Source organism: Muntiacus reevesi, chromosome 16, assembly GCF_963930625.1.
Source record: "Muntiacus reevesi chromosome 16, mMunRee1.1, whole genome shotgun sequence".
Classification (NCBI taxonomy): Eukaryota; Metazoa; Chordata; class Mammalia; order Artiodactyla; family Cervidae; genus Muntiacus; species Muntiacus reevesi.
In genome coordinates, this window is record NC_089264.1 from 24,255,494 (window position 1) to 24,324,209 (window position 68,716).

At 40.0% G+C, this 68,716-nt stretch overlaps 2 pseudogenes; one reads left to right on the forward strand and one right to left on the reverse strand.

Moving 5' to 3' along the window:
- Positions 1-25,025: 25,025 nt before the first annotated feature.
- On the reverse strand, positions 25,026-25,779 carry LOC136147981 (nucleophosmin pseudogene; annotated as a pseudogene).
- Positions 25,780-29,323: 3,544 nt separating this feature from the next.
- On the forward strand, positions 29,324-51,549 carry LOC136147876 (all-trans-retinol dehydrogenase [NAD(+)] ADH7-like; annotated as a pseudogene).
- Positions 51,550-68,716: the final 17,167 nt, after the last annotated feature.

Genomic DNA, 68,716 nt, shown 5'->3' on the forward strand with positions numbered 1-68,716 from the left:
TGATTGATAACTATAACTAAACACACACATAAACAAAATCTAATGAAATCTGGAAGTAATAATGGTGGAAGTGTAATAACCTTTGTTTTATTTCTAGCTCTAGCAGGAAATGGGCTTCCCAGGTGGCACTAAGGGTAAAGAACCCGGCTACCAATGCAGGAGACATAAGAAATGTGGGTTTGATCCCTGGATCAGAAGATCCCCTGGAGGAGGGCATGGCAACCCACTCCAGTATTCTTGCCTACAGAATCCCATGGAGAACCACAGTCCATGGGGGTCACAAAGAGTCAGAGGCTGCTGAATCAAGTTAGTATGCACACACGCACACTAGCAGGAAACAGATTCTATTTCCAAGCTGAATTACTGAGAAGACTTCAATAGATTATAAAGTTGTGGACAGCATTTTTTTTTAAACAGCAAACAAGAAGTGGTCTAGTACCCTGCAGTTAGTAGGGGGAAGAGATGTTTATGGGAACCGAGAAAGGGGCTGCTACACAGAGGGGCTTCCCGGACTGTAGCTCTGACCTTTGGTAGCAGGACCCACAGGGAGGCACCTGTGGAATAAACCCTCAACCTGACTCTGCCTTACTTCTGCTTATGATACCCACTTGGCCAAATCTCAACCAGAGGGCAAGAGAGTCCTTCAACTAATCCAGTTAGTGAACCTTCCCTGAGGACAGAGAAGGGGGAGGGGGAACCTTGGAGAGTAAACAGTTTGTACCTGGAAGATTTGTATGAACTTAAACCATGTTTGTAGGCATTCAGTTGAAAAATAAGAAGTATTACACTCCAAAAAGTGATTAGCAATAAAAAAATAAATAGAATTACCCTAGTAACGGCCTATTACAAGGTGCATATTAATTACATTATCTTTAAAACACTCCTTCAAGACATGCCTCGTTTCCTGGAGCTCTGAAAAATGTGATAATTTGGTCAATGTTTATGGCTAGTACTCAGCCAAGCCAAACTTACGATTTGTTTTTCCCTCTAAAACACTGGCAATGAACCAAACTGAAAATGGAGAAGGCACTGGCAAACCACTTCAGTATTCTTGCCTTTAGAACCCTATGAACAGTATGAAAAGGCAAAAAAATATGACACAAAAGATGAACTCCCCAGGTTGGTATGAGCCGTTGGCAACATGCTACTGGACAAGACTGGAGAAATAACACCAGGAAGAATGAAGAAATGAAGCCAAAGGAAAAACAAAGCCCAGTTGTTGATGTGACTGGTGATGGAAATAAAGTCTGATGCTGTAAAGAACAATATTGCATAGGAACCTGGAATGTTAGGTCCATGAATCAAGGCAAATTGGAAGTGGTCAAACAGGAGATGGCAAGAGTGACCATTGACATTTTAGGAATCAGTGAACTAAAGTGGACTGGAATGGGTGAATTTTACTCAGACGACCATTATACCTACTACTGTGGGCAGGAATCCCTTAGAAGAAGTGGAGTAGCCATCATAGTCAACAAGATTCCAAAATGCAGTACTTAGGAGCAATCTCAAAAACAACAGAAGGACCTCTGTTCATTTCCAAGGCAAACCATTCAATATCACAGTAATCCAAGTCTATGCCCCAGTCAGTAATGCTGAAGGATCTGAAGTTGAATGGTTCTATGAAGACCTACAAGACCTTCTAGAACTAACACCCAAAAAAGATGTCCTTTTCATTAGAGGGAACTGGAATGCAAAAGTAGGAAGTCAAGAGATACCTGGAGTAACAGGCAAATTTGGCCTTGGAATACAAAATGAATCAGGGCAAAGGCTAATAGAGTTTTGCCAAGAGAATGCACTGGTCATAGCAAACACCCTCTTCCAACAACACAAGAGAAGACTCTACACATGGACATCACCAGATGATAAACATCAAAATCAGATTGATTATATTCTTTGCAGCCAAAGATGGAGAAGTTCTATACAGTCAGCAAAAAGAAGACTGGGAGCTGACTATGACTCAGACCATGAACACCTTATTGCAAAATTCAGGCTTAAATTGAAGACAGTAGGGAAAACCACTAGACCATTCAGGTATCACCTAAATCAAATCCCTTATGATTATACAGTGGAAGTGACAAATAGATTCAAGGGATTAGATCTGATAGACAGAGTGCCTGAAGAACTATGGACAGAGGTTCATAACATTGTACAGCAGGTAGAGATCAATACCATACCCAAGAAAAAAAAATGCAAAAAGGCAAAATGATTGTCTGAGGAGGGCTTACAAATAGCTGAGAAAAGAAGAGAAGCAAAAGGCAAAGGAGAAAAGGAAAGATGTATCCATTTGAATGCAGAGTTCCAAAGACTAGCAAGGAGAGATAAGAAAGCCTTCCTCAGTGATCAGTGCAAAGAAACAAAGGGAAACAATAGCATGGGAAAAACTAGAGATCTTGTCAAGAAAATTAGTGATACCAAGGGAACATTTCAGGAAAGATGGGCACAATAAAGGACAGAAATGGTATGGACCTAACAGAAGCAGAAGATATTAGAAAGAGGTGGCAAGAATGCACAGAAGAACTATACAAAAAAGATCTTCATGACCCAGAAAACCATGATGATATGATCACTCACCTAGAGCCAGACATCCTGGAATGTGAAGTAAAGTGGGCCTTAGGAAGCATCACTGCAAACAAAGCTAGTGGAGGTCATGGAATTCCAGTTGAGCTATTTCAAATCCTAAAAGGTGATGCTGTGAAAGTGCTGCACTCAATATGCTGGCAAATTTGGAAAACTGAGCAGTGGCCACAGGGCTGGAAAAAGTTAGTTTTCATTGCAGTGCCAAAGGACGTTCAAACTACCGCACAATTACACTCATCTCACATGCTAGCAAAGTAATGTTCAAAATTCTCCAAGCAAGGCTTCAACAGTTTGTGAACCATGAACTTCCAGATATTCAAGCTGGACTTGGAAAAGGTGGAGGAACCAGAGATCAAATTGCCAATATCTGCTGAATCATTGATAAAGCAAGATAGTTCCAGAAAAACATCCACTTCTGCTTTATTGACTATGCCAAAGCCTTTGACTGTGTGGATCACAACAGACTGGAAAATTCTTCAAGAGATGAGAATACCAGACCACCTGCTCCTGAGAAATCTGTATGCACATAGGAAGCAACAGTTAGAATTGGACATGGAACAATAGACTGCTTCCAGATAGGGAAAGGAGTACGTCAAGGCTGTATATTGTCACCCTGTTTAATTAACTTATATGCTTGTTTAACTTGTGAAATGCTGGGCTGCATGAAGTACAAGCTGGAATCAAGATTGCTGGGAGAAATATCAATAACCTCAGATATGCAGATGACACAACTCTGATGGCAGAAAGCGAAGAACTAAAGAGCCTCTTGATGAAAGTGAAAGAGGAGAGTGAAAAAGTTGGCCTAAAACTCAATATTCAGAAGACTAAGATCATGGCATCTGGTTCCATCACTTCATGGCAAATAGATGGGGAAACCGTGTAAACAGTGACAGACTTTATTTTGGGGGGCTCACAAATCACTGCAGGTGGTGACTGCAGCCATGAAATTAAAAGATGTTTACTCCTTGGAAGAAAAGCTATGACCAACCTAGCCAGCATATTAAGAAGCAGAGACAGGGGAGGAGCCAAGATGGTGGAGGAATAGGACGGGGAGACCACTGTCTCCCCTACAAATTCATCGAAAGAACAATTGAACGCAGAGCAAACTTCACAAAACAACTTCTGAATGCTAGCTGAGGTCATCAGGCGCCCAGAAAAGCAGCCCATTGTCTTCGAAAGGGGGTAGGACAAAATATAAAAGATAAAAAGAGAGACAAAAGAGCTAAGGACAGAGATCCATCCAGGGAAGGGAGTCTTAATAGAGAAAGTTTCCAAACACCAGGAAACCCTCGCACTGGTGGGTCTGGGGGAAGTGTTTGAATCTCAGAGAGCAACCTAACTGGGAGGGGAAGAATAAATAAAACCCACAGATTACGTGCCTAAAAGCAACTCCCAGCAGAAAAGTACCCCAGACGCCTGCATCCGCCACCAGCAAGTGGGGCGGAACGGAGAGGAGCGGGCGGCATTGCTTAGGGTAAGGACCGGGCCTGAGTGCCCTGAGGACAATCGGCGGGAGCTTTTGTGAGTTGCCAACTTAAACTGTGGGACAGCAAAAGAGAGAGAAAATTAACCGGCTGGAACACACTGCCGGCCGTTCGCAGAACAAAGGGTCTGAGCAAGTCCAGAGAAGAGGTCGCAGGCTTCGGACCAGCCCAGCCCCACCGGAGGCAGGAGGCAGGGGGGAAGGGAAAGGGGCAGGCTCCGCCCAAAGGACCACATCCCCTACCACACTGCAAACAGGCCTCCAGTTTCTAATCAAAGACTTCCTGAGATTCTGGATGATCAACATTCGCTGGGAGGGTCGCGGGGAGACACAGGGCGCAGGCACCCGACTGGCGCGGGTGGAAACTGAGGCTGGGACCGCGGAGGGGAGAAGGCGTGCTGCACCCGGGGAGAGTGCGCCTGTCAAGCTCCTGGCTGCCTGAGCTGCTCCGGCTGGGGAAGGCACAAAACGCAGGCGCAGCCGAGTCCGCGCTTTTGTGGAACATCCAAGGGCTGGAACCGCGTGCAGTGCAGGGCACGCTCCATATAGGGCAGCCGGGAGCCTGAGCAGCATAGACGGGAAAAGCACCACCAGTACCTCCCCACAGCGCAATGGAACTAGCAACCTGAATAAGAGACCACCTCCACCCGCCTGTGTCAGGGCGGAAATGAGGCACTGAAGAGACCGGCAAACAGAAGCCAAATAAACAAAGGGAACCGCTTTAGAAGGGACCGGTGCAACAGATTAAAATCCCCGTAGATAACACCGACTACACCGGAAGGGGCCTCTAGATATCGAGAACTGTAAGCTGGAACAAGGAGCTATCTGAAACTGAACTGAACCCACACTGACCGCAACAGCTCCAGAGAAATTCCTAGTTATATTTTTACATTTTTTTCTTTTTTCTTTTTTCTCTTTTCTTTTAAAATTCCCTATTACTCCTCCATTACTCCTTAACTTTCATTTTCATAGATGTTTATAATTTTTTTAATTAGGAAAAAATTTTTTTCTTGTTTTTTTTTCTTTTTCTGCTCTTTTTTCTTTTTTCTTTTTCTCTTATTTCCTTTTAAAGTCCTCTATTACTCCTCTACTACTCCTTAATTTTCATTTCCATTTCACTATAACCTTGCAAAAAAAAAAGAGAGAAGCCCTATTTTAAACCGAACTTCATATATATTTCTAAAATTTTTTGTGTTTGTTTTTGTTTTTAATATTGTATTTTTAAGAGTCTAAACTCTACTCTAGATTTTTAATCTTTGTTTTTCAGTATATGATATAAATTGTGGACATTTAAGAATCCAATATTCAGTTCCCATTTTTATTCAGGAATGTGTTGATTACTCTCTCCCAATCTTGACTCTCTGTTTTCTCCCTCAGATCACCTCTATTTCCTCCTTTCCCCTTCTCTTCCCAGTCCAATTCTGTGAATCTCTGTGGGTGTTCTGGGCTACAGAGAATGCTTAGGGAACAGAGAACTGTGTAGATCTGCCCCTCTCCTCTTGAGTCCCCCCTTTTCTCCTCCTGCTCATTTCTATCTCCCTCGTCCCTCTCCACTTCTTCATGTAACTCTGTGAACCTCCCTGGGTGTTCCTCACAGGGGAGAATCTTGTCACCATTAACATAGGAGTTTTATTATCAGTGCTGTATAGTTGGAGAAGTCTTGAGGCTACTGGAAAAATAAAACTGAAATCCAGAGGCAGGAGATTAAACCTAAAACCTGAAAACACCAGAAAACTCCTGACTACAGGGAACATTAAATAATAAGAGATCATACAAAAGCCTCCATACCTACACTGAAACCAACCACCACCCAAGAACCAATAAGTTCCAGAGCAAGACATACCACGCAAATTCTCCAGCAACGCAGGAACATAGCCCTGAGCGTCAACATACAGTCTGCCCAAAGTCACACCTAACACACAGACCCATCTCAAAACTCACTACTGGACACTGCATTGCACTCCAGAGAGAAGAAATCCAGTTCCACACACCAGAACACCGATGCAAGCTTCGCTAACCATGAAACCTTGACAAGTCAATCGTCCAAGCCCATCCACTGGGTAAAACCTCCACAATAAAAAGGAACCAGAGACCTCCAGAATACAGAAAGCCCACTCCAGACACAGCAATCTAAACAAGATGGAAAGGCGGAGAAATACCCAACAGGTAAAGGAACATGAAAAGTGCCCACCAAGTCAAACGAAAGAGGAGGAGATAGGGAATCTACCTGAAAAAGAATTTAGAATAATGATAATAAAAATGATCCAAAATCTTGAAAACAAAATGGAGTTACAGATAAATAGCCTGGAGACAAAGATTGAGAAGATGCAAGAAATGTTTAATAAAGCCCTAGAAGAAATAAAAGAGTCAATTAAAAATGAATAATGCAATAAATGAGATCAAAAACACTCTGGAGGGAACCAAGAGTAGAATAACGGAGACAGAAGATAGGATAAGTGAGGTAGATGATAAAATGGTGGAAATAAATGAAGCAGAGAGGAAAAAAGAAAAAAGAATCAAAAGAAATGAGGGCAACGTCAGGGACCTCTGGGACAATGTGAAACGCCCCAACATTTGAATCATAGGAGTCCCAGAATTAGAAGACAAAAAGAAAGGCCATGAGAAAATACTCGAGGAGATAATAGCTGAAAATTTCCCTAAAATAGGGAAGGAAATAGCCACCCAAGTCCAAGAAACCAAGAGAGTCCCAAACAGGATAAACCCAAGGCAAAACACCCCAAGACACATGTTAGTCAAATTAACAAAGATCAAACACAAAGAACAAATATTAAAAGCAGCAAGGGAGAAACAACAAATAACACACAAAGGGATTTGCGTAAGTATAACAGCTGATCTATCAATAGAAACCCTTCAGGCCAGAAGGGAATGGCAGGACATACTTAGAGTAATGAAAGAGAATAACCTACAACCTAGATTACTGTACCCAGCAAGGATCTCATTCAGATATGAAGGAGAATTCAAAAGCTTTACAGACAAGCAAAAGCTGAGAGAATTCAGCACTACCAAACCAGCTCTTCAACAAATGCTAAAGGATCTTCTCTTGACAGGAAACACAGAAAGGTTGTATAAACGTGAACCCAAAACAACAAAGTAAATGGCAATGGGACCACACCTATCAATAATTACCTTAAATGTAAATGGGTTGAATTCCCCAACCAAAAGACAAAGACTGGCTGAATGAATAAAAAACAAGACCCCTATATATGCTGTCTACAAGACACCCACCTCAAAACAAGGGACACATACAGACTAAAAGTGAAGGGCTGGAAAAAAATATTTCACGCAAACGGAGAACAAAAGAAAGCAGGAGTCACAATACTCATATCAGATAAAATAGACTTTAAAATAAAGGCTGTGAAAAGAGACAAAGAAGGACACTACATAATGATCAAAGGATCAATCCAAGAAGATGATATAACAATTATAAATATATATGCACCCAACATAGGAGCACTGCAATATGTAAGGCAAATGCTAACGAGTATGAAAGAGGAAATTAATAGTAACACAATAATAGTGGGAGACTTTAATACCCCACTCACAACTATGGATAGATCAACTAAACAGAAAATTAACAAGGAAACACAAACCTTAAATGACACAATGGACCAGCTAGACCTAATTGATATTTATTGGACATTTCACCCCAAAACAATGAACTTCACCTTTTTCTCTCAAGTGCACACGGAACCTTCTCCAGAATAGATCACATCCTGGGCCATAAATCTGGTCTTGGAAAATTCAAAAAAATTGAAATCATTCCAGTCATCTTTTCTGACCACAGTGCAGTAAGATTAGACCTCAGTTACAGGAAAAAAAATTGTTAAACATTCAAACATATGGAGGCTAAATAACACGCTCCTGAATAACCCACAAATCATAGAAGAAATCAAAAAAGAAATCAAAATATGCATAGGAAAGAATGAAAATGAAAACCCAACAACCCAAAACCTATGGTACACTGTAAAAGCAGTGCTAAGGGGAAGGTTCATAGCATTACAGTCTTACCTCAAGAAACAAGAAAAAAGTCAAATAAATAACCTAACTCTACACCTAAAGCAACTAGAGAAGGGAGAAATAAAGAACCCCAGCATTAGTAGAAGGAAAGAAATCTTAAAAATTAGGGCAGAAATAAATGCAAAAGAAACTAGAGACCATAGCAAAAATCAATAAACCTAAAAGCTGGTTTTTTGAAAAAATAAACAAAATTGGCAAACCGTTAGCAAGACTCATTAAGAAACAAAGAGAGAAGAACCAAATTACCAAAATTAGAAATGAAAATGGAGAGATCGCAACAGACAACACTGAAATACAAAGGATCATAAGAGACTACTACCAGCAGCTCTATGCCAATAAAATGGACAACTTGGATGAAATGGACAAATTCTTAGAAAAGTATAACTTTCCAAAACTGAACCAGGAAGAAATAGAAGATCTTAACAGAGCCATCACAAGCAAGGAAATCGAAACTGTAATCAGAAATCTTCCAGCAAACAAAAGCCCAGGACCAGATGGCTTCACAGCTGAATTCTACCAAAAATTTAGAGAAGAGCTAACACCTATCTTACTCAAACTCTTCCAGAAAATTGCAGAAGAAGGTAAACTTCCAAACTCATTCTACGAGGCCACCATCACCCTAATTCCAAAACCAGACAAAGATGCCAGAAAAAAGGAAAACTACAGGCCAATATCACTGATGAACATAGATGCAAAAATCCTTAACAAAATTCTAGCAAACAGAATCCAACAACATATTAAAAAATTCATACATCATAACCAAGTGGGCTTTATCCCAGGAATGCAAGGATTCTTTAATATCCGCAAATCAATCAACGTAATACACCACATTAACAAATTGAAAGATAAAAGCCATATGATTATCTCAATAGATGCAGAGAAAGCCTTTGACAAAATTCAACACCCATTTATGATTAAAACTCTCCAGAAAGCAGGAATAGAAGGAACATACCTCAACATAATAAAAGCTATATATGACAAATCCACAGCAAGCATCACCCTCAATGGTGAAAAATTGAAAGCATTTCCCCTGAAATCAGGAACAAGACAAGGGTGTCCACTCTCACCACTACTATTCAACGTAGTGTTGGAAGTTTTGGACACAGCAATCAGAGCAGAAAAAGAAGTAAAAGGAATCCAGATAGGAAAAGAAGAAGTGAAACTCTCGCTGTTTGCAGATGACATGATCCTCTACACAGAATACCCTAAAGACTCTACCAGAAAATTACTAGAGCTAATCAACAAATATAGTAAAGTTGCAGGATATAAAATTAACACAGAGAAATCCCTTGCATTCCTATACACTAACAATGAGAAAACAGAAAGGGAAATTAAGGAAATAATACCATTCACCATTGCAACAAAAAGAATAAAATACTTAGGAGTATATCTACCTAAAGAAACAAAAGACCTATACATAGAAAACTATAAAACACTGATGAAAGAAATCAAGGAGTACACAAACAGATGGAGAAATAAACCGTGTTCATGCATTGGAAGAATCAATATTGTCAAAATGGCTATACTACCCAAAGCAATCTATAGATTTAATGCAATCCCTATCAAGCTACCAACGGTATTTTTCACAGAACTAGAACAAATAATTTCACAATTTGTATGGAAATACAAAAAACCTCAAATAACCAAAGTAATCTTGAGAAAGAAGAAGGGAACTGGAGGAATCAACCTGCCTGACTTCAGACTCTACTACAAAGCCACGGTCATCAAGACAGTATGGTACTGGCACAAAGACAGAAATATAGATCAATGGAACAGAATAGAAAGCCCAGAGATAAATCCATGAACCTAAGGACACCTTATTTTCAACAAAGGAGGCAAGGATATACAATGGAAAAAAGACAACCTCCTTCACAAGTGGTGCTGGGAAAACTGGTCAACCACTTGTAAAAGAATGAAACAAGAACACTTTCTAACACCATACACAAAAATAAACTCAAAATGGATTAAAGATCTAAATGTAAGACCAGAAACTATAAAACTCCCAGAGGAGAACATAGGCAAAACACTCTCCGACATGAATCACAGCATAATCCTCTATGACCCACCTCCCAGAATATTGGAAATAAAAGCAAAAATAAACAAGTGGGACCTAATGAAACTTAAAAGCTTTTGCACAACAAAGGAAACTATAAGCAAGGTGAAAAGACAGCCCTCAGATTGGGAGAAAATAATAGCAAATGAAGCAACAGACAAAGGATTAATCTCAAAAATATACAAGCAACACCTGAAGCTTAATTCCAGGAAAATAAATGAACCAATCAAAAAATGGGCCAAAGAACCAAACAGATATTTCTCCAAAGAAGACATACAGATGGCTAACAAACACATGAAGAGATGCTCAGCATCACTCATTATCAGAGAAACGCAAATCAAAACCACAATGAGGTACCATTACACGCCAGTCAGGATGGCTGCTATCCAAAAGTCTACAAGCAATAAATGCTGGAGAGGGTGTGGAGAAAAGAGAACCCTCTTACACTGTTGGTTGGAATGCAGACTAGTACAGCCACTATGGAGAACAGTGTGGAGATTTCTTTAAAAACTGTAAATAGAACTGCCATATGACGCAGCAATCCCACTCCTGGGTATACACACTGAGGAAACCAGATCTGAAAGAGACACGTGCACCCCAATGTTCATTGCAGCACTGTTTATAATAGCCAGGACATGGAAGCAACCTAGATGCCCATCAGCAGATGAATGGATAAGGAAGCTGTGGTAGATATACACAATGGAATATTACTCAGCCATTAAAAAGAATTCATTTGAATCAGTTCTAATGAGATGGATGAAACTGGAGCCCATTATACAGAGTGAAGTAAACCAGAAAGATAAAGAATATTACAGCATACTAACACATATATATGGAATTTAGAAAGATGGTAATGATAACCCTATATGCAAAACAGGAAAAGAGACACAGATGTACAGAACAGACTTTTGGACTCTGTGGGAGAAGGCGAGGGTGGGATGTTTCGAGAGAACAGCATGTATATTATCTATAGTGAAACAGACACCAGGCCAGCATGAGACAAGTGCTCGGGCCTGGTGCACTGGGAAGACCCAGAGGAATCGGGGGAGAGGGAGGTGGGAGGGGGGATCGGGAAGGGGAATGCATGTAACTCCATGGCTGATTCATGTCAATGTATGACAAAACCCACTACAATATTGTAAAGTAATTAGCCTCCAACTAATAAAAATAAATGAAAAAAATAAAATAAAAACCAGAGACAATGCTTTGCCAACAAAGATCTGTCTAGTCAAGGCTATGGTTTTTCCAGTAGTCACGTATGGATGTGAGAGTTGGATTATAAAGAAGGCTGAGTGCAGAAGAATTGATGCTTTTATACTGTGGTGTTGGAGAAGACTCTTGAGAGTCCCTTGGACTGCAAGGAGATCCAACCTCCATCCTAAAGGAGATCAGTCCTGGGTGTTCATTAGAAGGACTGATGCTGAAGCAGAAGTTCCAATACTTTGGCCACCTCATGCAAAGAGCTTACTCATTGCAAAAGACCTTAATGCTGGGAAAGATTGAAGGCAGAAGGAGAAGGGGACAACAGAAGATGAGATAGTTGAATGGCATTACCTACTCAATGGACATGAGTTTTAGCAAACTCATAGAGATGGCAAAGGACATTGAAGCCTGTTGTGCTGCTGTCCATGGGGTCACAGAGTCAGACATAACTGAGTGACTGAACAACAACAAAAAGGATAGGAAGAAGACAATATAGTTAACATTTTCAGATGAATTCTTAAGTTTTTAGAATGGATCATTGAAATATATGGCTTCCCACGTGGCACTAGGGGTAAAAGAACCCACCTGCCAATGGGGAGACCTAAGAAACACGGGTTTGATCCCTGGGTTGGGAAGATTCCCTGGAAGAGAGCATGGCAACCCACTCCAGTACTCTTACCTGGAGGATCCCATGGACAGAGGAGCCTGGCAGGCTATAGTCCATAGGGTTGCACAGAGTCAGACAAGACTGAAGTGACTTAGCACATAAGCGTTCAAATATAAAATTAATTTATGTTGCTTAGTCTAATTCCATTTTTCTTTTTAAAAGCAACTATTCCAACATCATGGTGCATTTGAAAAAGCTGATAATTTGTTTATCCTGATGAATAATTTTATATCACCTAATTGGTTTTGCTGACTTTCACATTTCTACTGGGGTGCAAGGAGAGGGGAGGAGCAGAATCTGCATTTCCATGGTGGCTGTGCTATAGAGTGTGAACTCAGGTTGGGCTTCTGGAAGCCAGGATTTAAAAAAAAAATAAAATAGGCAGAATATAGTATGACCATGGCATGACTCAGGCTGTCCCCAAACTTGATTACCTTTTTAAAAGGTATCAAGTAATAGAAGAAATCTGGAGCCAGCACATTTCCTAGACATGGTTCCATCTTAATTGCTGCACCTAAATTAATTTCTTAGATGGGTTGGTGAGTCCTCTCCTTGCACAGAACAAAGACAGGCAGGAAGGAAGAGACTTTGTCTGGGGAGTTAGATGTGGGAAAGCCTCAGACCCAAAAACATGTAAAGAAGGGAACTCTACTTGGGGGACCCAAGTTGTGTGATGCAGTTAATGGGGAGACAAGGCAAAGACTGATGAAATGGAGGAGATGTGTGAATAAATCCAAAAAATTTTATCTGGGAATAGCCATAGGCAAAGCCATTCTGTGGGATTGCTTGTCTCTGAGGCTGTGTTAAGCTGTGCCCCTGTCCTCTGAATTAATGCAACACTTCTTGTTTAACATTCGCTGCTTGTATTCTTACTACATTTTTTATGTGACTATGCTTTTTTTTTTTTTTTTTACCATACTGTACATGTGTCTTTTATTTTGTATGCAGTGTGATGAGAATGAATATCTAAATGAATGAGTGAAATGAAGGGATGATGAAGTGTCTATGCAGACAAGGGCAGAATGGGGAAGAGGTGTGAAGGGGAGTCTGAGGCAGTGATCATGTTTCACTTCACAGCTCCTTAGGCATGATTGTTCATCAGACAATTCCAGCTTTCTGGTTTTCTTCTTCTAACTTAAAAGGATGTAACTCTTCTCTCAGAGCCTGCTCACCAGAAGTAATTCCTCTTCCTCAATCACTGTCCTTTTATCCCAAGGCTCTCCTCTTCCCTGGTTGTCATGCCAACACTGCCCCAAGTCTCTCATACTTTATTTTTTTAACTCTGCAGGAACATTATTCTTTATGAGAAGTGATAATTTAGAAGCAAATGGGAAATTAGATTAACTGCTTAGGAAGACTCCTAGTGTGTTTATTATTACTTCAAATACTAACTAGGTTGGAAAAACACAGAAATCATATTTTATTTCCAAGAAAAGATTTTTATGCTTAAATCTCCTAAGAACAAGAGTCTGTGGAGTATTTGGAATCCAGATTCATAATGATTATAGAAGAGAAGGTTAGATTCATGGCTTTCAAAATTTCTTTAGCCATTGAACCCTCCCCACTCTTCTCTTCTGCTGAGAACTTAATAAAAAATATTTGGAAATCTGTTTCTAGATGATTACAAAAGGTAGCACTACAGACATACTGCCAGTTAGTGGGGTAGGTTGCAACCAGGCTGAAGGAGATACTATGGGATCACTGGCTATCAGATTTTAAGTGAATGTTATAATATACATTGATGGGGGATAATCCACTGATGGTTAGGAATGTTGGTCTGGAGAAATTTTGGATTTAAATTCCATTGCTTCCTAGCTGTGTGAGATTATGTCAGTTCCTAACCTCTCAACACCTCAATTTACTCATTTCTGATATGGTGATAATAACGTCAGCTACTGCATAAAGTTATTTTACTAAAATAATATAATGCATGTAAAGCACTTAGCACTGTATCTGGCATATGGTGAGCATTCAGTAAATATTAGCTAATATTTTTATAATTATATCTATTAACAGCCTGAATTGATTTTTATCCATGCACAGTACAGGAGGTTTACTGCCCGGTACAGCGCCACACTATTGTGACACCTTTGGTCTAAGTCCACCAGGAATGCACTGTAACAAAGGCTTGGATTTATCTGCCTGCTGTGGTAAGAGATAGCGTGTCATCAGGAACATGAGCCATCTCAACAAAAGGATGTTAGAAAAGATTTCTAAGATTTGGGCTTCTGTTAGGTGAGTCTCCGGAGGGTTTCAGAAAGTGGAGCTTTGTCCTGGATTGGACGCTGTCAGGAAACAGAAACAATTCTGACTGAGCATTTCAAAAACACTTATCAGGAATAACATCTATCAAGACAACACTTATCAAGAAGGCAACAGGAATGAACCTGTTGCAATTGGTAAGGAAGCAGTACGCATTTTAACCAGCTGTTTTAGTTATCTTTCCTGTGCAACGAATCATCCCCGATTTTAGCAGCTTAAAATAACAACCATTTATGACCTCACACAAAAGAATCAGCCTGCCAATGCAGGAGACATGAATTCAATCCCTAGGTCCGTAAGATCCCCTGGAGTTAGTAAAGGGAAGAGAAAGAAATTGGAGAGGGAAATGGCAACCCACTCCAGTCTTCTTGCCTGCAAAATCCCAAGGACAGAGGAGACTGGCGGGCTACAGTCCATGGGGTCGTAAAACAGCAGGACACGACGTAGTGACTAAACAACAACGACAACAGTTCCTGAGTGTCCGGAATCCAGGAAGGCTTAGCTGGGTGGTTCTGGCTCAGGGTCTGTCTTGGAGTCTCCTTCAAAATGTCAGCTGGGCTGCAGTGCCTGAAGACTTGACCAGGGTCAAAGTCCAACTTCCAATCCCACTCACGTGGTTCCTGGCAGGAAGCTTCAGGTCCTATCCATGGGGCTGTTCAGTACATGGCTTCGCTTGTGACCCGAGACAGAGAGCATGGAAGGAATATATTCTAATGACTTTTATGGTTTAGTCTCAGAACTACACTCCATCACCTCCACCTTAGTCTATACATTAAAATCAAGTCACTGACTTATGTGCTTAGTCACTCAGTCATGTCCACCTCTTGCGACTCCTTAGACTGTAGCCTACCAGGCTCCTCTATCCATAGGATTTGGCAGGCAAGAATGCTGGAGTGGGTTGTCATTTCCTTCTCCAGGGGATTTTCCCAACCCAGGATCAAACCCAGGTCTCTTGCATTGCAGGCAGGCTCTTTACTGATTGAGCTATGAGGGAAGCCCAGTCAAGTCACTATGTCCAGCTTGCTCAGGGAGAGGGGAAGCTCCACCTCCTCAAGGGAAGAGTATCCAAAAATGTGTGGACATGCTTTTTAAACCACCAAAGTAGGAAAGTAGAATATTTGGTCATTTTGGAGATTTGGGCAATGTTCTTAGTGTGTGTGTGTGTGTGTGTGTATGCATGTGTACATCTGCTGGAGTGGCCTTACTTTGTCACCCTATTTATTCTTTTAAAAAATTTAGGGTTATTTAGATGAGACAAAAAAATTATTGATAACCTATTCTATTCTAAGTTTCTTGGAACAGAGAGTACCTCTTAATCGCTTCAGTACCCTCCACCAATATCCCATACCTATACCATAGTGAAGTGAGTAAAGTGAAGTCACTCAGTCGTGTCCGACTCTTTGTGGCCCCATGGACCGTAACCTACCAGGCTTCTCCATCCATGGGATTTCCCAGGCAAGAGTACTGGAGTGGGTTGCCATTCCTCACTGGATGTGTGGAAGATTCACTGAGCGTTGGGATAACTGAATGGCCAATTATACTGGTGACATTTGTGACTTAAATAGGAGATTCGGCTGAACTGAGTTTCCAAGACTCTGATTTGATTCAGTTCTTCTCTTTCTCAGCTGCCCAGTCAAGCCATCCCGATTGTAAAACTAGTCAAGCACTTACATCCTTTGGGTTCTTCTAGCTGCTGGAGGGAGGTTCCACTCTCACTATGACTTAGCTCTTTCTGAATGCTTGTTTGATTTGCTACTTTTTGAATAGATTCCCCTGTTTGAATTTGGCAAGAAAGGTTTCTCAGGAACTGTTAAAATGAAGTCTTGGTAAGAAAACTCAGGACAGTCCCCATCCTGAGCCCTGGAATATCTAAAGTAGAAAAAGCTTTCATTAAAAAAAATTTTTTTTTAGTTGTTTCGTTAACAGTCTATCCCTGGGTTAAAATTTGTTAGCATTAGATTTAAAACTGGCTGAGAGAACTTGTTTTAACACAGCAGTTGAATGTCAGTGCTGTCTTTGCAGCATAAGAAGGTAGTCAGCTTTCTGCTTTCTGCTTAAAAGGATTCATGATTATGTGAGTGTTGCCTAGTGTGTCGCAGCCCCCGAATCTGTGTGGTGGGTCACCCCAGAAGAACTTTAGTGGCCCAATTTTGTCTTATCCGTCCCTTTCAGTGTGATCATAATTCACTGCCCCTTCCTGCCTGGCCCTCAGCTCCTCATGCCACAGCACGACCCCCGTCACCCAACAGGTCACGGAGAGAAAACACACCTGCTCTCTAGTCATTGTTATTATTCAGTTGCTCAGTCATGTTCAGCTCTTTGTGAGCCCATGGACTGCAGCACGCTGCTCCTCTGTCCTCCACCATCTCCCAGTGTTTGCTCAAATTCATGTCCATTGAGTTGATGATGCCATCCAACCATCTCATCCTCTGTCATCCCATTCTCCTTCTGCCTTCAATCTTTCCCAGGATCAGGGTCTTTTCCAATGAGTCAGCTCTTTGCATCAGGTAGCCAAAGTATTGGAATTTCAGCTTCAACATCAGCCCTTCCAATGAACACCCAGGGCTGATCTGCTTTAGGATGGACTGGTTGGATCTCCTTGCAGTCCAAGGGACTCTCAAGAGTCTTCTCCAACACCACAGTTCAAAAGCATCAATTCTTTGGCACTCAGCTTTCTTTATAGTCCAACTCTCACATCCATATGCGACTACTGGAAAAACCATAGCCTTGACTAGACAGACCTTTGCCCCAATCTCCCTTCTAGATTTTGGTGGTCATCAGCACTCCTTGGCCTCCTTGGCTTGTACTTGCATGGCTCTGATCTCTGTTGCTGTGGTCACAGAGCAATCTTGTCTGTGTCTCCCCCTTTGTATCTTCACATGGCCTTTTTATTTGGACACTGGCATTAGACTTAGCAGCAGCAGCAACAGCATTAGATTTGGGCTTCCCAGGTGGTGCTAGTGGTAAAGAACCCACTGGCCAGGGTCTGGAAGACACCTTGGAAGAGGGCATCACAACCCACTCCAGTATTCTTGCCTGGAGAACCCCATGGACAGAGGAGCCTGGCGGGCTACAGTCCAAAGTGTTGCAAAGAGTTGGACATGACTGAGAGACTTAGCACACACAGCATGACCTCAAATTAGCTATTTATATCACAAAGACCCTACTTTCAGACAAGGTCATATTCTGAGGTTCTGGTGGACATGAATGTTAAGAGAATATTCAACCCACTGCTTTCTTCTGAGCTAGACCTCACAGGTGTATAGAGCGGTATTCAAGCTTGCTTAAGACTTTCCCCACACCTTGAGCCTATATCTGTGTGAAGGCTTACATATCTAAAGAGAAGAGATCTAGAAAACCAGCCTTTCATCTTCGAATACACATGTATTAACAAGAGTGGCAGTTTAGAGAAAATAACGTGCATAAGAGTCACTCAAAGCTGAGACTATCCTGCTGGTCCAACAGTTAAGACTCCGACCTCCCAATGCAGGGGGCCCAGGTTCCATTCCTGGTCAGGGAACTAGAGCCCACATGCTGCAAATAAGATCCAGCACTCTGCAATGAAGATCCTGAATGCTGCGATTAAGACCAGGTGCAGTCAAAAAAAAAAAAAAAAAAAAAAGACTCAAATCTTACCATGTGTATCCTATTAAGGGTAGTTATCAGGCATTGGACAGATCTACACTGTGTGTGACCTTCAGTAATAATGATAAAAACTAATACTTGTTGATCATTAACCATTTCTCAGGGAATGTGTAAAGTATATGGTATCCCATTCAATTCTCATAACTATTCTATGAAATAAGTGCTATTAGTGTTATTCTTATTTTATAGATGAAGAAATTAAGGCTTGAAGAAATCAGATAATTTATCAAAGGTAGAGGTATTCTCAAATGGATGTCAGTGTCCAGAGATTGAGCTCTTAAGCACTGTTCAATGCAGTCTCCCTACAAGAAAGACATTAGCTCCTCCATTTAGCATGTGGGTAAAGAAATGTGAGTACAAGAAATTACATCAACTGCCTGAAGTTTCCTAGCCAGTAAGTCTGAAATGCAAACCCATTGAAATCTACTTTACTTTCATCTAAATTCTTTATACAGTACTTCACTAGCTGTTTAGGCTTTATAGTGCCCAGTGATGCCAGCAGTGGGGAAAAGAGGGTGGCTAACTCTTTAAGAATAGAGGGAATTTTTTTAAAATGAGGTAGAACCACAGATGATGACCTGGTGTGTTTACCCAAGAGTCTGGTAATTCCACCCCAGCCTGGATGTGCCTAGTAGTTTGTATTCAAGAGCGCTTCCTCTGGGAAGACCCAGAGAAATCGGGTGGAGAGGGAGGTGGGAGGGGGGATCAGGATGGGGAATACGTGTAACTCTATGGCTGAGTCATATCAATGTATGACAAAACCCACTGGGGGGGGAAAAAAAAAACACTATGCTGCTATAATACATTAAAAAAAAAAAAAAAAAGAACGCTTCCTTCCTCCTTGAGGCTGACTCTTGTGTGGGTGAGCAAGTCAATAAGGGCTTCATGCTGCTCTCTGCTCCTCAGATTTAGGGCCACTCAGACTATTGTACAGGGTTCTTCATGCTGTGAATGATGGCTCAATGTAGAACTTGATTTTAGAACTCAGACTACTTGTCTTCCTACTCTTTTCCTTTCCCTCTCCTCCTCCTCATCTTCTTACCCTTGTTCAACTGTCCCATAAACACTTCCACAACCCACACTTAGTTTTCATGTCACTCAAGTAGTACATATATTTCCCCTTTGAGATTACCTTTGGGGTTTATTTAACTTATACCCCTCATCTCTGAAAGTGGTTTAGTAATCCCACACATCTGTGGTCAACTAACCTTTAACTAAGGAGGCACAAATACAATGGAGAAAAGCCAGCCTCCGCAGCAAGTGGTATTGAGAAAGCTGGACAGAGCTACATGCAAATCAGTGAAGTCAGAACACTCTCACACCATACACAAAACTCAACTCGAAATGGCTTAAAGACTTAAACATAAGACATGACAGACATGGCACCACAAAACTCCTAGAAAAGAACACAGGCAAAACATTGCTAACATAAATCATAGCAATTTTTCTTAAGTCAGCCTCCCTAGGCACTATAAATAAAGGCAAAAATAAATTGGACCTTATCAAACTTACAAGCTTCTGTACAGCAAATGAAACCATATACAAAATGAAAAGACAATCTACGGAATGGGAGAAAATATTTGTAAATAATTCAACCAACAGGGCTTAATTTCTAAATATACAAACAGCTCATACAACTCAATAACAACAACAACAACAACAAAAACCTGATCAAGAAATAGGCAGAAGAACTAAGTAGACTTTTTTCTAAAGAAAACATAGAGATGGCCAATAGGCACATTAAAAGATACTCCATGTTGCTAATTATTAGAGAAATATGAATCAAAACTACAATGAGGTATTACTTCACACCTGTTAGAATGACCATCATCAGAAAGTCTACAAATAATAAATGCTGGAGAGGGTGTGGAGAAAAGGGAACCTTCCTAAACTGTTAGTGGGAATATAAATGGGTGCAGCCACTATGGGAAAACAGTATGGAGATATCTTAAAAAACTAAAAAGTTATCATATGATCTACCAACCCCAGTCCTGGGCATAATTCTAGAAAAGACAAAAACTAATTTGAAAAGATATATGCACCCCAATGTTCACAACAACACTATTTTAGCAGCCAAGACACAGAAGCAATCCAAATTTCCATCAACAGATGAATAGATGAAGAAGGCATGGTATATGTATACAATGGAATGTTACCCAGCAACAAAAAATAACGAAATAATGCCATTTGCAGCAACATGGATGGACCTAGAGATTATCATACTAAGTGAAGTAAGTCAGACAGAGACAAATATCACTTACAAGTAGAATCTAAACAAACGGTTGAAATGAACTTATTTACAAAACAGAAATAGACTCACAGACATAGAAAGCAAACTTATGGTTACCAAAGGAGAAAGAGTTTGGGGGGGATGATGGAGATCAACTTGGAATTTAGGATTAATAGATATACACTACTATGTATAAAATTGATAAACAACGTAGTAACACCATTTGCCTTGGAGGGAGTTTATGAACATTAAATGAGATGATGAATGAACAAGATAATAAATATTAGCTACCATTAACTGAAAGAACATTCAGTTATAAAGAGAAAGAAACAGATGTGACCGAAGTTGTTGCTCTTGTTCAGTCACTAAGTTGCATCCGACTCTTTGCAATCCCAGGGACTGCAGCACACCAAGCTTTCCTGTCTTTCACGATTTCCCAGAGTTTGCTCAAACTCATGTCCATTGAGTCAGTGATGCCATCAAACCACCTCATCCTTTGTTGCCCCCTTCCCCTTCCCTCAATCTTTCACAGCATCAGGGTCTTTCCCAATGAGTTGGCTTTTCTTGTAGCAAACTGAAGACCATAACTTCATACAGAAGGCGGCCTCCTTCTCTCCTTCTTTCATGTCGGCATCTGCTGTTGTTGTTCAGTAATGTCTGACTCTTTGTGACCCCGTGGACTGCAGCACACCAGGCCTCCCTATCCTTCACCATCTCCTGGAGCTTGCTCAAACTCATGTCCATTGAGTCAGTGACGTCATCCAACCACCTGGTCCTCTGTCATCCTCTTCTCCTCCTGCCTTCAATATTTCCTAGCATCAGGGTCTTTTCCAGTGAGTCAGCTCTTCCCATTAGGTGGCCAAAGTACTGGAGCTTCATCCTTAGCATCAGTCCTTCCAATGAATATTCAGGACTGATTTCCTTGAGGACTGACTGGTTCGATCTCCTTGCAGTCCAAGGGACTCTCAGGAGTCTTCTCCAATACCACAGTTCAATAGCATCAATTCTTTGGCTCTCAGCCTTATGGTCCAACTCTCACATCCATACATGACTACTGGAAAAACCATAACTTTGAATGTTCAAACTACTGCACAATTGCATTCATTTCACACACTAACAAAGTAATGCTCAAAATTCTCCAAGTGAGGCTTCAACAGCACGTGAATCATGAACTTCCAGATGTTTAAGCAGGATTAATAAAAGGCAGAGGAATCAGAGATCATGTTGGCAGAAATGTGGCCATATCTTTTATTTTCAAGCATATTCTGATACAAAATACTCTATTTTTGTCCTTCCTTAGAGCTTTATGCACTAAGATGTTTCAAAAAATTATGTGTGTCCAAATTATACTTCCAAGATGAGAGCTCAAGTATTAAAGAAAGTAATATCTTGCTTGCTTGTATTATTATGTGTGTCCAAATTGTACTTTCAAGATTAGAGCTCAAGTATTAAAGAAAGTAATATCTTGCTTGCTTGCTATGTTGCTTCATTCATATCCAACTCTTTGTGATTCTATGGACTATAGCCTGCCAGAATCCTCTATTCATGGGATTTCCCAGGCAAGAATACTGGAGTGGTTGCCATTTCCTCCTCCAGGGGCTCTTTCTGAGCCAGGGATCGAACCCATGTCTCTTATGGCTCCTGCACTGGCAGGAGGGTTTTTTATCAGTAGGGCCACCTGGGAAGCCCCAACATCAAAACAAAACCCTTAATTAGACTGTTTTGATTTTTTTATATTAAGAACAATTATTTATTATTATTATTATTTTATTTTTGGTTGCACTGAGTCTTTGTTGGAGAAGGCAATGGCAACACAATCCAGTATTCTTGCCTGGAGAATCCCAGGGATGGGAGCCTCGTGGGCTGCCGTCTATATGGTCGCACAGAGTCGGACACGACTGACGTGACTTAGCAGCAGCAGGGTCTTTGTTGCCATGTGTGGGCTTTCTCTAGTTGTGATGAGCAGAGGTTACTCTTTGTAGTGGTGGTTGGGCTTCTCATTGCAGCAGCTTCTCTTGTCACGGAGCACAGGCTCTAGGCATATGGGCTTCAGTAGCTGCAGCACTCAGGCTCAGCAATTGTGGCTCATAGGCTTAACTGCTCTGCAGCATGTGGAATCTTCACAGACTGCGGATCGAACCCATGTCCCTTGCACTGGCAGGTGGATTCATATCCGCTGCACCACCAGGGAAGTCCTAGACTCTGTTGATTTTTTAATTAGGAAAAGTCACTATATTGGGGGCATAATTAAACCTTTTATTTTTAAGTCAGAAGTTTCTTGATTTGAAATGATCCAGAACAAGTTGCAGAGTTATTCAAAGTTTAGTCCTCCCCCACAGGATAGCTCAGACCTCATTTAGCCACTAGCTCTTTCATGTTATGCAACCCTGGGTCTTGTCCTCAATGAGAACTGCCATATGGCTCCATCCTGTCACATACCATCATGCCTCAGACCAGAAAAGAAAAACATGACCATGATTCTACCTGATCACAGATCTTCAACAATGCCCTGGGCTCTTCCCTCCAGAAGTGCAGCTGGCTGAGGAGCCTCTAAGTCAGCCTTAGACACCCAGGCACCCACTGCTAATCTCCAAGTGCAACTGAGCCCTTCCTTTTTATTTTACCACTTAGTGGAGATTCATGTTTTATATTTATTTATTGCCATTTTTTCCCAGGTATTTTATAGAAGAAATGAAAGAGTGCTGCAGCTGTGTCCTCTGAGAAAAACTGGCAAAGATAAGCCAATCCTTGAGGATGTTACATTTGACCCTGACAATGAACCCAAAGATGGTAAAGGATCCAATGACAGCCTCAGAAGGGCAGCAGATAAGGTAGAATCTCCCTCAAAGTGTGGCCTTTAGAATGATGCAAGGTAGTCCAAGGGCTTCCCTGGTGGCTCAGAGAGTAAAGAGTCTGCCTGCAATGCAGGAGACCTGGGTTTGATCCCCAGGTCGGGAAGACCCCCTGGGGAAAGGAATAGCTACTCACTACAGTATTCTTGCCTGGAGAATTCCACGGACAGAGGAGCCTGGCAGGCTACAGTCCATGGGTCACAGAGTTGGATATGACTAAGCAACTAACAGATACCCAAGGTTATCCAAAGAGATGGTTTCAAGCTGTGCTTTCCAAACCATCTATGGTGAAAAACCCTTACTTTCCATCATGGACTGATCCTCTTGTACAATATAATAGCAACACTAGCTGACCATATGATCTAAATTTGCTTCCAGTATGAATGTACCAGGGGGTGGAGTGGATTTACCTTTGCAGTATGATACACATGCACCTGTGGGACCAAGGACAGGTTGTCTGAAATTTCTATAGTCAGTTTTTTAATGCCTTCCTCAAGGATCATTGTAAGGTTTTGATTTTAAAAATCCAAGTGAATTGATTACATATTAGTATCTGGCAGGTAGTGGGTTACTTAAATATTAACTCTTGCCTCTCTTTCCAGGGCTGTCTTCCTAATATGTTCTAAAATAGCAAGTCAGCTGGCATCTATTATAATAGATTGTGGACCCATTCTGATTAATTAGTGTTCATGCCTTTGAGGTCTGAAAAATATTTTGAATATTACATCTGTCTATTATGTTCCTTGTGCAGAATATGTTCAAAGTTATAGTGGTGAGCATTATAAACTAATAAATTATAAAATAATGAATTGGTACATAGTTTATCAATTCATCATGAGTGTGGATCATGTGAATCAGCTTCAGAATCTAATCAAATTTACACATACTAATAGAATCAAGTTGTTGAACTTGCAAAACTGAGAAGTTTCTAGGCCACAAAACCCATGGAGATAGAATTCAACATTCCCCTGGGTCTACCCTCTAACCATCTTAATGATAATTTAAAACACAAGGAGAGCCTGGATGGAACCGCAGAAAAAGCTGATTGACTGTGAGAGCCAAATTCTCCTTGTGCCAGGAAGAGTTCCTTCTGAATATGAAGTGGGCTTTTGTAACAGAGGAGTGGTCTGTGGGTACTTCTGGTGCTAATATTCTGGACTCCTACTTCATGTTTTATCCAGACAAGCCCTGAAGGGAACTCTAGAAATAGATGCAAAGTGAGAAGAAACCAATGAATTTGACTCAATGCTGTGTAGCGCTTCCCACGGAGAAGGCCATGGCACCCCGCTCCAGTACTCTTGCCTGGAAAATCCATGGACGGAGGAGCCTGGTAGGCTGCAGTCCATGGGGTCGCTAAGAGTCGGACACGACTGAAGCGAACCAGCAGCAGCACTTCCCAGAGCCATCTTTGCCTTTTCTCCAAGGCCACGATCTCCTACCTTCTGGTCCGAAGGCAGCTCCCTTCCTGTTGCTGTGATAGTTGGTGGTTCGTCCTCCACAAGAAGCAATCCCTAGGCCATGTCTGTAATGAAGCACTGCCAGGCCTTGGTGCTCTAGAATTATTTTCAACTAGTCCTCAGCCTGATACATGGCAAAACCAATTTCCCTATCTGCTTTGCTTTATTCTTAAGGGAAGCTCAACAGGAGGACCAAACAACTTGGATTTGTACTTTTCCCACAATTCCTGACCTCTTTTTTTTTTACTTTATTAAAATACTGAGTTTATTTCACATGTATATTTTTGTCTCCCCACCATTTCCATCTGTCTGACCACCACTGCTACTATTCCTTTCATAACATTCCATACATACTTAAAACCAAGCAAAGGGTGGAGTTCCATCTTTAAAAACTAAACAGGCATTTTGGACAACACATTCTTGGCAATGGAACGTGGACAACATTTATCAGAGATGGTAGGGAAAGTTCTCACTCTGCATTATAAAAAGGGCAGCCAGATATCAACTGTTACAGAAATGAAATAAGAAAATTTTCAACAAACTGTTTAAACTGTTTTCTTAAAGAAACTTCCTCCACTGCCAGAGATCTTGAACAGCCTCCTGGTCAGTCATCCGGAAACAATTCTTCACATAATTGATAAACTTGGCTTCCACTTTGGGAAGGGAACCACTTTTTTCTATACTTGCTTGCATTTTTGCTTTAATGTCTTCTAAAGAGCTAGGTCCTTTCAGTGTTTTATCCTGCTTTTTGAAGAATTCTTGACCTTTTGATCTTGGTGTTGATGGTTTTGAGTCTTTTCCATTTTGGTTTGATTTTTGTGCATTTTTGGCTGGAGTATCTCATACAGATTTCTTTACTGGAGCTTTTTCTTCAACTTCCCCATCAAAATTGTCATCATCATCACTGTCTACATCATCATCATTGTCATTTTCATCATCATCGTCATCTTCATCAGCAGCAAGCTTTACTTTTTTCTGGGGAACCTTGCTACCACTTCCAGGAGCAGAACATTTTCCAGATATACTTAGGAGTTTCACATCCTCCTCCTCTTCATCTTCTGATTCTGCATCTTCCTCCACAGCTACTAAGTGCTGTCCACTGATATGCACAGGCCCTGAAGCACACTTCAACTGTAAGACCACAGGTGGTGTAATTTCAAAGCCCCCAAGAGAAACCACTGGCTGTGCAAACATTTTCAAAGTTGCCAGTGTTACTTTAATTGGACTGCCTTCATAATTCATCACCTCTGCTTCAACAATGTATAACTCATCCTTTGCTCCAGCCCCTAAACTGACCGTTCTTAAAGATAACTGGTGCCTCCCAGTGCACCAGGCCCGAGCACTCGTCTCATGCATCCCACCTGGGCTAGTGATCTGATTCACCATAGGAGTCGGGTGGAGAGGGAGGTGGGAGGGGGGATCGGGATGGAGAATACGTGTAACTCAATGGCTGATTCGTGTCAATGTATGACAAAACCCACTGAAATGTTGTGAAGTAATTGGCCTCCAACTAATAAAATAAAATTAAAAAAAAAAAAAAAAGATAACTGGTGCTCATTTTCATCATTATCTGCCTTGAAGTGATAATCTCTGTCAGCCTTTAGTTCGCAACTGAAAAGATAGTTCTGGGGCCTCAAGGGGCTCATGTCCATGTCCATTGAATCCTCCATGGGTTGGCCGCACGCACTTATGTGAAGCCAGATGGAATTAAACGACTACTATTTGAATGAGCCGCCGTGCAAGACAGAATCACACCAGGGACTCCTGACCTCTTTAAATGGAAATTCTCATCAACCAGCACACCGGGCTGGCAAACTGAGCACAATGGAGATGTGCTGGAATGATGTGAAGCCCTGGCATCATAATGAAATATCTTCTCAGGATTCTTTCCCTGCTCAGGTTCTGCATGCAGAAGAAAATTTTCTGAAACAGCCAAGCATAATCTCACACTGCAGTTCTGAGAGCTGGCCCTGCGTACCTGAACAAGGATTAGCAAAATCTTCGCCTGTCAGGCCAAAGCTGCAGAAACTGCATCTCAACCCCACTTTTCAGCTTGGCCTCATCCTCACCTGGCGTGGCATAGCTCAAAGATTAAAGGATAAGTTTCAGCTTGCAGCTGGTTGTTTGACTTACCACCTGAGTTTGGAGTGTTTGAAAATTTTATCCACAGAGGCCACAGTGAAATTCCACCTTCAGGTTTGGCTTGCGAAGGCAGAACAAAATTCACTGTGGTTCAAGTTACTAGCAGATTTTTTAATGCCTTGGAATATTCTGATTGTATAATGATTTCTGCTTATAAAGAATGATTCAGCAATAAACAGAGGTCCATTTCCCTGTGCATACAAAGGCCTCTTTCCTACTTTAACTTAAGGGATGTCACTTAGAGTAATTTTCATACACTGTGTGTTCCACACTTTAACGGGCACTTCCACGCATAGTACCTCACTTCACCTTCATGACAAGCCCTGAAGTCAGATAATTTCCCATCACTGGGAAGTTCAGAGCGTTTACTGTCTTGTCACAAGCAATTACAAGTCACTGCTAGATAGTCAGACCTAGTTCTCCTGACTCCACTATTATGACTCCCCTGCTGTCAGTGTGAGACTAGGTGATCCGACTCCTGACTGAGTTTCATGACACAGGATGGAGGGGAACAACCACGACTCTGAGAGAGGACGGCTGACACCCTGAAGCTCACGTGACTCGGCCCACCGCACACGTCTGACTGCGTGATGATGCCGGTGCACGCGGTGACCAGCTCAGCTGCCTGGGACTGTCCTGGCATTAGCCCTGAGACTCCTGTGTCCTGGGAACACCCTCAGTCTTGGCAAACCAGGATGGTTCGCCAAGAGCTAGACATGACTGAGCAAATTTCACTTGAGGGAGTTTACCAGATGAGGACGTCTGTATTTGTTCTGGCATCTCGTATATCGGTACTCATTTGCCTTGGCTCATAAGTAAACAGCTTTTTGCTGTTGACATAAACTTTGCCATCTTTGATTTGAAGATTAAGACTCAGAATAGTTGTTTGATTCACTTAACTCTTCACTCTGTCTGGTAATACCTGTGAGACAAGCTGAGTTTCTTCAGTGTTTCGCTGCTATGAAAATGGTGCTCCCAGTCAAGGCTGATTGACTGGTAGTGCTTTTACCTTTTGGATTTAATTTGGCCAGTGAGTTAGCATGACTAATTCTAATTGATAATTTTTTTTTCTCTCATGTACTTTCTTCTTCTTCTTCTTATTTTTAAATGTATTAGCAATCTCATTCCTGGGCATATTCTGGACAAAACTCTAAGTCAAAAAGATACATGCACCCCTGTATTCACAGCAGCACGATTCACAATAGTCAGGACATGAAAACAATCTAAAGGTATATTGGCAGATGAATGGACAAAGATGTGGCACATATGTACAATGGCATGTTACTCAGACACAAAAAAGAATGAAATAATGACGTTTGCAGCAACATGGATTCATCTAGAGATTATCATACTAAGTGAAGTAAAAAGAAAGAGAATACCATATCGCTTATATGTGAAACCTTAAACTGGCACAAATGAATCTAACTACAAAACAGACACAGACTCACGGACATGACTGGGATAGAGGTTGGGGGTTGAAGTGGGAGATGGGAATTAGCAGATGGAAGTACTACATATAGGATGGATAAACAAGGTCCCTCTAATTGATAATTCTGAATTAGGTATATAGATCTTAAGGTGGACCTACAACATTTAATATATTACACTGAGAGAGGTATCTATGGGCAAAGCTTATGCCAGGTTTTGAAAAGAAAATTTTGCCATATCTGTTGTCTGTAAGTATATTTCATGATCTAAACAACTTTGCAGACTTGGAAAACCTGTCCTACTGACTGAGTCCACAAGAGTAAAATCTCCTTTGTGTAAAATAAATTTGCTTGGAGGTGAATGTGACAGTGCACTCCCAAATACTGTAAAAAATAAAATCCATCCTGGGTATTCGCCTATCAATAGTCAGTAAATCCCAAAGATTCCAGCACCATTGTATCTTATTTTCAGAAAAAGTCCCTTGACGTAGTTAAACAACTACTTCAGAAGAGTGAAACACTTGCCAAGTAGGTGAAAACCCTTAACATTTTGAGAGCCGGAAAGAGGCTGGACTTCAGTTCCCTTTCTTCTCTGCACTGTATGCCTTTATGTCATGCACAGCCTATACAACTGTACGAGACAGTTCATAATCTGTTCACATGCAGAGCTAGTAAATTTTACATATCTTTCTATCCCTCAAATATCTAGAAACCATAGTTATCCATACCCATGTTCTATATATCCTTGACTCCTCTTTTCTAATTTTGACCTTCTATTCCAATCTTTCACACTTTCTTGGCCTTGTTTTCACTTATGTTTAATTACATGTTTTCTACAAATTACATCAAGTCTTTGTGTTGTGAAGTGTTAATAGAAAATCAATAAATACATACACACACATCCCTAAAATCAGCTATGCCTTGCAGAGCAGCTAAAGAAGCACACAATACATTTTTACTGAGTCATGTTGAGCTGAACTAACCTGATATATTTTTATATCCCCAAATATAAGATGGATAAGAAATCTTTCAGTCATTTTCCATAGGATTGACTATCTTGTCTTTGTTAGAGCTCTACTCATGGTTTGATTATTACAGGTTACCATGTTTCTTTTCAAAACTTGACTGCAAAGGGTGAGGCTTTTGGCTCATTAAAAGTCTTGAAGGCATATCACTGAAGTCATATCACTGAAGGCATAACTTTTGAGCCAGACTATTTATCAGAGGGCACAAGAGGCTGTTATTTACCACAGACTAAGCTAAACAACAGGCAGAAAAAGTCTGTTTACTGAAATACAACACAAAAAGAAAGACAGAATGGGCACCCCTGGGAAAGTAAGCAGAACATTTCTGTATCCTCATGATCTAATAATATGGGTCTGGCTGTTAGAACTTGAATATCTTAACATAATTAAATACTTGGGGATATTTCTTAGGGAATTAAAAGCCTGTTGACCAAACATACCCTGGGGGATGAGGGAGAGCAAGGGGTTAGGATTTCAGAGAATGCCAGTAGAAACCCTATATGCAAAACAGGAAAAGAGACACAGATGTACAGAACAGACTTTTAGACTCTGTGGGAGAAGGCGAGGGTGGGATTTTATGAGAGAATAGCTTTGAAACAAGCACATGAGACAAGGATAGTGTGGGACTGTGATGTGAAATTTCTAGCATCAAGACTGGACCTCATTGCACTGTGACTCCTTTCATATTGCTCATGGGTCATTACTGCAGACAGTGACTGAAGCCATGAAATTAAAAGACACTTGCTCCTTAGAAGAAAAGCTATGACAAACCTAGACAGTGTATTAAAAAGTGGAGACATTACTTTGTCGACAGAGGTAGAAAAGATAGAAGGCAGATGGAGAAGAGGATGACAGAGGATGAGATGGTTGGATGGCATCACCGACTCAATGGACATGAGTTTTAGCAAGCTCCAGGAGATGGTGAAGGACAGGAAAGCCTGGTGCGCTGCAGTCCATGCGGTCAAAAAGGGTCAGACATGGCTGAGTGACTGAACAACAACAACAAAGAGGACAGGAATAAAACGATTGCGTCAGCAACACTGTGACCCAAGACATTTGCCTCAGAGAGGCAGACGGTGAATGTTAAAATCACTGATGGCTTTCAGCGTCCCTTCTGTTTCCAGCATATCACTTCTCAAAGTCTCTTGTAAAAGAGCCATGTAACTATCCATCTGAAGCAGATCTTAGAAATGGTGTATTAGTTGACAAGTAAGATGAAAGATAACTGATGACTCATTTGGCATTTGAACAAATGAATTAAAATATTTTATAGGATTCCTAAACAGATTTGAGGATGGAAAATCAAGAAAACAATCTCTCTCTCTCCCCTTCTCTGATTTCAATAATGTCAGCAAAATTCTTAAATTAAATAACTACCCAAACCAGCTGGACAGCTGAAGGCTCTTCACTGAGATGCTCCACTCTTTAATTTCCACTTCTGTGAGGGGAGGAGTCTGGTGGGCTGCTGTCCATGGGGTCGCACAGAGTCGGACACGACTGAAGCAACTTAGCAGCAGCAGAGATGAGAAGCCTTACCTCTCCTATCTAGACCCATGAGATGCAAGAACTGGGCTGGGTACAAAAAAGGATTAGGAGATGCAAAGAGACAGTCATTCAGGAATTTGCAGTCTATACGCATCATGATGTTCATGGTTCCCTTCATCTCTAAACAAGCTAATTTTCTAATATCTTCACCATTGCCACATGATTATACAGCTATTAAATACTGGCTTAGATTCTTGAAGATATATCAACATTTTCTGTTTTGTAAATCTGCTCTTGTGAATAAGTGATACACAGGTGACATTTTGTTACTTTGAAATGGTAGCAAAAGAACCTAGTTAAGTAAAATATTATGTGAGCATAGGCAGAGAAAAAGCAAAGGACCAGAAAGGGGGTACCTCAGAATCTGGTCCAGCCCTGCTTCCCACGTGTTCTGTCACCAAGGATCCAGTTGTTAGTGTCTCTGACCTGCACTCCTCATATATCAAACACAGGTGTACATAAGATGATCTCTAAGGATTACCAAGTTATCTGTCCAGATTTGTATTGTTCGGAGAGTCTGTAACTGTAAAGACTAAGTTGGAACCTGTTTATAACTCTCACCAATTTCTTAGGTTATTAAACATAAAGTGACTGTACTATGGGAACAGAAGAAACCCTTTTCTATTGAGGAGATACACCAAAGGCAAAAGAAGTCCATATTAAGGTAATCACCTGAGAGTGCATCAGTTCAGTTCAGCTCAGTTGCTCAGTCGTGTCCGACTCTTTGTGACCCCATGAATCTCAGCACGCCAGGCCTCCCTGTCCATCACCAACTCCTGGAGTTTACTCAAACCCATGTCCATCAAGTCGGTGATGCCATCCAGCCATCTCATCCTCTGTCATCCCCTTCCCCTCCTGCCCCCAATCTGTCCCAGCGTGAGGTCTTTTCCAATGAGTCAACTCTTCGCATGAGGTGGCCAAAGTATTGGAGTTTCAGCTTCAGCATCAGTCCTTCCATTGAATACTCAGGACTGATCTCCTTTAGGATGGACTGGTTAGATCTTCTTGCAGTCCAAGGGACCCTCAAGAGTCTTCTCCAACACCACAGTCCAAAAGCATCAATTTTTCGGCGCTCAGAGTTCTTCACAGTCCAACTCTCACATCCATACATGACTACTGGAAAAACCATAGCCTTGACTAGACGGACCTTTGTTGGCAAAGTAATGTCTCTGCTTTATAATATGCTATCTAGGTTGGTCATAACTTTCCTTCCAAGGAGTAAATGTCTTTTAATTTCATGGTTGCAATCACCATCAGCAATGATTTTGGAGCCCCCAAAAATAAAGTCTGCGAGTGCATATAAGCCTAAAATTTTATCACCCCTACTTTGAGTATATCATTATTGTGATGTTGGATCCTTAAATAAGGAAATGTTTCCCAATTTTCAGTTATTAACTCTCATTCTGTTTTTTTTAATTGATAAGGCCATAGTAGGTATAAAATTAATGACTTATTGATTAAAAAACAATTCTACTAATCTGCTCTATATAACTTTTATTTGTTGAATTTTTATTGACACAGTGATAAAAATGGTTAATCATTATGACTAATGACTAGTTTTAAAATCTTCTGGGTATCAAATAACATTGAGATTACTTTTCACAAAGAATAAGGAACTCATTTGTGCCTGGAGAAATAACAGCTTCCTGGAACATTCCCCCCACTCCTTTGGACAGAGCCTAACCATTGTTTTGGTCACCAGGTTATTGAATAGTCATTGCTGCCAACTTTCTTTGACCAACTCTTGTTATCTGAGCACTGTAGTAGCATACAATTTTGCTCACTTCTCTTCTGCACACCATTCTCATTCCCTCTATCTTTCATCAAGAGGAAGAACTAACTGTAAAAATCTTACTTTTGTGCCTGGTAACAAACTGCATTCTAGTTCCCTCACAGGAGCATCAGTTTACTTCAAAAAGACAGATTCAAAATACAGCCAGAGGCAACAGTACTATAAATTCCTTAAAGAGAGAGATTCTGGTTTGATGGTTGATCCTCAGCTCAGAATTTGAGAATCAACACTATTATATTGGGCAGTCATCCAGCATAAAAAATTATAGTCTTTTCAAGAAAGAGATGAATGTCTTCCCAACTGTAAAACAACCCCTTTGCTGGTTGGTGCAGTGTTCTTATCTTTGAACCCAGATGTTGGCAATGGGAATCTGTCAAACAGATGACCACGTGATAAAAAGAAGCAATATTGTCTAAGTTTTCAGTGATTGTGGGACATGAAGCCACTGGGGTTGTAGGCAGCATTGGAGAAGGAGTCACTACCATGAAAACAGGTGTGCAAATGTCAAGCCACAAGTCTGAGATAAGCAGGGTTGTCTATCCTATCAAAGGAAATAGTGCAACTAGGAATTATCAGAGGAGCCTTAATGAATTTAGGAGGATAAAAGGACACAAGGAAAATGGGTTGTATAGAGTGAAATTTAATTTGGCAAAGTCTCAACCTTTAGCAAATAAATTTGATGTGCTTATAAACTTTAGAATACAGGCATACATTGTTTTATTAAACTTTGCTTTATTATGCTTCTAATAAAATGCTTTTTTTTTTTTTTTACAAATTGAAATTTTGAGGCAACCCTGCCTCAAGCAAGTCTATCAGTGCCATTTTTCCAATAGCAAAATTTTTAATTAAGATATATACACTGCTATTTTACACAATGCGATGGCATACTTAAAAGACTACAGGGTAGTATAAGCAATTTTTTTATGCACTGGAAAAACCAAAAAATTTGTGTGACTCACTTTACAACAATGGTCTAGAACTGAACCTGTGATATCTCCAAGGCATGCCTCTACTCTTAGGCAATTCTTGCATGTGGCATGGGCTCAATTCACGTTCATCTATTTCATCCTTTAATATTAATGGCCAACACATTATATCATGTTTTCCCTCTAGATGACAAAGTCATTCCCCACTTTCTGCCTCAGTGTAGAGAATGCAATGCTTGTCACTACCCATCTGGCAACCTTTGTATAAGGACAGAGTAGGTTTCAGTCATTTTTCTCTAATGCCATTTAATTGTTCCTGTGCTAATTTTTGAACTGAATTAGCGTGAGTATTTGACATATCAAACAGCATTACTGGTCATGGAGTCCTGGCTGATGGCACCACTAGATTTGCGTGCAAGGGCAAGCCAGTCTATCACTTCTTGAGCACCAGTACATTCACTGAGTACACGGTGGTGGGTGAAATTTCCATTGCTAAGATTGATGATGCAGCTCCTCCTGAGAAAGTCTGTTTAATTGGATGTGGATTTTCCATTGGATATGGGGCCACTATTAAGATTGGCAAGGTAAGAAGCAGGGTAGGCTAGTTCTTATTTTATTTTTTTTTAATTTATTTTTTTATTTTATTTTATTAGTTGGAGGCCAATTACTTCACAACATTTCAGTGGGTTTTGTCATACATTGACACCAATCAGCCTTATTTTATTTTTTAAATGATTTTTTTTTTTAGGAAAACTGAAGATTTTTTTTTAAAAAGCAATATTTTTGAAAAAATCTCATATGTTTCTACACAATGCCAAATCAACTGGAAAAAAATGAAAAATTCAGATTCAAAATATCATTTCTGAATAAGAGAAAATAAAATCTCTAGATTTAATTTTGTTTCCTTTGTATTTCCTTCAATTTCTTTTCTAAAATTTAGACTCACATCTAAAATTAATCTCTTTTCACAAAATAAGTATTAATGCTGGGGTGTTAATTTGCTAGAGCTGTTGTAGCAAACTGCCACAGACTGAGTGGCTTAAACAACAGAAACTTATTGTCTCACATTCTGGAAACTAGGAACCCCAAATCAAAGTGTTGGCAGGACTGGTTTCTTCTAAGAGTTGTGAACGAAAGGTCTATTCCAGGTCTCTCTCCTTGGCTGTCTTCTCCCAATGTCTCTTCATATCACCTTGCTTCTATGCCAGTCTTTTTATCCAAATTTCCCCGTTTTATAAGGACATAAATCATACTGGATTAGCTGAAAAAAACCCTATCTCCAAATGAGATCACATTCTGAGGTACTGGGAGTTGAGACTTCAACGTATGAATAAATAGTTAGGTGGGGGGACAAAATGCAACCTCTAATGGCTAGCATATAGTATGAAAACATGAAAGCTTAAGAGTGATTATTTGGACTCAACTTATGTCAGAGGAACTGAGGAGCCTCTTGATGAAAGTGAAAGAGGAGAGTGAAAAAGCTGGCTTAAAACTCAGCATTCAAAAAACTAAGATCATGGCATCCAGTCCCATCACTTCATGGCAAATAGATGGGGAAACAATGGAAACAGTGACAGACTTTATTTTCTTGGGCTCCAAAATCACTGCAGTTTGTGACTACAGCCATGAAACTAAGACACTTGCTTCTTGGAAGAAAAGCTATGACCAAAAAAAAAAAAAAGAAAAAGAAAAGCTATGACCAATGTAGACAGCATATTAAAAAGCAGAGATGTTATTTTGCCTACAAAGGTCCATCTATAGAGTCAAAGCTATGGTTTTTCCACTAGTCATGTATGGATGTGGACCATAAAGAAGGCCTAGTGCTGAAGAATTTATGCTTTTGAACTGCGGTGTTGGAGAAGACTCTTGAGAGTCCCTTGGACTGCAAGGAGATCAAACCAGTCAATTCTAAAGGAAATCAGTCCTGAATCTTCATTAGAAGGACTGACATTGACGCTGAAGCTCCAGTACGTTGGCCTCCTGATGCAAAGAACTAACTCACTGGAAAAGACCCTGAAGCTGGGATAGGATGAAGATAGGAGGAGAAGGGGATGACAGAGGATGAGATGGTTGGATGGAAGGACCAACTCAATGAACAGAAGTTTGAGCAGGCTCCAGGAGTTGGTGATGGACAGGGAAGCCTGGCATACTGCAGTGCATGGGGTCACAAAGTGTCAGACACAACTGAGTAACTGAACTGACTGACCATGTCACTCTTAATGAGTAGAAGAAATGGGTAAAATAACACACAATTCATAAATACTAAAACCATTCCTACAGACAATCCTGTATGTGGTGGTCTCATCCAACTCCAAAGTCTTAAAAATTGTCCATATGTTAGTTGAGTTGAAATTTCTATCTCCAGTACTCTCTCTGAACCCCAAATTCTCTCATCCAATGCCATACCTGACACCTCCCTTTGAGGATCTCACAGGTTTCTCAAACTGAGTATGTATCAAATGGAATTCTTAATTTTCTTCCTCCCTGTCACCCAGCCATATTTATACCCACTCTAATTTTCTTCATCCTCTATCTTCCCTCTCCATCACCTTATATACAATCCAGCAGCAAGTCCTGCTAACTTTACCCTCAAGGTATATTTTAAATCTTTCCATTTTCTTCATCTCAATACCATCATCGTGTCTTCACTGAACCCAGTGGCCTCCCTTTTATTGTTTTCATTACTCCTCTTGACCATCCCCAGTAATTCTCCATTTATAAGTCAGAGTAATTTTATAAAACATAAATTGGTCTGCATTACTTCTTTGCTAAAAATCCTTCAATAGCTTCCATTCTTGGAACAATCTCATCTCATCCACTATGATCCACTCACACTCACCTCTCATGAGATCTGTAAGCCTGCTGAGCTGTCCCTGCTTTGCATGAAAATATTTACATGAGGTATTCTAATTGTCTGGAACGCTCATCTACTGAGCCCTTATGTGGCTGCTTCCTTAACATTATTCTCAGTTTAAAGATGACCTGCTGGGAAAAGATACAATACTGGAAGAAACAGAAAAGTGAAAGTGTTAGTCACTCAGTCATGCCTGACTCTTTGTGACCCCATGGACTGTAGACTGCCAGGCTCCTCTGACCATGGGATTCTCCTGGCAAGAATACTGGATAACCATTCCTGGATAGCCATTCCCATCTCCAGGGGCTCTTCCTGAGCCAGAAATTGAACCCAGGTCTGCTGCATTGAAGGCAAATTCTTCAAACTGAGCCACTAGGGATGAAACAGAAAGACTACCAATTTAGCTTTCCATCCTAGTAAAATATAATCTAAAAATTAAGGAGAAAGAAATGCATGTTTTCGCAAAAAAAAAAAAAAAAAAAAATCACCTGCTTGCTCAAAGAAGTTCTTTATTTCTTTCTATCCACTCCATCTAAGCAGGAATCTCTTTCTGTTATTCAAGGTAACATGATTGCTTCATTAATAGTATGATCCTAAATTTCAAATTCTCATACCTTTACTTTTCACTAACCACAAGCTCCAGGAAGGTATGGACCAAGTCTCTGTTCACTACACTGCTTAGCAAGGAGTCTGGACACAGTAATGACTCAATAAATAATAATTGGAAAAAAAGAGATGTATGAATGAATAAAGAAAAGGGATGTCCAAATAAAGGAAATATATGTCCAAAGGAAGACTAAAAAGGTGAGGAGTTTGTGGAAAATATACATATGGCTGTTCAAACAGATTTATTCCAAGAAAAAGATGAGAGAAGGGACATTGGATATAGTTTAAATTAGTATTCTACTTTTTTACTGTGCTAGTAAAACTACCAGAGAAGCTATGAGAAAAGGCAGAACATGCCCAGTTTAGTTTCTGACCACAAAGAATTCATCAATAAAATTTGTTGTGTGGATGAGTGTATGATGAATGATATTTGAGAGAACGGTCACACGGATTTCAAAGCTCCAAATTCAGGAACTGAACTGAGAGATTGAGAGGCCACAGCTGAAATTATAGCTCATGGAGAGTGGGTATGGCACCTCTGTACCCACATAAATCTCTGCTTATAAGTTTAGACATTTCAAAACACATGCATAGATAGGTACAGGTCTTTCTGTTTTCAGGTTTCCTTGCTCCCTGCTGTGTAATAGGATTAAGAGTGTTCTAGCAGGAAGATGGCTTTTGACTAGAATCTTCTTTAATATAGCATGAAGTAAAAGTCTTAGTTGCTCAGTCACATCGGACTCTTTGCAATCCAGGGACTATGCTCTGGTTGCATAGTCCACTGGAATTCTCCAGGCAACAATACTGGAATCAGTAGCCATTCCCTTCTCCAAGGGATCTTCCCAACCCATGGATTGAACCTGGGTTTCCTGTATGATGGGCAGATTCTTTACCATATGAGCCACCAGGGAAGCCCTAATAACACATAGTACAGGGTAAAAATTCCTCAACTGATTTAACTACATTTTCTTCCTGAAGCTATACATGGATTGATAATCTATTTCAACATGGAGGTTCAACTTTGATGAAAAATACTCAGTTACGATCACTAAGAACATGCTGGTTGGTTAAACCAAATCTAAAACAAATCTGGCATGGGTTTGTGCTGTTTCTGGGTTCTCTTTGTGGCACTGTCCTGAGAATGAGTCATTTGGTCCTAATAACTCATCAAAGTGATCTTCTGAATTTCATGTTCTGATACTGGAGATATTTTGCAGGTTCTACCTTTTGACCCTAGGTCTAGCATTTACAGGACTTGTCTCCCCACAGGTCACCCCTGGCTCAATTTGTGTGGTCTTTGGCCTGGGAGGAGTTGGCCTTTCAGTCATCATGGGCTGTAAGCCAGCTGGTGCATCCAGGATCATTGGGGTTGACCTCAACAAACACAAATTTCAAAAGGCCATGGCTGTAAGAGACACTGAGTGATCAGCCCCAAGGACTTCACCAAGCCCATCAGTGAAATGCTATCAAAAATGACAGGGGACCCTATGGGCTACAGTTTTGAAGTTATTGGGCATCCTGAAACTATGGTAAGAGCCTCGATAAGGGGAGCCACATGGTACACAAGCTACCTTGATTGCACAAAGGTAGACTTATTTTCCATAGCTTTACTGATAGTAACTACCTACCTGGTAATCATGAAGCAGCTGCACCTAAAGCCATACACAAACTTACGTGCAGGTCTGCCTGAGAAGTTAAGTATCACATCATACCACCCTCATGTGACCAGACTGCGAGGGAGACAACCATCGGGGCAAAGTGTTCAAGTATTAATCTGCTTTGTATATATGGCATTTTCTTTTCTTTCTTTCTTTTTTTTGGCAACAAAGATTACATCTCTTGAACTTAATAAGCCAAATAGCCTTAACTGACTCTCTGGGGAGAGAGCAGGAGAACAGGGCATGGGTGGAGGGGCTATTCCAAATTTGGCAGTCTTTCCTCAAAACCATGATGTAGCCAATTTCTCACACTATATCTGAGCTTCGCTTTCTCTTATCTGAATTCTCTCAAAATAGGAGCCTTCAATTCTCTAAAATATGCCTCCCTTGTGGCAGCCAGTAGCACCAGACTTCTGCTTAGATCTGAGGACAGATCTTCTGAACTAGAAAGCCCCAGTCTGGGTTAGGGTAAGAAAGGAGAACCGCAATATGGGACACAGTCACTTCTGCTCCCAATTGAGCAGTAGACTAAATTCGCTCTAATACTTTTGGCACCTTAGGAATAAGTAGTCTTTACCACTGTTGTCATTACCCTTCCCTGGCGTCACTTAGAATTATTACATAACAACCAATACCACATTTACACAGTCAATATGAAATATTGGATATTGTTAGGGTCTGTTGATTTCTAGGTGATAGTTTAATGAACATGGGTCTCTAATAAGTAACATCTATTGCTACAGCCTATCAAGCATTCAGAAAAACTATTAACGAATAGTTAATGGGCAGATGACCAGAAAATGTGGGATTAGTCTCAGAGCTGCAACCAAGAAAGGGATTCCTTTGTCCTACATTTTAGTATTTAATTTTCATACTAAACTTTAATTAAAAAAAAAAAAAACTGGGTCAATTGATTCACTATAGGTAATTTGATTTAGTTTAGTTCAAATGGCTTTCTAAGCCTTCTCAAGTGGTGATATTGTTCTGAAAATATAGGAAACTTCCCCCTGCATTTTGCTCCATGGTAAACTGAAAATGCCATGAACACTGACCACATTAATTTCTACTTTCTGCCTTAAAAGTCAAATGTATGAGCAAGTTTAAGTTGTGACTGAAATTGTGTTGAGAATTTTTTAAAGTAAGCAAAAGGCATGTGGGCCTAATTTTACTTCATGACTTGGAAAATTGTCAGGGAATGTTTGACGGGAGGATTCCTACGTGCTGTCTCTCATGAGTCCCTTGTCCCTCTTCAAGCGGAACAGCACGTTCCTCCCAGGGACTGAGGTCACTGTGTGAGTCAGGCTGGGGTCTCCTTTAGTAAACATTCTCTTTAGGACAAAACTGCTTAATCTCCTTCCCCTTTCTTGAGATATGGATTGTCTCCTGACCTTGTGACTAACATTACCCCTTGTTCCCTTGGTAACGGTTGCTGTACGTTTGGTTTTCTGATCTCTATCATTCCCAAAAGAAGTTTCTTGTACCACAGCCTCTATATACTCATAGGAAAATCATTAAAGCACCTTTGCTTCATCAGAGCTTAGGTCCCCGGGTCTTTTTTGTCTCTCTCTCTCTCTCTCTCTTTCTGGCTGACTCTCTGGAGCGTGGAGACCCGTTGTGCTCACTTTTCTGCCCGGGCTTCTAAGACCCCCTCGAGAGGGCGCCTGGTGCCTTCGTGAGTGATGCAAGTCCTGTGTCAAGGACTCTATTGGTCCTCTGCGTAAACCAAGGGATATCAGCCTCTTTCTCTCTTTCACTTTCTTATCGTCGACTCTGTACCACAAGGTTCCGGTCCATTAAAGGACCCCAACAGAAAATAAATCAACTATTAGAACCACAATCTACGTAGGGTATTTCTGAGTCTGTAACATGAAATGAGAAACATTCTCCTTCGTTCTAAACTTAGATTGATGCCTTTGCATCTGCAACCTGAACTATGTGGTCAACGTCGAGGTAGGGGCTCCTCCATCAGCCAAGATGCTCACTTACAACCCAATGCTGCTCTTCACTAGATGCATGTGGAAGGGATGCATTTTTGAAGGTAAGAACGACAGAGCCTCTGGCCTGAGAATGTGGCTTTAACTCTGTGGACAATGAGAGAAGTCTCTTTTTTCATCATATCCTCCCTGAAAAGTCTTTCTTCCAAGAATGGATATGAAGTGATCTAAAATGAAACTGTGGTCATGATGGTACAAAAGATAATCCCCCTACCCTGACTTACTGCTAGTATTGGTGGGCATATTTTTAATATTAGCATCTGCAACTCAAGTTCTCCAAAGGCCTGAATGAGAGGCTCCAGCACTCTCTGTTGGGATGATTTTATGGAACAGAAATTTCTGATTTAATCTATTATCTTCAACATACATGAGAATGTGTATGAAAAACAGAATTTATTTGATTCACTAAATAGCATCAACAGAAAGTTCTGAATCTAAAGCCAAAATAAAAGGGACTATCCCATTTTATGGGGATGATTGAAATTAACACCAGAAAGACTGACACAGACAATGGTCAACTCAGTCCTGGTCTTAAATGAACTATCAGTAGGATTTGATACAGCTGGTGGCTCCCTCTTTCTCAAACACTCTGTGCACCTCACTTCTAGATATTACTTTGTTGTTGCTGCTGTTGTTCTTCCTGCTCCCTTCCTCCTCCACTTCTTTCTCCTTTATTGTTCCTCCTCATCCTTCCTCACTGGTCATTCCTTCCAAGAGTCTTTGCTGGGTTCCCCACATCCCTAAGATTCTAACTTTGGTGTGTCCTAAGGTTCAGTGCTCACTTCACTTCTCCTCTTTATTTAAATTTCCTTCCAAGGTGATCTTCTGTGGTCTCAAGACTGTAGATACACTCTACCCACAACACTTAAGTTTATATCTTCAGCCTAGACCTGAAGACATAAAGGTTGCTTACCTGGCATCTCCACTTGGATAGTTGACAGACATGTGAACTTTACCTGCCCTAAACCACTCCTGCCTCCCAGTCTTCCCGTCTCAATAAATGATGACTCCATCATTCCTGTTGATCAGGCCTCAAACCCTGGGTTATGCTCTTTATCTCATACCTTGAGTATTTCAGCAAAGCCTATTGTCTCTACATTCAAAGTATACCCAGGATTTGATCATTTCTCACCAGCACCATCACTTGTCCAAGTCACCATCACCTCTTCCTGCATGATATCAATGACTTAAATGGTCTCCCTTGAACTGCAAGGAGATCCAACCGGTCCATCCTAAAGGAGATCAGTCCTGGGTGTTCATTGGAAGGACTGATGCTGAAGCTGAAACTCCAATACTTTGGCCACTTCATGCAAAGAGTTGACTCATTGGAAAAGACCCTGATGCTGGGAGGGTTTGGGGGCAGGAGGAGAAGGGGAAGACAGAGGATGAGATGGCTGGATGGCATCACTGACTCGATGGGCATGAGTTTGAGTAAACTCCGGGAGTTGGTGATGGACAGGGAGGCCTGGCGTGCTGCGATTCATGGGGTCGCAAAGCGTCAGAGAAGACTGAGCGACTGAACTGAAATGGTCTCCCTGCTTTTGCCCTTTGTCTCCTAGAGTATTCCCTACAGAGCAGCCAGAGTGAGACTATTAAAAGGGAAATCCAATCAGGTCACACTTCTCCCAAACACCTCTAACGTCTTCCTTTCTCACTCAGAGTAAAATCTCAAAACACGTGATGGCCGAAAGGCCCCATGTGATCCGGCCCTCTGAGCCCAGCCGCTACTACTGCTCTCCTCTATTCTCGACACACCGGCCTCCTCACTGTTCTCATAGGCCAACACTTCACCTCAACGCCTTTGTAATTACTCTGCCTTCTCCCCGAACTACTTTACCCCAAGATTTCTGGATAGTTCCTGTCCCTTATGTTTTTGTTCAGATGTCACCCTATCAGACTGGCCTTCCCTAAGCTTTAAAAAAATCACGTTCCTTCCTCACCTCCCTAGCTTCAGCCTCTGCACAACCTACTGCCCCCACTCTATTTCTCTCCTTCGTTCTTGTCATTGATGATGTACTCGGCAATATTTCTTTACTGTCAGTCTCCCTGAACTAAAGTGAGATGATTCTTGGGCTTTCTGTTCTTCCTGAGATCAGGGACTGGGCATTTTTTTGCCCCCATCATGTTCCCATCCCTGAAATGGTACCTGGTACTTAAAGTGAAAGTGTTAGTCATGCAGTCATGTCCAACTGTTTGCAACCCCGTGGACTGTAGTCTGCCAGGCTTCTCTGTCCATGGGATTCTCCAGGGAAGAATACTGGAGTGGGTTTCCATTTTCTTCTCCAGGTTATCTTCCTGACCAAGGGATTGAACCCAAGTCTTCTACATTGCAGGTGGATTCTTTACCATCTGAGCCATCAGGGAAGCCACCTGGTACTTAGCATATACTCAAAAGGCATTCAGTAAATATGTGAGTTATACTTCTAACTCATCAATAATCCATAATATCCCTACTTCACACTAATAGTCAAAGTGAGGAAGCTCAACTTATATCTCTTATTGTTTATTTATCAATTAGTCTTATTTCCTCTAAGGAGCCCTCTGTGAAGAATCTCCTCTGTACCAAACAGCCTCTCATTTTTTGTGTCCCAGGTACTATGGAAAGAGAAAAGGTGTGGCCTCACACTGACCATCGTCTCTGTCTCTGGTGACCTTGACAAGTGTTATAGCAGCCAGGCACTGAGTGGGTTTAAGAGAAAGTAAGAGAAAAGGAAGTGGAACTGAGAACACTGGAGACAATTCTTCCTGTAAAGTAGTTTTTCTGTAAGAGGAGAAGAGATATGAGGTAGCTAGAAGATGTGGGAACAAGAAAGCTTTTTCATGGGGTTTCTGTCTTTGTTTCTTAAGAAGGGAGAAATGCAGTTCCATTGTGTGCTACTGAGAATACCTTTACCATCCAGGATAAAGGTAACAGTACAAGAGAGAGAAGGAACAAATATAAGATAATAAAATATAAAACTCATTTAGTAAACTCTAAAGAGAGCATGTGTGCTTATTTACAGGCAGGAAAAGCTGAGATCATGTTCCAAAACTGATGATTTCCTGGAAAAGAAATTTGACCTGGACCAATTGATAACACATGATTTACCTCTTAAAAAAATCAATGAAGGATTTGAACTGCTCAACTCAGGACAAAGGTACCTGCTTTTTTATGGTTATTTTGTCTCCTCCCCATAGACTACATTTTAAATGTAATATTTATAAATGTATGTTTCCCTCATATTTTATATTATTTTATGTAGCAAGATTGATATAGACTTACAAAAAGAATAAGTCTTCTTCATAGACTTATTGTGTCATTGTCCTATAAAATAATTTTTTAAAACTTCTGTACTTTGGTTTTTTAATACTAGATTGATTTCATCTTAGGTATTTTTATTTCATCACAAACCTGCTCACTTCTTCAAGTATTGCCACAAAATTTCCTTACTTTGGAGTTTTTAAAGTGCTTTTTTAAATTGTGTTTTCTTCTAATCCTTGAAGATTAGGCTTTGTTTGCTTACTTGTTTTTTTAACTTTTGATTCCCTTCAACTATTTCTACCACCCCATAATCCTACTTATGGCAACCACCAATCTGTTCTCTGTATCTATGAAGTTGTTGTTATTTCAGATTCCACATTCAACATACAAGTGAGATCATATAGCTTTTGTCGTTGACTGACTCATTTCACTTAGCATAATGCCCTTGAGGTTCATCTGTTTTGTTGTAAATGGCAAAATTTCATTCTTTTATGACTAAATATTCCATTATACACACACACACACACACACACACACTTTATTCATTCATCCATCCATGGACACAGGTTGTTTCCACATCTTGGCTATTGTAAACAGTGCTGCAGTGAGCATGGGAGTGCTCCCTCTCATTTTCCACAGTTGTTACCTTAAATTCAGTTATCTCTCACTGACCATGTTAACACAGTCATATGATAATAGGTCTCCTGCCTACTATATTTTACCATATTGGCCAGAACTTCACTAAACTGCTAAAACTCAAGTTGCCCCAAAATATCAATACCTTAGCATGGTTTTGAAAGCCTTTACTATTAGACCACAACCTACTTTTATTTATTAATATGTCGAGTCATTTAAAAGCACCCACCCTATCACAGGATAGAATTTAGCACCCACCCTATCACAGCCTCTGTGCTAGGCTCTGGGGATAAAGCCAGGGAGTAACACTCACCTACTTTGCTCCTAGACACCCAGAAGTCTAAGCTCACTGGATAACCCTTCCTGTTCACATCTTCATAGCCTTATTCATCCTTTTCCTTCAGAACTTCCCTTCAGGAAATCCCTTTCCTCTTGTCAGCTTTTGCAATAGTACTGATGCTTCAAGAGTCAGCTAGGATACTCATCTCAGAGACCCATAGAGAGAAAATGAATGGTGGAGACCTCAGGCCCGGAAGGATTGCCAATAGCAGAATTGACCTGAAGTTTCCTAAATCAGGCAGGAAGGACAATTGCATAAAATGTTTTTGTTTGGAAGGTATGGAAACAAATCACTAAAAGCTGTCATTTTACATTTCAGTCTTCAGGCAGAAGGCTGAATGTCCTAACATTTTGAGGTTCTAGGTGACAGAAAGTCTGTGTTGTGTGATGGTGACCTGAACCTTCCCTTTTTACACTTTCTCTGCTCTGACCATGGATCTGTTTCATAAATACAAGCAGAAGCACAAGATTGAAGATATATTTATGAAGATATATAGTCTTCATGAAATAAACATTCAGTGTCTTATGAGCACCTGGGAATTAGCAGGGTGCTTGGGTCAACAATATTAAAATTTTTAACTTACATGTTCTAAAGCCAAAATTATATATTTTGAGATTGTATATATGTACATATATCATACATATATGTACATACATAATATATATTAAGTACATATACATATACTTGGATTTTGATGCTAGAATAAAGATTTTTTAAAAGAATTTTACCCAGCAGATTTACCCATAAAGATATGACACATGTATTTCCTACACTAATATTAATTTTATGGATAGTCTTTAACACATTGTAACTATTCTTTTTGGGTTCAAATGTAAATATTTTTAAAAAGCACTTGTTACAAAAAATGTTGAATTAGGTTTTGAAAACCGCTCATTGTAAGTTACTTGATTAGGAAAGAAATAGTGAAAGGGAGGATACAAGGGAGAAACACATTTTAAGTGATTAACTTAAGGAATCATTTTATAACTAGATGAAATTGAAAAGCAGAGTATAAGAGATTTGTCAGCATACATGAATATTTCAGGAAAATATGTCTTTTTATAATACTATTTCCAAATTGGGAAAAGAGTATGTCAAGGCTCTTGACATACTTATTTAACTTATTTAACTTATTTAAAGTTAAATATTTATTATTTAACTTATTTAACTTATATGCTTATTTAACTTATTTAACATATGCAGAGTACATCATGAGAAATTCTGGTCTGGAAGAAGCACAAGCTGGAATCAGGATTGCCGGGAGAAATATCAATAACATCAGATATGCAGATGACACCACCCTTATGGCAGACAGCGAAGAACTAAAGGGCCTCTTGATGAAAGTGAAAGAGGAGAGTGAAAAAGTTGGCTTAAAGCTCAACATTCAGAAAACTAAGATCATGGCATCTGGTCCCATCACTTCATGGCAAATAGATGGGGAAACAGTGGAAACAGTGAGAGACTTTATTTTGGGGGGCTCCAAAATCACTGCAGATGGTGACTGCAACCATGAAATTAAAAGACACTTACTCCTTGGAAGGAAAGTTATGACCAACCTAGGCAGCTTATTAAAAAGCAGAGACATTACTTTGCCAACAAAGGTCCATCTAGTCAAAATTATGGTTTTTCCAATAGTCATGTGTGGATGTGAGAGTTGGACTGTAAAGAAAGCTGAGCACCAAAGAATTGATGCTTTTGAACTGTGGTGTTGGAGAAGACTCTTGAGGGTCCCTTGGACTGCAAGAAGATCCAACCAGTCCATCCTCATGGAAGTCCCTCCTGAATATTCATTGGAAGGACTGATGCTGAAGCTGAAGCTTCAGTACTTTGGCCACCTGATGTCAAGAACTGACTCTTTGGAAAAGACCCTGATGCTGGGAAAGATTTAAGGCAGGAGGAGAAGTGGATGACAGAGGATGAGATGGCTGGCTGGCATCACCAACTCAATGGACATGAGTTTGAGTAAACTTCAGGAGTTGGTGATAAACAGGGAGGCCTGGCGTGCTGCAGTCCATGGGGTTACAAAGAGTCAGACATGACTGAGTGACTGAACTGATAATACTATTAAACATACAATTTCAGCTACAATCACAGTATAATATATATATATATATATATATATATACATATATATATTACATATATATCCTAATATTCAGTTTAATAAAGCAGTCCCTAAGTCCCTATTTGCTTAGTAATGACTCCATTTAACAAAATAATGTTTTTAATTGCATACATCTGCACTGGCATAGCTTGCTATATCTATTTATGTTTTTGCTGTCTAGTTGCTAAGTCATGTCCAACTCTTTGTGATCCCACGGCCTACCAGGCTTCTCTGTCCATGTCTCCAGACAAGAATGAGCTGCCGTTTCCTTCTCCAGGGGATCTTCCTGACCCAAGGATTGAACTCACGTCTCCTGTATTGCAGGTGGATTCTTTACCTCTGAGACACTGGGGAAGCCCCGTATCTATATATACAATATACTTAAAATTTTTATTAAATTTAAAGATTTTATAAAATGTTTTGTGGTGATTTTTTAAGAGGGTAGTTCTATTCATTATAAAACTTTTGTTCACTAAGGGTAAAGCATTAAGACACCTATATAAAACATATGAAATACTTTGTAAGAAAACTAAGTAATGTGGGTACAGCAGAAATTAGAGGTTTCAGTATACAGCTTGTACATTCCTGCCTTGGGAGATTGCAGAAGTCTAGGTACTTAAGAGTATTTACTTTTACATGATGAGTATTTCCCAATGAAAAGTGGCTTGAACCCAAGGGGTAAAATTTCTTTCCTTCGCCAGTTTCTTGATCTACGCTTAATCTAGGCTTAAATAACAAAGCAAAACAAAAAACAGCTGAAATATCTAAAAAGGTACATTAAATTCCTTCGTGAAGTACCTTCATCATCAGCTGTTCAGCTATGGCAATTCTCAAAGCACTTATAGTTACAATTTATTAGAAAATATATACATATACAAGCAATACACACGGACACACACACACTCTCCACCTAAGAATCGGAGACTTCCCTCATCCATTAGCAAGGTCTGCAGTCACAACCCAAACACCTAATGTAGGAAAACTGATCCCCAAAAGCATTTTTAATCAGAAAAATATGTAAAGTATATTGATGTTTATGTTCCTTACCTCAAATTTTGAGAAAACTTGTTACACAAGTTTGTATATATCTAAAGTTATATACAAATACAGTTACATCAGAAGAAATGAACCTAAAAAGGAATAAACATTTATCTCTCTCAGACCAGCTTTTTAAATGGACTCAACTTTATGCCTAGAGTTTCTTAAAGATTTTATTTTTTAAAATGTTGTGTATGTCACACATTTTTAGTGCTTATTATGAAACTTTGTGAAATCGTTTCTCGGTTCTGAGCTCGCCATGGCCAAACAGTGAACAGAAAAACCTTCTTCAATCTTGCCAGAGAAAACCTGCCTATGAGCAGTTTTTCAAATCACCAGAAAATGCTGGTCCTAAGCAGAGATCAGGAGATTGATAGTTTTTATGTATTTTTCATTTCTAATCAACAAAGCCATGAAGCAGTGTCAAACTGACTTCTTGGTTGTTAAATCAGAGGATTAAAGAAATGGCTATAAGAATGTTAAATAAATATCCAACTTCTTGTTTAAAAAATAATCTAAAACTTTATCTACTTAAATCATGAGAGAGAGATATTAATTTATTATGCAATTTTTCTTTTCATTTCCACCACATACCAAGCAATGAGTTAGGTAAACACTTAGCTCATGGTGGTAAGTAAAACAAATGTGGCTGGCCTCTGCCCTCACAAAGCATATGGTGTAGCGAGACACCCATTAAATAAGAAAGTAAATAAACATGCAAATATATCACTTAGACATGTGATGTGTTAACTAGGGCAGTGACTAAAGCACTGTGTTAGAGAAAAAAAATGGAAGGAAGGAATCTTTCAACTTTCTATAAGGTGTCTTGGAAGGCCATTCTGAGAAGATGTAATGTAAGCTCACATCTGAAGGATGAACTGGAAAAGGCCCCATGAAGAGAGGGGCAGAATTCTTCCAGTTGGAGGAACCACATATCCAAAGGCCTGTAATCTGGAAAAGTTGACCATCTCCTACTGGGAACTGAAAACAGGTCAGAATGGCCTCAAAACATTAATAAAATTCTAAATGCTGATTCCTTATGAAGACTTTTGTATATTTATCTCAATAGTTAGCTTCTATATGCAGTTGTTCAGAGAAGAACATGCTTTAGCTATTACCAAGATTAACATTAAATGATTTTTACTTAGAAGAAGAAAATGGCTATAGATAGATAGATATAGCTTTCCCAGGAATACTCTTTCCCCCATGACCTTAACTCCAACCTGCAAAATTCTCCCCATCAGCATTTTCTTTGTTTCTCACTTCTCTCTGCGTCAAAAAGTTTTTCTATTCCTCTGTAATAATTAGCTGACTGAGGCCTCATAAACTAATTTGCCATACTCACCTCCTTCATTCATATCTATTTTATTCATCTTCTTGTTTCTGACTCCCTCATAGAACTGGATTCCCTTCACCAATCAGCCTTAGATTCCTGCAATTCTTCCCACCACTCTTCCGACACTGCCAGTCACCCAACAGGCTACAGAGAAGTGAATTATGTCTTTTCTCTGAGAATTCAACTCACTATACACTCAGAGTTTTAGAAGATAGAGACTGTGCTAAAATTTTTTTCTTAAAACAATACCTAGTAAAACATTCTCTGCCCAATGAACACTGTGCAGACATTACTGACTGATTCACAATTAAGTTGAGAAGATTATATATTTCTGGCTGTGTCAAATGTCCAACTAAATACATCATCATGCTAGTCAAAGAATTAAAGTAGCAACTACTCTTTCAAGTAGCCAAATATTTATTTATTTTTTTTTGTAGCCAAATATTTAATTGCAAATTTGGCTTTATTTTTCTCTACTATAAACAAATAGATTCATTTAAAATTCAAGTCAACATTTTAATTAGGAAAGTTTCTTGAATTTGCAATTGCACATTTGGAGAAAAATTATTTTAGATTGTTTAGTATTTTATGTTTCAATGCAAATTTTGTCAAGGAACCAAATCTTACATAACGATCTGGAATGCCTCAAATATAGTATGATTCATTCATCACAGCCTTGTGTAAAACAAACTTTCCTACCAAAACCCCATGAAGTACAAATACTGTACTATGGTCGTAGATTATGCAAGTTTAGTCAAAAGCATGATGTGGTAACCTAATTCAGAAGGTCTGGGTTTGAAACTCAGTACCTGTTTCCTGAGGTCCCACCTAGTTCTAACTTTTGAAAGCTATAATAAGAATGAGGGCTCTTGGTTTCTCTTTACTTTGGAAAAGATGACTGAGGATCACCTCCCCAGGAATGAAGGGTGCTAAAGCACTTTCATTTAGTTTTTGCAAAATAGGGGACACATGCTAGTGAATTAATTGTGGCAACTGAAAATCAGGGAAAAAAGGTGTTTGCCAGGAAACCACCGAAGGTTCTGGGGAACACTTGGTTGAATCTGAAAGAAATTCTTGAGTTTGATCAAGGAGCAAATAACTAGCAGCGGGGGCAGGGAAGGGGGGAAGGCGGGTAGAGAAAGAGAGAACACAGTTTTCTCATCAGGAGCTCAGCCCTGGCACTACCAAGAGACCCTATTTCTCCTCTACCTGCTTCTAGAAGCTTGGTATGGCAGGATTCTGGCCTAATTTGGGCTGTTGTCCCTTTGAAACAAATTACCATCATACTATGTCATTTTGTAAGAATGTCAATTTCCCCAAATTTTACAGTTCATCTTGTGTGAAGGATATTAATATCTATCTTTTTCTTCTCATTGCTTTGAACATCTCAGTTCATCCAAATGATTTCCTCTAACTGTAGTCGGGGTAAAAATGAAGAAACTGGGCAACTTCCCTACACTAGATGTATATTTCAGAGGCTCAACCAGCCCCCAGCCACCAGACTTAGGACTTTCACAGAAGAGATGAAGCATGTTCCTTTGGTGTTAGTGCAATAGGCGATGCTTGTAGGAACAGCAACAGGCCCTGAAAGAAAGCACCTAGCCATGCCCAGAAGTCTCCACACCGCACTTAGGAGGCCTCCTGCATGAGGCCTCTCCACTTTCAACCAAGAATATTTTTCTCTTTCTTAAAACTTACACAAATGAAATATCCTCATTGCTTTACCCTGAGACTAGCCTGGCATTTTGACCTTACCCATGTGGATTGTCTCTCCACCTCCAGGGAATAACCACCTCGCTACTCCACAGGCAATGCAAACTAACATGACCAAAACTAAACCCTTTGTTTTCTCCAAAGTTGATCTGCCTCCTAGTTCCTCACTTTGGTCTTGTGGCCCTACCATCTACTCAAACTCAAAAGCCAGGCCCCTTGCTGGAATCTTCCCTTTCCATCAGCTTCCACAGCAAATGATTTCTCAAGACCTCTTGATTTCACCTCCAAAACCACAAATCCCTTGCCCTCTTCCCTACTACCAAGTTTCCCCAGTTTGTGATTTGTTCTCTTATCTCTTGCCCAAATTCCTACAACAAACATCAACACTAGTCCCTGCCTGTTACAGTACAGCTTTGAACAGACTTGTCCAGATCCTCGAAGTCCAACCACAGGAACGCCCACAATGAGCACTCTTTTTCTGTTTTTTAAAGTACCAAAAAGCTTTCAGAGTGCAAAGAGGAAGTGGCACCAACCCCTCCTTGTACTATATCCTCTTACCTGAGGCTCAGAGCAGGCTATTTCACAGCCTCCGCATGGACAGGAAGTGCAGGGTGGAGACTGGAGGCCTGTCCACTGTGGAGCAGCTCGGCTTCCACCCTGGCTGACTCCTGCGAGGCGAGTGTGAGAGAAATGGACATCACCTGAAAAGGGTGGGGAGCATGCCACGCTCAGGTGCACTCTATCGACAGACCTCGCTGATGCGAGAGCTTCCTATCAGAGCAAGAACTTATTGCTCCCTTTCTCTTAAAAAGCAGATTTATCTTTCACTGGTTTGTTTCCCCTGAAGACCAAGATTGAGGATCCTGAGTCTAAATACCATGGATTTAACTGCTTTATCTTTTTCCAAAAACAAGCTTAGTGATACTTTGGGAATCATGGCATTGTTTTAGATTTACTGAGTTTGGGTTTGTTGGTGTCTTTTTTTTTTTTCTATGTAAGCCATTTTTAGTCTTTATTGAAATCATTACAGTATTGTTTGTTTCATGCTTTTGGGTTTTTTGGCCAGGAGGTATGTGGAATCTTAGCTCCCTGACCAGGTATAAAACCTGTACCCCCAGTTAACCACTGGACCACCAGGGAAGTCGCTGATTTGTGGAGTTTTTAAGTGTAAGTTTTCTGAATCAGCCCTCCATATCCTTGGATGAAGAACACATGGATATGGAAGGAACTTGATGGAATCTGAGCATCCACAGTGGGTACTGGAACTAATTCCCCATGGATATCAAGTGATGAATGCACTCAACCAAAACACAGTCTGTGTAACTTCATTTTCCCTAATCTTTGGGAAATTGCCTACTTAAAGAGAAATGTTTTGATATCCTATTATCTCCCTCTAAGGTAATTACAGATAGAGCTTTGGGGAGTTCCCTATACCCTGCTTCTTTTCTTATTCCCCTCAGAATTGTCTTCCCCACCATCTCCAGAATGAAACAGCCAAGGAGCAAATCTGACCAATCTGCTCCTTTACTTACAAGTGATTCCAGAACTTCACTTTGCTTCTTGGACATGAACATGAGTCTAAGGCCCTTCCTGAAGGGCCCTCCCTCCCACCACACTCAGGCAACACTAAAATGCTTGGGTTTCTCCTGCACTCACTATGTTTAGGTGTCTTTTTCCTGCTTGCTTTCTTTCTTGCTATTCCTATTCCTAGACTATTCCCCCAACTTGTTCCCTCATCTTAGCAAATTCTTGCATCTCCTTTAGGATTCATTTTAATCTTCACTCCTCAAGAACACTTTCTCTGACCTCAGGGCCTCTCTGCTCTCTCAATAGCCTAAGTGTGAGTCGGTCACTGTGTGTGCATCGGTCACTGTGTGTGCCAGGTTAGATTGTCATATTCTGTGTGTTTGTCCCCTCACAAGTCTGTGTCTGTCTCCAGCTGCCAAAGGAGAGGCTAACGAGAAGAGACATACAATGGTGCTTCTTAAATAAATGCATACAGATTCTTAAATAAAAGTATAAAAAAGATCCCCTGCGGCCTTGTTTCCTCTGCAGGGCTTGGAAAGAGGTTGAAATTGGCACTGTCTAGCTAGGCCAAGGGGAAGGCAATGGCACCCCACTCCAGTACTCTTGCCTGGAAAATCCCATGGACGGAGGAGCCTGGTAGGCTGCAGGCCACGGGGTCGCTAAGAGTCAGACACAACTGAGCGACTTCACTTTCATTCATTGGAGAAGGAAATGGCAACCCACTCCAGTATTCTTGCCTGGAGAATCCCAGGGACGGCGGAGTCTGGTGGGCTGCCATCTATGGGATCACACAGAGTCGGACACGACTGAAGCGACTTAGCAGCAGCAGCAGCAGCTAGGCCAAAGAGTTATGAGCAAGTTCATAGTTAAAATAGGAAGAAAAATCAGAAACTACTGCTCCCTTTTACATGAACCTTGGGACACTTTTTCAACTGCCTTTCATTTCTCTCTTGCAGTAGAGTTGAGGAAAATGAAGCAATAGCTGAATATTTTGTGCTTGATGAAAACACCAGAATGAAATGCTGGATCACCATGTGACTTGAACAAAGCACATCTTTCCATGTTTATCATGAGTGATTTAGGGATTGCTTCACAAATGAGAGAGAATGTACAGAAAATGATTTGTTAATCAGTATATAAATAAGTTTCTAGCTTACAAATGATTTTGAAAACTAAGGAGGCTATTGGGGAAATGCTTATATCCCCACTGTGACTCCAAGTCTTTCTTTTATACTTTATTTACCTTTGTTAATATTAGCTTTTAATCCCACTGAATTGATCCCATTCTCCTATTTTATGTTCTTCAAACCTCCTACCCCTACATTTCCTCACCTATGATAGGTTCTAAACCAATAAGCCTAGGTTGAAGTGGCAGTTTCGTTCAGTGATCTCTAAGTGTTTACCTTGGTTGTTGCTATAATTTTCATGTCTTTCTTCCACAGGTTGGTGAATGTCTAACCCAGGAAGCCAGAAAGTAGAATTTTCGTCACAGCCATGTTCACATTGAATAGTTGCTGCTTATTGACTTGTTTGGTAATCAACTTGAGGGCAGGACCAATGTCAGTCAGGAACCTAGCAGGAAACAGTAAACTTAATCAAATTAGAGTTTAATTGAAGAAAGTTTAAGAAGATTTACTTTTTCCTTTTTCTTTTAAAAACCACAGGCAGTATGAGCCAGTCCAACAAGGGGTGATGAAGTATTCAAAGCCTTATTACAGCGGGAAACTGTTATCACTTCCAGGCCTGAAGGGCAAGGGCAGGGGAGAGTTACCAGAATCCAGCAAGAGCTGGAGACAGAGCAGAGGGGCTGCCTGGCAGGAGCAATGGCCAAGAGCAGAAGAAACAGTCCCTGCCCAGCCAGGATGGGTGATGAGGAAGACAGGAAAGAAACATCCCAGTCTTTCTCTCCTTCGCCCTTGATCATCTGCTGGTAACCTCTTTGACTTGACCCAACCAGAATCCATAGGCCAGGGAGGCCTGTTGTTCCAGCTTTTGGGATCAGCCTCCTGAGAGCACAGAGCAGGACAGAGAATGATCTGAAGGTCAGGCAGAGTATCACAAGCATGGGGCACCTACCTCACTCTTCCTTCTCTCCCCAGTACCTGGCACAGTGCTTGTCACCTAAGTCTCAATGTAACTGAAAGTGGGGTCTGGCTACTCGCCACTCAAAAACCAATAAAGAGGCAAGGTTGGTGGAAAGAAAAGTTTGCTTTAATTCAGGGGGGCGGGGCAGGGAAGCAGACTCCTATCCAAAGACTGATTCCCCCCTCTACTGCCAACCAGTAGGCAAGAGCTTTTATAGACAGAGGGAAGGGGCTATATTCAGAAACAGCACAGTCTTCTCTGACAGTCATTTTGAAATTGGTCATCAGTGGTCTGATCAGCATCATTTTGATTGTTTAGGCTAGAGTTAATCTTCAGTTCCATGGCCAGCTTTTCCCCATTTTCTTGAGGCCAGTTCTTAGAAGTGTGGCAGCTTATGTCATGGCTATAGTCTAGTCATCATGTAGCTAACTTCTTCCATCCAGTGGAGGTTTCAGTATCTAATAGACAGGTCACAGGATATGGCTCAGAATGTTATCTATAGCCCTTGAGGAGATCCTTAGCTATGTTCAATGAGTAAACTATTTTTATCTGGTCTTGTTGGATTGTTTTCTTTTGTTTTTGCATTTTCTCACATCTCTGACTAAACTTATTCCTTGGCTAAATATTTTTCAGACAAAAGGTAGGCTGAGGACATGGCAGAGAAGCACCATAGGGTTTCACCAATAAATATTTAGTAAATAAATGACTCCCTCTGGAAGTATTCAGAGACAACCTAAGCTGATCCAAAAGTGACTGAGAATTTCTGATGAAATTACTTACAAACAAAGACTTGGCTGACTTGACCATAGTGCTTCTTCATATTACTAGTGTGTCTCTGATGATTCACAACTGTTCCCCTTACATTGTTATAACCCCCTGATGGACTTTAGGTTTTACAACAATTTGTCTACCAAACATAATTTTAAAGCAGTTATTATCAATAAAAATCATACACTGTCATCCAGGTTCTGATCAGCATAAGATATCTAAGGTTACCACAGTGAATTTACATAGCTCAACTGAAAGAAAAGCAATTTGACCTCTTAGCAGTCTTATCAAGAAAAGATGTAGGCTTGTTCAAAATCTTAAGTAGCTCTTTTCCCCCATTACTCCATTCTCACAGTTCCAGGATCTCTAAGATCAAGAACCAACAGATTGTCTTGAAATTTGATAAACTGGTGTTCTGGGGAGAAATTAAAGCCAGCATGAAATCTGCAATTGACTTTGTGACCACCATCCTCCCCTTTTATGATATGAATGTATGATGTGTTTATATATAAATTTATTTTTTCAGAGGTATAGAATAATGCAGTGCTTAAAAGAAGACTTGTGTCTTGACAAGGCAAAGTACTGGGACAGAAGGATCCATTTTTCTCTGCTATGTTAACCTACTAATCTATGAAACACACAGGTCTCTGAACAGGACATCTGCCTCCACAGCTTCTCCAATCATCCCCACCATTCATTGTGTCCCTGGATCTGTCTTATGTAACAGTTTCTTTCTCTATGCAAGGGGAATAAAAATCCTGTTCTTTGAGAACCAAGATTAGAAATCTATGTACATTTAGTGGCACTACTTTTAGTATCAGCCTCAGGCTAATTCTTTCATATAAGACACTTTTGAAATTCTGGCAGATATAAAGACTACACTCAGTTATCAGAGTCCTATAGCTATTACAGGCTCAAGATGCAGTAACAGAGTTTGCAATCTGTTTCAGAGCTAGCATTGGCTGGCTTCTCTCTTGAACTTTGAAACCAAAACCAGTTTTAGGGAAAATCAAGGACATAATTATTGTCATCATTAACAATTAACTTTAAAAAAAAAAAACATATAATCTTAAAGGTCATTTTCTGTTTACAGTTATTACAAAATATTGGCTACATTCCCCATGTTGTACAAAACATCTTTGATCCTATCTGAAACCTAATAATTTGTACCTCCCTCTCCCTCACCCCTAAATTTCCCTTCCTACACCCTCCCCACTGGTAACCCCTAGTTTGTTTTCTATCTCTTCATTAACAATCAACTTTTAATGGTTAATCTTATGTATAAATCATTCACCTTTCATCTACCGAAAGTTCAGAAATATGGTAGGAATCACCAGGACAAACTTTGCTCAATTTTAGCAAGTGTTCCCAAAGGGAAAATTGAAGCCTGCCAGTCAGAGATCTTTTGAAAGAAGGGCCTTCTCTGTAGACCAAGTATTCCCTAGGTGGTATGTGGGATTCAAGAAAACGTAAGAGCAGCTTTCCTTTCAACTGTATAGAACTGAAGTCATGTTATAGTTCGGGAATAGTGAAAGAAGTGTCCTAGAGGTGACTGCAGTGGTCTCCATTGATGTGGTCTTGGTCTCGGGAGGGCCAAAGAGTCCCTTTGCTTGGTCACAGTGGGAGAGTGACATGTGCTCACTGTCTATATATATGGGTGCCTTGGGTCCTTTCTGGCTTCAGCTGCCTACCATGTGGCAAAAAAAGATTTTGATAAAAAACTAAATTGGCCTCTTTTTTTGTATAGACTTGTACACAGCAAACAAGTTAGCCTTCTCCTGGCTGAGAGCATGAATTTCACTAAGTAAGGGGAAGTTCCCTGGGATGGGGCAGGATGGAACTGGGGAAGGCATTGCCCTTCTGAGAACACAGGGACATACAGAAGATACACACACAACTCTGTGTCAGGGTGAAGGCCCTTTCCATTGACTTTTGAGCTTTTGAATGCTTCTGACGTTGATGCCCCTGTGTAGCAATGGAGAGAGAAAGTGAGAATGCATCCTGGCTCATCTAAGTATTTTTTCATTATTACTTTGAATGAGGTGAGGGCTGATCAGTGCAGCCCTGGGAGCTGGGGCAAGAGAAGGTGGGAGAACCTGCCTTGTTTCTCCTATGCTTAGGATATAGTCCATGGAGCATTCAGCCCTCAAGAGGCCCTTTTGGGTGAACAAATATTTCAAAGGGCTTCACCCCAGTTCAACCTGTAAAGCATTTCTAGTTCCATCCTACATGTCTTAAACTACATGAACATAAGAACAGACACCAAAATAAAAAAGCCTTTAGGTATAGGAGAGCATCTTGTTTGGAAGGATTTAGAATCCTCCAAAGCACAGAAACACACACTAGAAGACCTCATCACACCCTGCCCTCAGCTGCTATCCCCATGGAGTAACCCAGAGCCCCCTCCCTTGAGATTTTGGAGGCTCCCTGACAAAGACCTGGGGAGACCAGAGCAGGTGACTGCCTCTACTGCTGGAAGGGAGTTGCCTCCCCCTGGAAGCTCTCAATTCACCTGCTAGCCAGAGCTCCAACACCACCCCATCTCCTTGCTGAGGTAATGGTGGGATGCAGTGAAGTGACAGTGGATAATCAGTGGATGAAACTTATGGTCCAAAACAGGCAATAAATCCCTTGAAAAGATAAAGGAGAACTGCAGAGACATTATTAGGAGGCTGTGAGGAGAAGGACTTTAGGATGGATGGTACTTCCTTCTTTAGCTCTTTATCAGAAGAGCCCTCCAATAAAACCTCTCCAATAAAAGTGCAGGATCGGGATGGGGAATACGTGTAACTCAATGGCTGATTCGTGTCAATGTATGACAAAACCCACTGAAATGTTGTGAAGTAATTGGCCTCCAACTAATAAAATTAAAAAAAAAAAAAAAAAAAAAGTGCAGCCTCAATGAGATCACAGGCTCAGCTTCAGGCTGTGTCACTAAGTGGTAAAATCATTCTAACACACATCCTGTAACCGTACCTAAAACCTCCACGGGTGCTACAAGAGGAGAGAAAAAAGTGAAATCAATGATGCTGATTTGAATGCTTATTTTCACTTTAATTGAGTCCATCCTTACTTTGGTTTACACATGACAACTCTCTCTGTGAACAGCTCAGAACTCAAGTCACCCCGCATAGAAGTCCCAGAAGAAAGAAAACTTTCCTCTCTAAGGATCTTCACTCAAAAATTCCAAACAAAAGTTCAAACAAGTGGGGCAGGGTTCCTGAGACCATCCTAGGGCCACTGTTTTTGGTCAGAAGGGTGAGATGCTATGATTGGCCTGGTCTGGGTCTTGCGCTTATCCCCACAATAAGGATGTTGCAGATGCAGCTACAATGGAAAAATATGGAGTCAGGAAAGGGTAATTCCCAAAGGAAAAAGGGTTTAACTTCAAAAGAAGAAATAATGGAGGAATTCCCTGGTGATCCAGTGGTTGTTATCTGCCTGCCAATGCAGGGGACATGGGTTTGATCCCTGGTCCTGGAAGATTCCACATGCTGTGGGACAACTAAGCCCATGTTTCACAACTACTGAGTCTGTGCTCTAGAACCCAAGCTCTGCAATAAGAGAAGCCACTGCAATGAGAAACCCATGCACCACAAGCAGAGAATATCTGCCAATCCTGAAAGCTAGAGAAAGCCCACATGCAGCAATGAAGATCCAGTGCAGTCAAAAAAAACTTTTTAACGGGAGAAGGAATAATGGAACATGCCAGATTAAATAAAGCAGATGTCCATGACAAACTGAGAGTGTGTTAACTCATGGAATCCAAAGAAGAATAAACAATCGAGCAATAAACAGGGTAGGAAGACAGCTGGACCTCCCTCAGCAATAATGGAACTCAGGAATGGAATTTGGCCTCAGCCTAGACTTCCTTTTATCATTTTATCTGTTTCTATTTGTGTGCTGACTTCTTTTTCCTTTACTAAAGTCTGGTTTTCTCCATATACTTGGATTAGTACCATTCCTACCATTGATTCATGCCCTCTTGATAGGTTGATATGAGAGCAGAGGATTAGGCAACTATGAGATGCAGAAAAACTTGACTTGTCCTCTCCATGTACTTCTGCCCCTTTTTCCCATCTTCTACATCTTAGCCAGACTTGGTAGATGACCATATAATTTATTATTTAAGCTAATATTATCTTAAGAAAAAACAGCAACATTATTAATAATTATGCTGTGACAGAAAGCACAAACCAATAAGGTCCCAGAAAAACTGAAACATAAAGTCACCCTGCCTTTAGTTTTTCACTCTCTCTCTCTTCCCTTAAAGAGTTGTTCTTAGGAAGGATTTTATATCAGTCACTTATGTCTCCACATTAATCAGACTTCTTTCTTTTTAGGTCCGTCTCCCAAAGCAAAAGAATGAAAAACAAAAATAAATGAATTGATACTTAATCAAATTTACAAGCTTTTGTACAGCAAGTTCAGTTCAGTTCACTAGCTCAGTCGTGTCCGACTCCTTGCGACCCCATGAATCGCAGCACACCAGGCCTCCCTGTCCATCACCAACTCCCGGAGTTTACTCAAATTCGTGTCCATTGAGTCGGTGGTGCCATCCAGCCATCTCATCTTCTGTTGTCCCCTTCTCCTCCTGCCCTCAATCTTTCCCAGCATCAGGGTTTTTTCCAGTGAGTCAGCTCTGCACATGAGGTGGCCAAAGTATTGGAGTTTCAGCTTCAGCATCAGTCCTTCCAATGAACACCCAGGGTTGATCTCCTTTAGGATGGACTGGTTGGATCTCCTTGCAGTCCAAGGGATTCTCAAGAGTCTTCTCCAACACCACAGTTCAAAAGCATCAATTCTTCAGTGCTCAGCTTTCTTCACAGTCCACTTCTCACATCCATACATGACCACTGGAAAAACCATAGCCTTGACTAGACGGACCTTTGTTAGCAAAGTAATGTTTCTGCTTTTTCAAAGGGAACCATAAAAAAGAAGAAGAAGAAAACAACCTACAGAATGGAAGAAAATATTTACAAATGATGAGACTGACAAGGGCTTAATCTCCAAGATAGATTAATAGCTTGTACAACTCAACAACAAAGAAACAAACAGCTCAGTCAAAAAATGGGCAGAAGACCTTAATAGACATTTCTCCAAAGAGGACATATGGATGCCAGTAGACACAAGAAAAGATGATCAACATCACTAATGATTAGATAAATGCAAATCAAAACTATAATGAAGTCAGAATGGCCATTTTTAAAAAGTCTACAAATAACAAATGCTAGAGAGACTGTGGAGAAAAGGGAACCCTCCTACACAGTTGGTGGGAATGTAAATTTGTACATTCACTATGGAAAACAATATGAAGGTTTCTTACCAACAATAGTGTTGCCGTATGATCCAGCAATGCCCCTCCTGGACAAATACCCAGACAAAACTATAATTCAAAAAGATACATGTATCTGTATGTTCATAGCAACACTATTCAGAATAGCCGAAACATGGATAAAGTTCATCAACAGATGAATAGATAAGAAAGATGTGGTATATATATACAGTGAAATACTACTCAGGCATAAAAAGAATAAAATAATGCCATTTGCAGCAACATGAGTGCAACTAGAGATTATCATACTAAGTGAAATAAGTCAGAGAAAGAAATACCATATGATATCTCTTATATGTGGAATCTAAAATATGACAATATTGAATCTATCTTGGAAACAGAAACAGACTCACAGACATAGAAAACAGAGTCGTGGTGGCTAAAAGGGCGGGAGGAAGAAAGAGAGGGATGAACTGGGAGTTTAGAGTGTAAATGCAAACTGTTACATTTGGCATAGATAAAGAACAAGGCCCTATGGTATAGCATACAGAACTATACCCAGTCTCCTGAGATAAACCATAATGGAAAAGAATATTTTAAAAGAATGCATGCATACAAGTATATATAACTGAGTCACCTTGCTGTTCGGTAAAATCCTACAACATTGTAAATCAACTATACTTCAATTTAATAATAGAGAATTTTTTAAAAATTACTCTTCCAGAGAAATTTTAAATACTCACTTGGGAAAATAAATATTTTTCTCCTTTGTAAAGAAAATAGGAAAGATTGTCTTTTAATGTTTAATTTTATGTTTTAAAAAGATGAATTTATGATTTTACGCAAAGACATTCCTACTGCAATCTAGAGTTTCAGTTTTTTAAAAAAATATTTTCCTGTTATGGGACCATGAACACAGCTGAATAAAAGGAAGGTAAAGCCAGCCCAATAACTGTTAGAGAAGTAATGGAGACAGATTTCTTTGATCAACAAGTTGACTTTTTTAAAAGTTCTTTTGAGTTATAGTTGACAAAAAATAAACCGCACAAATATAAAATGTACAACATGATACACTTTACATATGTTTACAGTCAAGATAAAAACACATCTGTCACCCTAAAAAAGAGTTCTGCATCAGTCTTCATTCTCTGACTCTTTTTAAAATTTTTTATCACTGGTTTTGAGCAATGTGACTGCTTTGCCTTGGCATAGTTTATGTATCTTGTGCCTGGGGTTTACTGAACTTCTTGGATCTGTGGGTTTATAATTTTCACCAAATATAGAAAATGGTCAACCAACTATGTCTTCAAATATAATGTCTTCCCCTGCTTTTTTCCCCTCTAGGGCTAAAATTGCATATGTATTAGTCCTCCAGAAGTTATCTCACATATCACTAATGCTTTCTTAATTTTTTTTTTTTCTGTTTTTAATTTTGGATAGTTTCTCTTATTTACTGTTTTTTAAAAATTCACTAATCTTTTTTCCTGCAGCATCTAATCTGTTGTTAATCTCATCCAGTTTATTTTTCACCCCAGACATCTAAAAGTTCAATGGGACAAAAAGCTGTATCTTTTTCGTCGTGGTAAAAAACACATATCACAAAATTTACCATCTTAACCATTTTTTAATGTACTGGTCAGTAGTGTGAAGTATATATACATTATTATAAAACAGATGTTCAAATCTCTTTCACCTTGCAAATGTGAAACTCTATACCCATTGAGTAACAACGCCTCCCTCCCCGTAGTTATCACTTTACTTTCTATTTATATGAATTTGACTACTAAGATACCTCATATAAGTGGAATCAAATGGCATTTCTCTTTTTGTTACTGTTTAACTTAGCAAAATATCCTCATGTTTCATCTATGTTGTAGTATGTGACAGAATTTCCTTCCTTTTAAAGGCTACATAGTATTCTTTTGTATGTATATACCACAACTTGTTTATCCACTTATCTATCAATAGGTATTTGAATCGCTTCTCCCTCTTGGCTACTGCAAATAGTGTTCCTATAAACACGGATGTGTGATTTTCTTTGAGATCGTGCTTTTGATCTTTTATATTCTTTTGGGTATATACCCAGAAATGAGATTGCTGGATCATGCGATAGTTCTATTTTTAATTTTTTGAGGAATTGCCACACTGTTTTTCATAGCATAGTTGTGCCATATTGTTGCTCTAAAGGTCTGGGAGCGAGTGATGAGAATGAAGACAGAACACGAAATCTAGTGCAATGGGTCAGGGGACCTGCGGCCTCTACTGGACTGAGGTGCAGGGTCCACTCTGAGTCCAGCTTTTAGTCCTAATTGCAGACTACAAGAGTTTCTTTGGCCTTATCTTTCTCAACACACCTGCTGTGTTAATCATACTACTAAATGTCAGGGACTACATTGACATAGTCCAGATCTCCTTGTTTTTACCCCTGGCCATTCTCTTCTGGGTAGTCTCGGGAACAATCAGTAAGTGTGTAGGCAGCGTTCATGCCCTACACTGACCCAGTGTTCCAAAGTCCATGCTTTCATGATCCCAGTCATACTCCCTTCTGGATCCGGCCCTGGGGTTTGTAAGAAGGCGATTATTCTTAAGAAAAACATGAAAGATAATCATTAACATAGTTTCTTAATATACGCTGTTTTTCCCTGTGTTATTTCTGTGGAATTTCTCAAGGCTGTGAAAGTACATTATTAGGAATTCCCACTACATATCCCCCTTTTTGTTTCTGCAGGAGTAGATATGCCATCTGAACAATTTTCTTCATCAATTCTCAGATGGTTTTTCTTGTGTATCTGAAGACTAGACATAAAACAGTTAAACATATACATCCTGATATTATAGTACCAAGCAATCCTCTTAAAGTTTTAATCCACATCATGAGGTTAAGTTTATGTAAGTTTTCCTCAATTTTTTCCAATAAATCAGTTTCTGGGAGTAATTGTAAGTGAACAATCTGCATATTAGAAATAGCAGCCTGTAATTGGGAAATATCTAAGGATAGTTTATTATGAACATGTCCTCTCAGATGTTTAGATAATTGATCCCAAGTATATGCACTTTGATTATACTTATGAGGTGTGACACAAAATTAAGACATATTCCAATCATATTTAAGATGAATTTGTAATTTTAAATTTTGTACTTCATCCCCTGGTAGGAGAACTGCATCTTCTAAATCAATCAATTGTTTATTAATTTCTTGGTCTATGTGGGTTTGACTTCCCCAGGCAGAGCTTGCATTTTGGTGCCACTGCTGTATAAATGTAGTCATTTGTATAGGTTGATGCAGTGCCACCCCGGCTACTGTTGCAGTCGTGGCTATAGCAATAATTTCCACAACAGCTGCTATAAGGAGCCCAGTAAACCTTTTGGAACATTGCAGTACTTTATTTATAACCTTTAAAAGACCATGTGTTTCAGGAGAGTCTTCCCAAGGTCTGGTTTCATTTACTGGAAGCCATATTCCCAATCTTCTTCTTAATATAACAAATGAGTGATTAGAATTATAAAGTGACCGATTTAAGCAGGTATATAATTTGCAGTCTTAGCAAGAAAGTTCTTGTACACTTTCATTGATAGAAATTGTTCCTTTCAAGAGTACACAGAATCTCTTATGCAAGCCTGAAAGTAATATTTTGTACTAGTATTAAATGTCAATGAATAATTAGTTTTATCGGAATAATGTCCATCCCAAATTTGGAATTTTTTAAGACTTAAAGCCAATTGCCAAATCTCTCTTTGCTCTCTTTCTTGATCCAATTGTGGGAAGAGGGGATGGCACGCCATTACCATGTCGTATAATTGGATGATTTGAATGAGTGGTAATATTAGTATGATTAAAGACTTTGTGCACCTGCCAATGCAGCCTTTTGTGAGGACTACGGTACTGATTTTGATGAGAGCAATTAGAGACTGCATACCCTATAGGGGACCAGTCCTATCCAATTCCATAGGAACCATTAATCAGAATTACTCCCTCAGTCCCATATCAATTATCCCACTGAATATGATCTTGTTTTTCAGTTCACACCTTGTGATGCTCGTATAACAGTCTGTCTGAGTTGGTGTCATTATTGGGTTCTGAGTTGTTATAAGCAAAACTCAGACTAGAGAGAAGATATAACTAAACCTTAGTATGGTTACTATTTAAAGAATTAGTGAACAGTTAGGCTTATGTAGATAATTTAAGACATTCTATAGCTGGTGCTACACAAATTGGCCAGGATACATACCCATAAGTAACATTGAAGGGAGTCCCTTCCTCTTGTTTAAAAAAAGGAAGATGTGTATCTTCAGGTCCTGGTATCCAGGAAGAATCATTAACATAAACGGGGATCATCAAATCCCCCCTGTCAACGGCTTTTAGTAATGGGAGGTTGGGTACATATGCCCAATAAATATAATTTTTAGATTCAGCTGTTGCTAGGTGGTGATAAGAGCAAACATGGCAACAGCCAGATTGTTAGGAGTGACAGCTTTCCCTTCACTTTCTAAGATCTCCTCTGATTTCTGTCTTAAACTTTTAATTTGTCCCCAACTGGGGATCTTGTTCCAATGTGTCGAAGGGAGGGAAATTGTTATCTTTGTTTCAGACTCAGGCCTTTGAAACTCATTACTGGGTGCTCTCTGTCTCATGCAAAGCGTCTCTTCTGGGGGAGTTCGCTCATGATATGGTTTCAGATGGTGGTGAGGGAATACAAATAAGTGTTTCTGAATCACCTGGTGAAACACAAGCGAAACCCCTTCCCCAGGTTATCAAATCCCCCCTATGCCACGAATGTGTTACTGGATCATACCATCTAACAGATGGTTTGCGGTGAATTTCTTTTTGTTCCTTTGTAAAATGTCATTCTGCTGCAGTGAAATCATTATCTTGATGCAAAAAAATTAAATAATGCTTTATGTAACTTTTGCTGTGGGGAAGTGACATTCCATCTTCCACTTTTTGTTTTTGTAATATTTTTTTAAGAGATCTGTTAGCTCATTTTATAATAGCTTGTCTTTGGGGATTATAGGGGATTTTTGTGTGATGTTTTATAGACCAAGACTTTAAAAAAATCTCCAGAAGCAGTACTAGTGCAAGCCAGGCCATTGTCTGTTTTTATATTTTGTGGGAGGCCCATAGTAGCGAAGCAGCTATGCAAATGTGTGAAATCACATGTTTTGTAGATTTCCTAGAGCAAGTAGTTGTCTAGATAAATTTAGAGTTAGTGTCAACTGTGACACGTATATAAGCAAACTTTTCAAAGGATGGAATGTGAGTTACATCCATCCATCTGCCGGATCTGGTTTGGCTTTAGGCCATGGGATTAATTCCCCTGGTTTTTGTTGGAGATGTGGTTATCACAATAGTCTGACATGCAGGACACGTCTATATAATCTGTTTAGCTTGAGTCCAAGTGATATGAAACGTGATTTTTAAATATTTTGAATTACAATGTGTCATATCATGAAAGGCTGATGTCTCTGTCAAGGTTGGAAATAAAAGGCTTGAGCATTATTTTTTTGTTAAAGGTTCTGGTAAATTAGTATGAGCCCAAATATGGGTAATGTAGAATGGAAATTGTCGGTGTCTAATCACCTGTTGTAAATTTGTAAAAAGTGTATATAATGTGGATGGGATAGCATCTTTAATAGTTGTTGTTTCTGTATGTATAGTGACATGTACAGAATATTGAGAATCAGATAAAATATTGTTTGGAGAATATTTTCTAATGTGTGTGTAATAGCTAGAATTTGTGTTTGTTGTGTAGAATATCTAGGTGTTTCAATGACTAGCGTAAACACACCCTTATATCTTATTTTTCCTCAGCTAGTGTCATCTTGTAAAAATGAAAGGAGTGGAGGGAATGGGGTTGACATTAGTAATTTTAGGCAGAATTCATCTTGTTTGCTTTAAAAACTGCAAGAAAGGCAAATCAGGATAGTGGTTGTCAATTCGTCCAACATGTTCAGCTAAAGCTAGTTGCCAAGATAATGGATTTTGAAGAGGATGTTTTAATTTTTTGGAGGTTAGTGTAGGGCAAATAAGGCAGGGATCATGCCCAGTAAGTTGTTGAACATGCTCTCTTTCTTTTAGAATTATAGCGGGTATCATATCTAAATAAGGGGTAATAGATTTTGTTTGTGAATTAGCTAAGAATATCCATTTAACTATTAAAGGAGCTTGTATAATCAACCCAGTAGGGGAATGAGGGGTAGGAAAGACAAGTAACTTGAGAGGCTCTAAAGGGTCCATTTTGTCTATTTGGCAGTTTTGTACAGCTTGTTTTATAATTCTTACTTGTTTTTTTTTGTTTGTTTGTTTGTTTTTTCAGCCTCAGGAGTTAGTTGTCAGGAGATATTAAGCTCTGGATTTCCTCTTAATAGAGAGAATAAATGGGATAAAGGATAAATTAGAATCCCTAACTTAGGCTGAATCTAGTTAATATCTCTAGTAATTTTTGTAAGCCATTTAGAGTTTTAATTGAGTCTTTGTGTATTTGTCCCTTTTGTGGTTTGATTGTAGTACAGATGACTATATTTTCTAAGTACTGAAAAGGTTCAGTGTCTTATAATTTATCAGGAGTGAAATATAAGCCAGCACATTCTAAACATTCCTTTAGCTTTAAAAACAATTCCTGAAGGCTATCAATTCAGGTAAGGCACATAATATATCATCCATATAATGAATGATATATGCATGAGGGAATTGTAGCATTGGATGTAAAGCCTTGGCTACAAAATCTTGACAAATGGTGGGGCTGTTAAGCATACCTTGAGGTAATACAGTCCATTGAAATTTTTTATGTGGTGCCTTAAATTAATGGAAGGAACTGAAAAGGCAAATCTAGGTTGATCAGGATGTAAAGAAATAGTGAAAAAACAATCTTTGAGATCAATAACAAATGCCAAATTCTTGGAATCATACTAGGATTTGGTAGGCCAGGCTGCAAAGCATCTATTGGAACAATAACAGCATTAACAGTTCTCATATCAGTCAGCATTCTCCATTTACCAGATTTCTTTTGTATCACAAACACTGCAGAATTCCAAGGGCTAAAGGCCTCAATAATATGTCCCTTGTTAAGTTGTTCATTAACTAATTTATGTAAAGCCTCGAATTTTTCTTGTTTTAGAGGTCACTGTTCTATCCACACAGGTTGATCAGTTTTCCAATTAAGAGGTATAGGTGTGAATGGAGGAAGATTAATATGAGAAGTGGCCACGAGTGAAAAGGAGGTGGTTTGAAATCTTGAGTAGTCAAAGGATAAATTCTTTTTTGTTGATTTTTGCCCAGTCCCAATTCTGGTATATAACCTTGATTGAACATAATTTGGTGACTATACTGATTTGGAGGAACATGTATCTCAGCATGCCATTGTTCTAAGAGATCATGACCCCATCGATTGATAGGTATATCAGCGATACAAGGTTGGATAGTGGCTGGTTGCTTATCAGGCCCTGAACAAGACAATACCATAGCACTTTGTTTTAGTCCTTGTGTCGGTCTTAGACCTGCAACAGATATTGGAGCAGGCCTAATTGGCCATGTTTGGGGCCAGTGTTGAGAGCTGATGATAGAAACATCAGCCCCAATATCTATTAAACCTTGAAAGTTTTTACCACTTATATTGACTTGACAAGTGGATCTGGATTCCAAAACCTTTTCAGTGAGAAAAATACCAGCCTGGTGTTAGGGAATGTTTGATGGGAGGATTCCTACGTGCTGTTTCTCATAAATCCTCTGTTCCTTATCAGCTTCTGCCAGAAGCGAGTAGAACTGCATGCAGCTCTCAGGACTGAGGTCATTGAGTGAGGCAGCCTTGGGTCTCCTTTGGTAAAACATTCTCTTTATGACAAAACTGCTTAGCCTCGCCCCCTTTCTTAAGATATGGATTGTCTCCTGATCTTGTGACCATTATCAACCTTTGTTCCCTTGGTAATGGTTACTGTACATTTGGTTTTCTGATCTTTTTCATTGTTGTAAGAAACATCTTGTACCACAGCCTATATATACTCACAGAAAAATCATTAAACACCTTTGCTCCATCAGAGCTTGGATCCCCGTGTCTTTCTTTCTTTCTTTCTCTCTCTCTCTCTCTCTCCCTCCCTCCGGCTTTCTCTTTCACTTTCTTATTGTCGACTCCAGACTGCTAGGTCCCGGTCCACTAAAGGACCCCAACAAGTGGTGCCCAGAACACGGACAGTGGTATCCATGGCATTTCTGACAGAGTGACT